Here is a 70840-nt window from a genome sequence, read left to right as displayed (position 1 = left end):
TTGTAATGAATGAGATTAATAACGGGGTATGAAGTAATGAAGATCGCAACGAGAAACAAGATTTAAAAGTAAAGAAATTAACAAAGACAGTTAATCGCAGAAGCATGACGTTTTATTAATCGACAATATGAAGAGAACTACAAGAACTCAGCAATTCTTGTTTGTAGTGAATGAGATTAATAACGAGGTATGAAGTAATGAAGATCGCAACGAGAAACAAGATTTAAAAGTAAAGAAATTAACAAAGAGAGTTAATCACAGAAGCACGACGTTTTATTAATCGACAATATGAAGAGAAATACAAGAGCTCAGCAATTCTTGTTTGTAGTGAATGAGATTAATAACGGGATATGAAGTAATGAAGATCGCAACGAGAAACAAGATTTAAAAGTAAAGAAATTAACAAAGAGAGTTAATCACAGAAGCACGATGTTTTATTAATCTACAATATGAAGAGAAATACAAGAATTCAGCAATTCTTGTTATAACAAAATTGAAAGAGAATACCACTATTTATAGGTACATGGCATAGCATAAAGATGGAAATAATATGGAATAAGGAAATAATATATTTCTATAAAAATCACGTGAAATATAAAGAAACAAATTTTTCCACAAGAAAATATGGAAACAATTTATTTACAAAGAGAATCCACCCTAAATTGGCTCACAAACCCAACAATCTTTATCTTGACTTAAATTCTGGTACAAAGAATGAAATCTCAAGATTTCAAATCCGTCTGCATCGAAATAGCTAATCTCCTCAACAGAGTAACCAAAATTCTCCAAATCAAATCGTCATCCTCTGTAAGGCATCTACAAGCGACACCTGAACCCAAATCCTGGGTTCCCAAAATTTCATCGAGGAAGTTCTATTGACCAAACAGGGTCCATGTTAGATGAGAAGGCCCATTGCTCAAAATGTCACCTTCAATGTCCCCAAAAGCATCCCAAACATTATTTAAAAATGGTACTCACATTCCATGAGTCCAACCCTTGCAAATTAATGTATAGGCTGAAATTGTTGGTAGAGCGGAATCACCAATGCTCCTCTGAGCAATGATCTGAACCGACCTATAGCCCGTCACAAGAGCATCTGTACCGAACTGAATATCCACCAAGGTACTGAACTTGTCCCGATGTCTCTTAACTAGTTCTGCGCTTTCGTGCAAGATGTACAACTGAGACTTCTTTCATCCTTCCAGTACAACCCAGACACCCATTCAAACTTTCAAAACTCCACCTTTACCGAAGAATTTATACTCTTTTGCATCCAGAGTACTAAGTGAGATGAGATTCTTTTTCAGGTCTGGAACATGTCGAACCTGATAAATTATTCTAACTATCCCATCCCGCAACCTTAATCTGACTCGACCGATTCCATCAACACGACAAGACTGGTTGTTTTCTATCACAACTTCACATTGCTTAACAGCCTCATATGTTTGAAAGAAATTTCGATTAGAACACATATGATACGAATATGTTGAATAGAGAACCCACCACTCGTCAGGCCTAGATTCCATATCAGATACCACAGTTGACATCACATCTCCACCTTCTGAAAAATTCTCAACTACATTTGTTTCATCTGAAGTCAAAGGTTACGCTCCACGATTTGTAGCTAAATCACCTTTAGCCTACAACTTATCAAAAAATCTTTCTGAATATGTCCCTTATGTCTGCAGTAAAAGCAAAATAAATTGCTATTATTCTTCGATTTGCCCCTCTGTCACTACCATGCGATACAAGAGCTTCTTCATCTCTCGATGTAGCTCCAACCAAATGATTCAACTTCTCTTTTGAGTGCAAAACAGCATAGACGTCGTCTATAGTTAAAGTATCTCGATTATACAAAATGGTGTCTTGAAACGACGCATAAGAGCCAGGCAGCAAATATAACAGGATCCAGGCAAGATCCTCTTTATTGTACTTAACCTCCAACATTTCCAAATTTGTGATAATTTCTTTGAACACTGCAATATGGTCTTCCAACGACCTTCCTTTTGTCATGCGATGGGTATACAGCTTCCGCTTTAGAGCCAGTTTATTGGTACGACTCTTGATCATACATAACTGCTACAGTTTCAACCACAAAGTAGCTGTTGTTTCTCCTTCAAGACATCCTGCAGAGTATTATTGGACAGATGAATCAACGACAAAGCCTTCCGATCCCTCTATTGTTTTTCTTTCATTGTCCAATTAGCTGGCATATTCTTAAAGCCCAATAACGCATCATCCAAATCCAACTATGCCAGAATAGTCATCATCTTTACTTGCCACAAAGAAAATCTTGTATTGCAATCTAGCAGTGGAATGTTAACTTCATGGTAGTCATCTTTAAAAAAACCTTGACCAATCCTCAGAAGAAGAGCTAGCTCTGATACCACTTATTGGACTCGGAAGGATTGTAGGAAATGAGATTAATGACGGGCTATAAAGTAATTAAGATCGCAATGAGAAATAAGATTTAAAAATAAAGAAATTAACAAAGAGAGTTAATCACAAAAGCACGACGTTTTATTAATTGACAATATGGAGAGAAATACAAGAATTCAGCAATTCTTGCTTGAACAAAACTGAAAGAGAATACCATTATTTATAGGTACATGGCATAGCATAAAAATGAAAATAATGTCGAACAAGGAAATAATATATTTTCATAAAAATCACGTGAAAATAAAAAACAAAATTTTCACATGAAAATAAGGAAATAATTTATTTCCAAAAAAAATTCAACCTGATTTGGCTCACAAACCTAACACACACACATAGACACTCGTTTAAACTCCTCAATGGACATAACAACAAAGATGGCATGATGGACTCTACTATTCCAGTCACACTCATATAAATCACTTTTAGACCCAGTGGAAACCTTGATAGGGATAACTACCTTCGCAACAGTTGTGGAAGGGACAATCCAACCTTTTTGTACCCTGATCTAAACTCTCATATTCATAGATTTCAGGAAAGTTCTCATCCTTTTCAATAAGCATAATTACTACCATCAAAATGTAAGAAAATGGATAATGATTGACTCATCTAGATAAATTCGGTCAAGGATTAAAATCTTGCTCCAATATCGATTGAAAACTTTGAATTTCTTAATGTATGTACTGTGCAAATACAATTTATTGGAAATTATACTTGTTTAGACCCAAATGCAAAACTAAAATGATTAAAAGTAACAGATCTTTATTAATTGTTTTTAGATGATTAAATTTAATTAAGCCAATTAAACCTATGTCAATCAATTTAAATCAAGATCAAAAGAAAAGACATAAAGAATAAAGAATGCCAAAGATGATCACAGAGGAAAATCCAAATCAAGAAATAACTTTCGGACAAACTTGTAGTAAATGATCGAATAAAAATGTTAACTTATAATTAGTCCAGACATTAGTAAACCTTAACTGACTCTGACCACCTAACTGGTAGATTACCAAGGAACTTCTTTGATTGTACATGCTTGTACTTTCTAGATTACCAAGAACAAACTCCTTTTGTTTCGAAGCATTGGAACTCCAAGCGCCTTTTCCCAAGTTTTAGAACTTTGAATTGGAGTGTAAATGGTTTTGTTTTTGGTGTTTGTTTAAGGACCTTTTTGTGATTTGATCTCTAGTTGAGGCGGGAGAAATTGGAATTCAAAATATGTCCTTTTGACTTAATTTGAAACTCAAGAAATGATGAAACGAGGTTTGGGATGAAAATATGAATATTGTGTTGAATCTAAGAATAAAAGGAATGCATTTATGATTTTTAATAATAAGATCTCTAAGACAAAATAATGATTCAACGCTCCTTAAGATGTACATGTGGTTGTATATTTATAATGGAACTATTTGGGATGAAAAATGAATAAAAATGCGTGCTTTATGCAAATAGGAAAAATCTGAAAATTTGGAAAACATACAGTCGCTAGACCGAAACTCTCGCTGCAAACGAGTTGTTGGTCCATCATTAGAGCGCCAAAGTCGCATTAATTGAGCAATGGGCTCGCTGTTTTGAGCGCTGGGGAAAGTTAGCGTCGATGAGTCTTTCTTTGAATCAACTTCTTGAATTCTGAATCTTGATCCTCTTCTTGGATTTCTTTGACCTCTTCTTGGACTCTTATCATCCCCAAACTATTTTGACTTAAAGATTGGACTCTATCAATCTTATTTTGACTTTGATTACAACTCAATAATCTCCATATACAATTCAATTAGGACATGATTTTGACTAAGGAAATTGTCAATTACAATTTTGAAAATTTCTAATTTTGTTAGTTGCAAAATTTGATCCTAACATAGATGATATTTGCTCTAACTGTGTCTATTTAATTGTTTGTTTTGACTTTAATTGAAAAGGATGTTATTATTAATATAAGAGTTTTAGTTAAACTTGTTTGGTACCCCTTTTTCCCATTTTTACAAGATTCCTTATCGTTGGAATAGTTAGGAGGCCATGCAGCCGTCTTTTGTTGACTCAACTTGTAATTGGAAATTTATGCAACTACCCTCAACATTTTAACCAATGCAGTTCACATGAAATTTAAAAGGGTAATTAGCACGAAACGTCCTTATCTTTCATGATTTTTGTGGAAAATGTCCATATCTTTCGTTTTTTGGCGCATTTCATCCATACCTTTACATTTTCTTGTCCAAAACATCATTTTCATCATTGTCTCGAAAAAACGCTATAAAATGACCAATATACCATTCTATTTAAATTTTAAAAAAAATAAAAATAAAGAACTAATTGCAATCATAGTCCCAATTTTTAAAGAAAGTTCAAAAGAGTCCCCAAAAAAATATTTACACTCCCACAAGATCATTCACAAAGTTTTGAAGCCGTCAAATATATTAGTAAACAATAAAATTGAAGTGAAAATTTCTGATTTTGGAGTCAGTAAAATCATGCACTGGACATTGGATCCTTGCAATTCCTACACTAGAACTTGTGCTTATATGAGCCCAGAAAGATTCGACCCGAATACATATGACGGCAATTACAACGGGTACGCCGATGATATATGGAGCTTAGGATTGACTCTACTGGAACTGTTCATGGGCCATTTTCCTTGTCGGAGGAGTAAAGACCTGACTGGGCTACAATTATGTGTGCCATATGCTTTGGCGAACCACCGAGCTTGTTGGAAGTGCATTAGAAGATTTCAAGAATTTCATTCAGTGTTGTTTGTAAAAGGTTTCCAGTAAACGATGGAGTGCAACTTTTGTAAGAGATATTGAACTGAAATCAACATGAGGAGATTAATTTTCGAGGATTATGGCCGGAAATCCGAGGGTAACAGTTTGTATATATAAAACCAGAATTTTCGAGATTTTATTTCTTTTGTTTTATCTGTATGTTCTTTACTTAATTTTCGAGGATTATGTACTTTTTATTTTTTTTGTTTGGGACTCTTTTGAACTTTTTTTAAAATTGGGACTATGATTGCAATTAGTTTTTTTTAATTTAAATAGAAGGGTATATTGGTCATTTTATAGCCTTTTATTGAGAAAAATGATGAAAATGATGTTTTGCACAAGAAAATGTAAAGGTAGGGATGAAATGCGCCAAAAAACGAAAAGTAGGGATGTTTTTCACAAAAATCATAAAAGGTAGGGACGCTTCGTGCTAATTACCCAATTTAAAACAATAATGTCAAGGGCATAAATGTAATTGACATCTTCAATATGTGCTCCACGCCTCCAGTCTTGAATATTCAAAATGTGGTACCTCTGGTTGTCAAACAAAAACCAATAATTTAAAATGTGGGGCCCACAAAAATGAAAATTAGAGTGGAAAATGTGGAAAGAATGGGCCAAACAAGGACGGAGTCAGACATTTGGCGCTGTGGGGTCAAAATAAAAATACAATTTTTTTTAGAACAACATATCATAATATGTTGTTTTGAACACTCGCTTCATCTAAATTTTGCTCCGCACTCGAAAATAAGGATTTTTATTTAAAATATTTCTCCATGAATGTTACAAAATCAAATTCAATATTAATAAAATATGAGCACAAAATCTAGATGAGAAAATTTGCTATTTCAGTTGAATAAATAGTAAGAAGAAACAAGATGATATCAACCATTTTTTTTTTAAATACTAGCAGAGACCAAAATCATACTTTCTAGATTCACACAAAATTTTATAGTTGTCTTCTTAATTTCTTATTTATAGTCGCAGCAATTAGATCCAAACCCCATAATTTAATCGGATAAGGATAAATGCATGATTCTCTAAAAGTCATCAAATAATCACAAAAAAAATTATCCAAATGCTATATTGATAATTTCCATAATATGGCAGTGTCGATTTGTTTAGATGTTTATGTTTTTCTTGTAGACTACATAATAACTAATAAGCGATGAGGAATTGTAGTTGAATTTTAGAACAAAAATATGTAAAATCGAACAAGTAGGGTGTCGATTGGTTACCTAAACGGAATAAAGATCACAAAGTTAGCACAAGAAAGAAAATCCCAAAACGTGAAGGAGTGGAGAGAATGGAGTTGCATAGGTGAAATACCAATTAATGGGCTTGTGCAATTGGAAATAATCAATTGAACAAGGTTATATTTAATCTTTACTGTACAAAAAAAAATGCTAGGACAAGCATAATTCACATATTAAACCCAAAAAAAAAAGGCAAAAAACCAAAAAATTTTGTGGTGTCAACTGACCCCATGTGGGTCCGTCAGTGGGGCCAAACACCCGCTAAAGGATTATAAAAGGTTCAAAAGCATTTAATGATGATAAATTTTAGTTGATGAATTAGATTGATATAATTTATTTGGTTTTATTTTTATCTATTTAAGTAAATTTACATCAAGTTAAAAATGTAAGATATAATTTTTTTAAAAGTGAATTAGCTATATGAGAATGATGGCTTCCTTTTATAACCAATGGTCAATTTTTTTACACTATATTTGTTGGTAAGGGTGAAAAGCTACGAGATAACCATTTTAGAGACACAAATTTATTTATTCAAAATTCATTTTCACCACACATTCTTCATTAAAATAATATTACACATAATTAAAAAGTTTTTCTTTGTTGTTAATCACATATTTTCCAAAAATCCCTATTCAAAATGATTTTTTTTTGTACTTTAAGAAATCAAGTCTCTGGTTTGATCCTTGGCACCACCAAAGCCTGGAAACAAGACAAGCAATGAACAATAAAGTCCCAAGGTATGGAATCCCGGAAAGAAATTGACCCAACTTAAATGAGATATAATAGCTTCTTTATGGTCTAACATTCTTGCCAATACATTATCTTCATTTTGCTTCGGATTGTAATCTCTAATGAAAAATATAGCTCCATGAGGAAAAGCTCCAATCATGATGAATCTTGCAATATATTGGTGATGAGTATACTGGCGGATCTGGTGGGGGCATGCAGGGTCAATTGACCCTCCAGTTTTTAGGATTTTTTTTTTAAATATAAATAAATAGTAGGTCAAAATTAAAATAGACAAATGTCACAAACCCAACATTTCTTCCCTGCTTGGCTGCTTCTACAGACTTGAGACAACGACTTCTCTCTCTCACTCGACTCTCGTCTCTCACTCTCCGGCAGGCGGCAGCCATGCTCTCGCACAATGCACTCCCACCACCGACCACCAGTTCCTTGCTTCTACAGATTACAATACATCACAGACTTACTCTTTCCCACGCAGTGCACGCACCGGCCAGTCGGCCACCCCCACCTGGACCGCTTCGTGCCTGACCTGCCTCCATGCGACTGCAACAACCGACGCCGGACCCGGGCGGACCATTTTTACTGACTTGAAAGTTGAAAGTTAGAAGCTTTACTCAAAATTTTTCTTTGAATTCTTCTCGACAGTAACTGCTTAGTGCTTAGCCTGCTTTGCTGCCTACCTCTGTGCTGTTAGTTACTTCTATTTCTTAAATTGGATTTATGTACAATACAATTAATCAATTATGATTCCTGTTCGGTTTCCTGCCCAATAAATGTAATTTAGGGATTTCTGAATTCTGATTTAGGGCTTTGATTTAGGAAATTGACCATTTTCTGATTTCGGGTTTGTTACTTATTTATATGTAAATTGATAATATTGATTTGGAATTGGGAAGATTGAAACTGTCTGACTTTTGGTAGGTAATTAGGTATGACATAGTATAAACTGATTTAGGCATTTCTAATCTTGTTGATTTTTCATTTTTGGTTTGTTTCAGTTATGGAAAAATACTTTAAACGTACATCTGCGATTTCTTGTGATGAACAAAATATTGACGAAAGGAATGTTCGAAAGAAAAGGGATGAAAACGATGTTCGAGATGTTGATGTTGGGGGTATTGGAGATGTTGATGTTGGAGATGTTGGGGATATTGGAGACGTTGGGGGTATTGGAGAGGTTGGAGATGTTGATGTTGGATTTGGGGGTATTGGTGACGTTGGAAATGTTGAGGATATTGGGGATGTTGGGGATAGTGGAGGAAATGTTGAGGATATTGGAGATGTTGGAAATATTGGGGATGTTGATGTTGCACAGCTTCCCTCTGATCCTGGATTGAGAGTTCCAATACAAAATTATGATATTAATATTCGAGATGTGATTCGAAGAGCATATATGCAAAGAGGTCCTTGTCAACCTCGCAATCATATATTTCAACCCACAAGAATAGGTAAAATAGACTGACGATTTTGTGTTTCGTGGTATAATGAGCATTCCACTTGGTTGGAATACAGTATAGCAAATGATGCAGTTTTTGCTTTTATTGTTATCTTTTCGGTTTGAATGGTGGTTCATTTGTTAAAGGTGGATTCTCAAATTGGAAAAAGAAAGAATATATAAGAAAACACGTTGGGGCTTCAAGTAGTGCACACAATCAAGCTCGGGTCAAATATGAATTGTTCAAGAATCAAGAACAAAGTATTAGATCTTGTCTCGTTAAACAATCGCATCAAGCTCGAACAAATTATCGAATTCGATTAAATGCTTCAATTGATTGTGTTCGATTTCTTCTACTACAAGGGATGGCATTTCGTGGACATGATGAATCTGAAGATTCATACAATCAAGAAAACTTTCTTGAACTATTGCATTGGTTGTGTGATCATAATCCCGAGATTAAGGCTGTTGCTTTGACAAATGCACCTGAGAATTTGAAATTAACATCACCAAGAGTGCAAAAAGATATTGTAAATGCTATCGTTTCTGAATGTCTACATGTGATTATCGAAAATATTCGTGATAGTTTCTTCTCAATTTTAGTTGATCAATCTCGAGACATTTCTGTGAAAGAGCAAATGTCAGTTGTCATTCGTTATGTGAAGAATGGGTGTATATTGGAACATTTTATTGGTGTCATTCATGTTTTGAATACCACAGCTGCCTCACTTAAGGCTGCAATTGATCAATTATTCTCAACGCATAATTTAAGCATATCTAATTTGAGAGGCCACGGATATGATGGAGCTAGTAACATGCGAGGTGAGTATAATGGCCTCAAAGCACTTATTTTGAAAGAAAATCCAAGTGCTTACTATATTCATTGCTTTGCTCATCAACTTCAATTAGCTCTTGTAGCCGTGGCACAGAAACATCCGAAGATTGAAACTTTCTTCACTACAGTACATAGATTGGTGAATATTGTTGGAGGATCAGCTAAACGGAGTGATCTTATTCGAGAGAATCAAAGATTGAAAATTCTTGAATCACTCAGTATTGGTGAAATATCAAGCGAACGAGGTCTCAATCAAGAAATTACTCTTCAGCGTCCTGGGGATACACGTTGGGGCTCTCACTATAGTTGTTTAATTAACTTGATTATCATGTTTTCAACTATAGTCGAAGTCATTGAGATGATTGCTACTGATTCTATAAGTACCGGAACAAGAGGTGATGCATGCATTTCATTGGAGTTGATGTTAAGATTTGAATTTGCATTTAATCTATATCTCATGAAAAAGATTTTAGGGATTTCAAAAGAATTGTCAAAAGCATTACAAAGAAAAGATCAAGATATTGTTAATGCTACGAAATTGGTGCAAATATGTAAAACACAATTCCAAACCGTGAGAGATGATGGATGGGATTCTTTTTTGGGAGTGGTTTGTTCGTTTTGTGAAACTCACAAGATCAATGTTCCTGATATGGATGATATGTTCGTAACTGTAGGTCGTTCACGGCGTGAGACAGTGACAAATTTGCATCATTTTCGTGTGGAAATGTTTTATGCCGTCATTGATATGCAACTTCAAGAGTTGAATGATCGTTTTTCTATAGCAAATAGTGACTTGCTTATTTGTGTTGCATGTTTATCTCCAAATAATTCATTTGCTGCTTTTGACAAGATCAAATTGATTCGACTATGTCAGTATTATCAGGTAGATTTTGATGCAGCAGATATCCTAGAACTTGATGATCAACTAGATACGTATATTATTGATATACGCACTTTTGAAGACTTTGAAGAATTACAAGGCATTAGCGATCTTGCACAGAAGTTGGTTGTGAAGAATAAATATGAAGTGTATCCATTAGTCTACAAACTTGTGACACTAACCTTAGTTCTTCTCGTGGCTACTGCTACAGCCGAGAAAGCATTTTCTGCGATGACTTACGTCAAAAATTGTCTGCGCAATCGAATTGAAGATCAATGGTTGAATGATAGTTTGATTGCATATATTGAGAAAGATGTTTTTGATAAGATTGAAAATGATGTAATTATTGAACGTTATCAAAGTATGAGAACACGTAGAGAGCAATTGTAATAAGATATATCTTATTTTAATTTTTTCATCACTTTTTTAAAAGTTCGTTACTGACCCCCTAGTCTAAAATGTCTGCGTCCGCCCCTGGATGAGTATACAATGCAGTTTGAGTAGTATAGTCTTGTGCTATGAAAATAAAAATAAAATAAAAAAACTAGGTTATATATTAGTAAATTTAAGGTTGGCTACATAAATACGTTTCACGACCCCATTGGATGTATCACGGTCTATAAATAAACAATGCAGTTTCCCTTTCATATTCCATTATTTTCCACTAATCTTCTTGGCTTCTAAGTCTTCTAGTAGGTGTCGGGACCTGTCCATTCTTTCTGCAGTACTACAAGACTTTTCTCTCCTGTGTATCTTCCTGGAAACAGTTGGATTCATCTTGCAACTACGTGGTTTTTACGACCCAGTTGGATTCATCTTGCGACAATCAGATTTTTCTTTCATTTATCATTAATTTCCACAATCTAGAAGACTTCTCCCCTGCATATCATCCTGGAAACCTAGTCATTCCTATGAATTTTTCCATTTTGTGGGCTCTTATAAATAAGCTGGCCGAACAGTTTTTGTAACTTGTGTTTTCAAATTTAGTCCCAAAAACCATCCTTTCATACCAGTAGGAATGAAAACATCCCAGAGGGTCTTCATTTTTGTTGGGGATCCTAGGAGTTCAAACAACCAAAACAACAATCAACAAACAAGATTCAAGGCAAAAAAACAAGAAAAACGGGAATGGAAAAATACAACCCTTTTTCAGCCGATTTCTGTCCAGCTTTCCTTCCTCCTTTGGGCAGCTTCTTCTTCGATTTATGGGTGTTTTTCTAGGCTCAGGAACAACCCCATGTTATGCCAATTGCCTTCCAAAGAGAGAGGGGAAAAACCAATGAAGAACCACCACCCTTTTTAATGAAAACTTAGAGCTCCACACTCTGCTGCTGCTGGGAATACCAAACGAGAGCTGCCCCCATGTTTTATATATAATGGTAGAGTGTACATAATGAAGGGGTAGGAAGAAAGACCATGCCTCTGCCAAAGGAAGGGAAGACCTTATTGTGTCAACCTCACTCCCATCAACTCACAACATTAGGTGGTGGGGTTAGGTGAACCATATCTTCACAATTTTCCTAGTTAATTTTCTTCTTTTCTCTTTACTTCCACTCAACGTTGCTTCAAGAACTGCAAGAACACAAGTAGAGGCTCTTGTAAGATGGAAGAACGCCTTATCATCTCATGAGTCTCTCGATTCATGGGCGTTCAAAAATCTCACGGATCATTGTAGATGGAAGGGCATTGTGTGTAACCCCGGGGGGTTGATTTCTGAGATAAACTTATCTGGTGCAAACCTCACTGGCACTCTTGACCAACTCGGCTTTGGTTCATTTCCAAATCTAACAAGTCTCAACCTCAACTGTAACAATTTTAGTGGGTCGATTCCATCTGCGATAGGAAGTCTTTTCAAGCTCACATTCTTGGACCTCAGCAACAATTTGTTTAGGGGCATCATTCCAGCTGAGATTGGGAATTTGAAAGACCTTAGGTCCATTAGTTTCTACAACAACAGTTTCACAAGTCAAGTTCCATATCAAATTAGTGATCTTCAAAAGCTAGAGTACTTGGATTTTGGGTTAAATTTTTTGAAATCTCCCAAATGGTCTAAAGTTCCGAGCTTCCCTTATTTGACGCACTTCAGTTTCTCCTTCAATCCAATTTTTGAATTCCCTGGTTTCATACTCTATTGTCGGAACCTTACTTATCTTGATTTGTCAGAAACCCTTTTGAGTGGCCAAATCCCGGAATCATTATTCATTAATCTAGGAAAGCTTGAATATCTTAACCTTACCCGTAATTCATTTCGAGGGCCATTGTCATTAAATCTAGCTAAGCTATCGAAGTTGAAAGATCTTCGCTTAGCAAAGAACTACTTGTCTGGTTCAGTCCCTGATATCTTCAGTTTGATGCCCAAGTTGCAAATCCTTGAACTCTTTAGCAATTCATTTCAAGGAAATATCCCATCCTCTTTAGGCAAACTGAGGAATCTTCAACGCCTAGACCTCCGTCTCAATCGCCTGAATTCCATTATTCCTTCTGAGCTTGGCCTATGCACGGATCTTACCTACTTGGATTTTTCCCTAAATTCACTCATGGGATCCTTGCCTTTGTCCTTGACCAATCTGACCAATTTATCATGGTTCGATGTGTCTTACAATAATATTTCAGGCCGTATATCACCTTATCTTTTCTCAAACTGGAGTCAATTAACGTCATTGCGGGTTCACTCTAATAGATTTACTGGGAAAATTCCATCTGAAATTGTTTATATGACAAATCTCAATCATCTTTTTCTGTCCAATAATTCATTTTCAGGGTCTATACCACCGGAAATAGGAAGGTTGCATAATCTGATTAGCCTAGACCTTTCAGACAATTTGATATCAGGTTCGATACCTCCAACAATCGGGAATCTAACAAAACTGGAATTGCTGAACCTTTTCTTCAACAATCTAACTGGAACAGTTCCAATAGAGATTGGAAATTTGAGGCCACTGAAGATTCTCGATCTCAATACAAACCTATTAAGTGGGCATCTACCAGAGTCCATCTCGAACCTTTGTAGCTTGAGCGTTTTTTCTCTGGCCTTCAATAATATTTCAGGCAACTTCCCATCGTTCAATTGCAGTTTAAGTTTCCTTGAACATCTTTATCTGGCTAATAATAGGTTGGAAGGGACAGTTTCGAAATTTTTAGGAAACTTTAGCAACAGTGGATGTAAACTGAAGGCCTTCAACTCAAATGGCAATCGATTTGAAGGAACATTACCCCATACCTTGGTTAATTGTAGGCTACTCGAAGTAATAGATGTTGGAAACAATGACATAAGTGGTTCATTCCCCTTTTGGACAGAAAGTCTTCCAAACCTTCGAGTTCTTGTATTGAGTTCCAACAGATTCCATGGTACGATATCTGCTTCAAAGGCAACAGTTCCCTTTCCTAAGCTGCAAATTTTCGACCTCTCCCAAAATGAGTTCATTGGACTTGTACCAACTAAATATTTATTGCAATTCAAAGCCATGATGAATCGGACTGAAAATGAAGAGAGAGGATACTACAAAGATCCTTTTTCAATAGTGCGGAAAGGGGTTGAGTTTCCGTCAGTGAGAATTTTGAGAGCCTATACAGCCATTGATCTATCCAACAACAAATTTGGAGGAGAGATTCCAAGTTCTATAGGAAAGCTTAAGCTGCTACGATCTTTAAACTTATCTTACAACAGCTTCACAGGTTATATCCCTTCATCACTACAAAATTTGACTTTACTCGACTCGCTAGACCTTCGCTCAAACCAATTGGTGGGAGAAATTCCAAGGCAATTAACAAGGTTGACATTTTTGGCAGTCTTTAACGTTTCACACAATCATCTTGCTGGGCCGATACCTCTGCAAGGGCAGCTACTTACGTTTGATAATAGTTCATATGTTGGCAACACAAAATTGTGTGGATTCCCATTGACAAAGATGTGTAGAGATGAGTCAAATGACAGAAAAGAGCAACCGAAGCTTTCAATGTTGCCACAAGAAGATAACTTTTTAGATGGATTTACCTGGCAAGTTGTCCTTCTGGGGTACGGATGTGGAACGTTAATTGGTTTGGTTGCAGGATGTTTAATCTTTAAATATGAAAAACCTAAATGGCTTATAGAATTTGTTTTTGGATTTTACACAAAATAAAGGAATCCACAAAAGGAAGGCAGATCAAAGGTAACTTAAGTAAAGTTTGCTGCATAAGTCCTTGTAAATTTTACATATATTTCCTCTGTCCCATAAAGATATATTTGCTTTCTTTTTTTGTCTATCCCAAATTATAGACAACATTTCTTGTTGAGGGTATAGTTGATTTTTTATTTTCTAATATATCTTTATTTAATGTACTTTGTTATCGATAAATATGAACGACGTCCATTTAAATCATTAATTGATGTTGGAGTATATTAAAGAAAGGTAAGAAAAATTTATGTTTCCTGATTAGTGTAGTTTCTACACTTATTTGAGATCCTAAAAGATGATGTTTTACTGTTCTTTGAATAAAATACTACCTAAATTGTGTGATATTATTACATTTTGTGAGTAAAACTCGATGTTTGATGAGGAATTGGAGAAAGAAATGCAAAAAATAGTGAAAAATGGGCAAAATCCGAAATTTGGGGACTAAATTACAAACAATTCATAGATGAGATGAACGATGAATTGAAGATCAAAGATTTCAAGAATTTAAAATGAATACAATTGGAAGATAAATGAAAAATATTACAAGAGAAAAAGGCTGAAATGGAGGAAATTCAAAGTTCTCAGAATAGAGTGAAAATACTCAAAAGTTGTGTCGAACCTCACAATGAAGATTCGAGAGTGTTAGGATTTGACATAGCAAACATTCGAATTGAAATAATGATATCAATTTAAGAATTGTAACTCTTTGAGTTAGCTTTCCAATGTACTTTGAATCACTTCAGTTGGATATCGGGAGAGAAAGATATAACCAAATTATTGAAAGCTGTCTAGTGCGAAAATATTATACCTATGCGGTCGCATAGGTTTGATTAGATGCAATCGCATCTATACCTCTAGAGCTCTTGGGACCAGCTATGTTTTATTTGTGTTGTTGCTTCCATTTGTACTTTGCGACCGCATAACACTTTTTCGAGGCGAGATTTTGTTTCTTTCTCGAATTGAAATTCTACTTTGGTAATAATTTTTTGGGCATCCTATTAATACCATAATCCATCCAGAACATAGAGAGACCTTCCTAGACCTAAAAATTCATAGATTCAACATATTTTGGAAACGAAGATCGTGGCTAGATCATCAACATCAAGGGAATTGTGCAAGATTCTTGAAGATTATCTATTCAAAATCAAGATTTCATTCAAGAAAATTTATTTTTCTACCTTCTTCCATATTTCTTCGATTCGGGTGATGTTATTTTATTATTTCTTGTATAAAATAATATTTAGGATGGTTGGATATATTTTTCCTTTATATTGGATAAATGATGAACCTTATTGTTTGTTTATTTTAATTCAAGACAAATAATTTCGTATTTCTTGATTGGTTGATCACCAATTAAATAATAACCGCTTATAGTAATGTAGGAGTACTCATAATAAGTCTAGAATGCGGCAAAATAACACATGGACAATAGGTATTAGGAATAATATCTATGGTATGTACAATCTTGTAATAAATCCTGTAAATCAATATATGTTTTTCATATGAATTTGGATTCGAAATAGAATCGGATTGTGTTCAACATAAGTTTAATATATCTAGAAAAAGAATATTGAATAGAAGTAAATTATCGATTAACTTGAATGCATGAATTTATTAGATTATGAATTAAGAATGGAAATAAGTGGTAATACGGGAATTCAAGATTCCAATGCAAACACTCACATTAGATTTAATCATTTTTTATTGCTTTTTAGGTAAAGTTAGAATAAATAACAAACATATCACAATTCTTTTGATGTCACCACAGTTCGAATTCAATAGTAATTATTGAATTACAAATTAGACCTTATTTCTCGAGGGAACGACACTCTTAACTCACAAATTTTATTACTTGTACAACGATCCCCTACTCTTGTTAAGTTTCAGGCGAACATTTCTGAATAGAAACAAGTTTATATTTGTGGGACATAACGAGTACTATTTATTGGTAATAAAATGAAAGCATATTCAAGGCTATGTGATTTAAAGAAACACTACAAAAAAGAGCAATTTCAGAAATAGAAATTTTCGTCGCCGATGCCTTAAATTCTGGAGCTAACAACCTTTATAGATAGAATTGATGCGTCAAAAAATTCAATAGTGAAACCCTCGCCGCTAATTTAGCGACGAATTCCCTAGCAGTCGTTAAATTAGCGACAAAAAAATCATCGATGTTTATTGACGACTTAATTCGCAGCTAATTAGCAATGATATTAGCAACAAAACTTTTCGTTTTAGATTACCTACGGATTAAATCCATCAATGATTAGCAACGGACTTCCGTTGTTATTTTAGTTGCTAATTTGAATTAAAAATTAAAAAAAAAATTAATTACTATTTTAATTATTCTTTTCTTGAGAACATAATATATTCAAGTTTAAACTCAAAAGTAAATAAAATAAATTTCAATAACACGTGCAAAATAACTAAAAATGAACATGAAATTGTAAACATCTCCTACTCCGAGCTTCTTCTCTTTTAGCTTTAAGCTCTAAACTTACAATTCTTTCGTTCAGTTTTTCCTTGTCATAATCTTGCTTTGCAACCTACGGAACAATTATAGGTAAGGGACAAGAAATGGAAACATGTCGATACAAATAATGCCGGTTAAGGGAGAAATAGACACACTTTAATAAGGTTTCTTATATGTATAACTCACTTATTTATAGCTTTCCAAGTGCTTCTATCATCAACAATTGTAGTAGCATCCTAGGTTACCACCACCTTTGCAATAATGCCCAATGCGTCATTGTCTACCTTGTCTAAGGTAAGCCCAAGTTACAGTATAGGAGCCAAATAATAAATCGTTAACTTGAGATCCAAATAATAAATACTTGATTAACACCAGCCGAATGGTCAATATTTTTTTCCCCTTTTAATAACTAATTACATAATAACTAAACTAAAGAGAAATTTTGATGCACTTGTAAAGTTGTTCAACACTACTCAAGACAATAACAACATTTACTTAACGTTGACGATTAATGTTCTTCTTTTGATCAATAACCTACAAGAGATTAAATTGCAAAAATACAAAAGAACGTCAAATTTAATCATACAAGACATAATAGTACATATCAATCCTCTATCAGAACTTACAACAATTATTATCACGTGCTATATTCCATATTCTTTCTCTTGAATAAAATAAAGATAACACATCAATTCAATTGTTAACTATGTAATTTAAAAATATTAAACACCATAACAACCATTCAAGATAAACAAATATTTAATTTCAAATTCTTTAAATTAATATTAAAACTTCATAACAAATCATTTATGAAACATCATCCAAATTCAAGATGTAGGAATAAAAAGAGGAGAATCCCTTAAATCTCTTCAATCCTTTTTAAAAATCTCACGTTGCATTGTCTACTTCACCTAAAATCCAAGAAATAATCTTCAAAATGTGATTGTGAATGTTGAAATCTTGTAACCTTTTTTTGTTCTCTCTCAAATGCTGGGTATCTCAAAATATGGCCTTCAAAGTAAGCTAAATACGTGGTAGAAATACATTCTATAAACAGTGCAAATTAAAGTAGGAAACACAATTTTATCTGTCGATCAACAATGTGTGATCACATAGTATATTTCATTGAAATCGCACTTAACCGTCCTGTTTAATTTTTTTTTATTTCTTTAATTTTATTTTTTACATTTTAATACAATTTAAATTGAAAAACACAAAATAAAATAGATTTGAGAAAGGTTCGGAAGATTCGAGACACACCATGTTTTCCATCCCATCCGTTTTCCTAAATATATAAAAGAGCGAAGGCATTGGCCGGATACGAGTCGCCAGTATATATCGTCCTGTACTTTTATTTATTTTTTATTGTGTTGGACGAACTAGATGTAGCCATACCATTTCTCCATTTTTTCACTCAATCGATCATCCCTCTCCATTCCTCTGCTCTTCTTCATCTTCTTTCATTTCTTTCCAAAAATTAAAAAAAAAATCTGAATTATAATTTGCTCAATTGCACGTACTATTATTACGGGTTCATCAGTTCCTCGGATATCGACTTGCATTCTAGGTATTTTTGTTCTATTCTTTTAAGTATAATTTAAAATAAAATAGACCGTATACATCTAATACATTCTTTTTAGTTGAAACTAGCATTGCAAGCTTTTGTATACATGACATTTCTTCCTCTTCTTCTTCTTCTTCTTCCTCCTCCTTGACGTCAAATCAAAATCGAGTTGATTGCGTGTTTTATGTAAGTTTATTTATTTATTTATTTTTGTTTGGTGAATTGATGGAATTTCGGAGAATTTAATAATTTGATTTGATCTGAATTGGAAGAGAAGTTTGGACAAAACTGGCTGATTTTAGATAGATATATACAAAACCATCTAAAGATATTGAAAGATATTAAAACGATGAAGTTGACTCGAATTTTTGAAGGTGCAGCTCACAGAGCAAAGGTCCACCTAGCCCGGAGCTCTTGCTCCACGCTCTGTTGCTCCGTGCAGCGCAGAGCTATTTCCCTTTTTTTTTGTAGGAGAGTTGATTTTAATTAGCTTTATTGTGTAAACTTGGAGTGTGTATATAATAAGTTTTACAGTATAAACTTGGAGTGTGTGTTCGTTAATTCTTTCCCGTTAAAAACCCCAGATGCCCGAATTGGGGGAAAAAAGTTGAGGGGGTTTGATTCTCTCTTTCTTCCAATTCAATGTAAAATATATTCTAACACGGTGCTGATATTTTTTCGGCTTTGTTTTCAAAGTCTCATCCGTAAGTTGAGTGTCAATGTTCTGGGTTCCTCCAAAAATTTACAGAATACATAAATTTTGTTTATCAATCACTTAGCATGTGCTGTGTTTGAAAAAAATCAAAGCTTTTACCTCTTTATTTTGCTAATTTTCTTCATCTGATTTTCCAGTATCTTCTATCTCTTGTTGTTATATTTTGGCAAGAGCAGCAATCATCACCCACCCCATCCAAGCAAGTCAAGGGGTCTTCTAATCCTGTTACCTAAAGGTGCAATTTTTTTATTTTTCTTTGTGTTTTTTAATCGAATTTGTTGATTTTTCGTGTTTACTTCTTGTTTGTTCTTTAGTTTTCGAGAAATTCAATCAGAATTTATGCCTATTTTGGTGTAATTTCAGGTTCAGAAAGAGTTGATGGATCTCATGGTATGTGTGTTAATCAACTTGGAGTTTCTCTTCATTTTGGAGATGACGTTGTGCAGATGAGATTCGTCTTTTGAATAATTAGTTCAATACCCACGTTTGTGCTCCTCCCACATTATTATAAATTTTAAAATCTCTTTTTTCTTGTATATTTCATTTGTTTATAGGAAAACGTGTGCTCTTAGATCTGGAAATATTGTACATATTTTGTAAGGTAGATTAAATGGATTAAGAAAGAAAAATAAGAGTTTTATAATCTTGTTTTATTTATGTGTGATGATTCAGAGAGTGCATGGGCGGAGAATGCTAAGCTTGCAGCACAGAGTCGTGCAAAAGGTTTATTCCATAAATCTCCATCCAGCCATAATGGAGGTTTTTTTTTCTTTTTTCTTTTTTAATCAAAACCTCCATCCAGGATGGAAATTTTTTCTTCATCTTGGATGGCCTAAACCTCCATCCAGGATGGAGAAAATGGAAAGTTTCCATCTTGGATTTCAGGGAGAAAGTTCTCCATGGATTGGAGAGAAATCGAAGATTTTTCGTTTTTTCTTCATGATAAAGCTTAATTTTTTCAATTTTAGTTAAATAATATTTATATATTCTTTATTTAATTTTCGTAACTTTCTTTTGTTTAATTTGTTTTGTTTTTATTATATATTTTTTGAAAATTATTTTAAAATTTCTTTTTTTTTTTATATATTATGAATAGTTTTTTTAGATTTAAAATTCTTTTTAATTCTTTTCATTTTCTGATAAAACGTAACTTTTTCAATTTTAATTAAAATTTTAAATTTAATTTTAATTATTTCAACTTAATTAAAAAACTTTATAATAATTTTTTTTTGTTTTTTCTATTTTTGCCTGCAATTCTTTCTTCTATTCTTTAATTTGTTAAATCATTTAGTTTTCTTCTTTATTAGCATTGGATTAAATGAAGTGAAGTAATATGTGAAAATGGAGAAATGTTGCAGTGGAGATGATGATTGCAGTGAAGTGGTGGAGAAATGATTGAAGGTCCCTTTTTGCTCTCACGATTAAAAAAAGTTTGAAATTATTTTAATTCTTTTCTTTTTATGATAAATCTTAATTTTTTGAATTTTAATTAAAAATTATTTATGTATTCCTTATTTAATTTTCGTAACTTTCTATTGTTTAATTTGTTTTGTTTTTATTATATTTTTTCTAAAATTGTTTTAAAATTTCTTTTTTCTTCATATTATAAATAATTTTTAGTCCGATTTAAAATTCTTTTTAGTTAAACTTTGAAAAGTTTGAAGAGGTTTTCTCCCTTTATGGTTATGCCCATGTCTACTTTATTTTCTAATGTTGTAATTGCGTTTTTGCAATCTTACACTCAAGCTCCAATGACAACAATATCATTTCCTTGGAAGAAAGTTGATACATAAAATTGCATTTAACATTTTAAGCTATAATTTAGGATTTTGCATGGTGTGTCTGTCAACATGAAAAATCATTTTTAATGCAATAGTGTAGATATTGTTACGTTATATATCATATATAATTAAGATAATCATAGTATGGATTACGAGCAAAATTTGAGTGAGTTAAATCATATTTTAGGCTCAATTAATATATATAGAGAAATATATTCCGCATAAAAAAATTTTTTTCACAAACTTTTGTATAGGAAAATACCTAGTACAAATATATGCAAATTCTCAAATGTTCATATAATGAATAAAAAATATACAAAGAAAATTGATGACAAATAAGTCAATTTCAACGAATTTATGAATACCTTTCAAATTTAAAAATGAATTTTTCTAAAATTTACATACGCTTATTTTAAATATTAACCAATTATAGTGCAACACACTTTCACCCACTAGTATTGAGACAAATTGGGGCAGGGAATTTTAGTAGCCTGACCTATCCGAAACAAAACTAATATGAGGAGCTGAAGAATAATTTTATAATTCCTTGAGCATCTTCAATACTCTTTATTTTAAAAGTGTATTATGCATTATAGAGTATCTACAAATTTAAAGAGCAAAATATTTTATGCACTTCAACAATACTCTCTTTTTTGACTTTTCATTTTGCTTTTCTCAAGAAATATTTATTGATTTTTTCTCATATTTTATTTAACATAATTTTTTTATATGTCAATGGCCAGTTATGTTTTGAATAGTGTAAGAAGTAAAGTATTAAAATCTGTGACTTATTAAATGCATTCATTGTATATTAAAAATAGAAGTGAGTTTCACTCTTCATTTTTGAAAAATTAAAACGAAGAGTCTCTTAAAGCTTCCCTTTAAGCATTAATTATATAAAATAAATAACATTTTGTATTTAGATTGCTTCTTAGAGATGCTCTTAGGAAAAAAGAAATGATAACAACTGAGAACATTGTGTTATTATTAAGCTGCTCTTAACAAAACATAAAGTCAAAATTCGACATCTACATTTTGCCTGTTAAAATTTTAGGCCATATATTTAAAGTTATAAATGCCTGGCTCGTGAGAACAAATGCTATGGCATATAGAACATCCGGCTACGTTTTGTACGTTAGATTAGACTGAATTCGACAACTACAAATTTTATGTCAGGTTGAGCATTCCAAAGATTCCGTTCATGTCATTCTTATTGCCCTTTATTTAGTTACGCCTTTATAAGTAGAGGCTGAATCAGAGTGCTCAGCAGAACCCAAATTGTTCCAATAGGTCCCAACTATTACCTATAATAGGCATCTCATCAGGGTTTCGACCAGGAGGCTTCCTCAGGGAAGAAGATGCTATCTGTTTCAGATCCTCGATTGTCAATGCACCTAGAATTGTTCGATCATCAAAGCTCCTCATTGAAGTCGAACCTTGTGATATTTTTTTTTGTAGGAGTGATATCGGGCGAAACCAACCAGCTCGAGAGGCTTGAATCAATGTCGCTCTCTTTATTTGCATTGTTCGAATGATCCAATTTTGGCTTCAAAATATGTGAAGATTGCTTAAAATTTGGTTCTAAACGACTAAATGAAATGTGGGGTGCTTCAAGGTCAGCAATCAAGTTTTCCTTTTGTGGCTTCAAAGGCTGCATCCCTTTTAATCTCACGGCTTTCCACTGAGTAGTATTCTCAACAGGGTTCAACACGGAATTGACAGTCACTTCCATCCCTGCATTTATTTTTTGTCCAAAAGCCTCCATTATTCTCTTGGGCAGTGCAATCCGTATCAAAGGACGCTCTACTTCCTCGTTGATAGTTCGAGCTGAAGTATCTTCTGTCCTTGACTTCATAGATGCAGTTAAAACTGACTCGGACCACACTTCTTTGCAAGCAATTCCATGATCATAATCAGAATCATCTTGATCGTCCATCACGTCTAGATCATCCAAGTCAATATCACCATACTCTTGGCTTTCATCATTACCGTCAATAATATTGTGGTACCTATGATTCGGTGGATACAATCTGACATTAGATGCCACAGAACAGTTATTTTCAGAGAGTGACAGTGATACTCTGTGCTGCATAAATTACACCCTGCTGCCGTTGAACATTCCCAACCCTGTTTCTCTGTAACAAGATTTTAGTAATTTGATTCAATTCAGAAAACCCAGAATCCAAACAAAAGTCGAAATACAGATATACTAATGTCGTGACTTCAAAGCACAAATCAAGAACTTGTCTGTGCTTTACATTGGGGGAAATAATAGAACATAGGACTCAAATTTTGGTGAAAAACAAAATTTAAAGCTCCATCAAGAAAGAAGAATCATAAGAGTCGAACCAAAAGATAATCCCACAACCTAAAACCCGCTTATTCGATTTTAACAGATTAAAACATCGAAGAAAATTAATAAACAATCAAGAAGTACAAACAAGGGAAAGAACTGAAATTGGGTTAAGCTAAGAAAAGTGTCTAACTTGGTCTCTAGGGCTGCCACGATTAACCATCTGTGTGCGGCGTTTGGAATTCTTTGAACCACCAAAGCACCCAAGAAAACAACCCATTAAGCGCAATTCAAGAACCATTGAAAAATCTCTCTCTTTTCTTGGGGTTCAAAAACTGGATTTTGCTCCAGTTAAAGACGATTTGGAGGGGGTTAACGTTGAAGGATCTTCATGATTGTTGTTTTACCCGTTGGAGAGTAGAGAGAGAGAGAGAGGAGAACGTTTAGGGAGAAAGGAGGGGGAATGGTCGAAAATTTGGCGGGTCGAATGTGGGTTTAAGCTTATACGTGCTCGAAGGATGAAGTGACCATTCAATAAAAGTCGTGTTACTCACTGCACGAAAATGCGGAAACGTAACTGTAGGCAATCAATCTCACTTCCGGGGTACTTTTAAGTTTGACCCAGTCAAAAGACCTAAATTTTAATTTGACTATCAAAATTATGAATATTATGACATCGACCTCTTGTATGGTAAAAGACAAAGATGCCCTTAAATGTTTTGTACAATTACAAAACAATATATTGTTGAAAGGACTTTACTACCCTTTTAGTTAATAATTGAAAATCAAACACTTCCCCACTTATAAAAACTTCAAAACGAGCCTCCAACACAGAAAAAATTCTCATCTTTTCATCTGCTTGAACCTCAAATTCTAGAAAGATTTTGAAACATTGAAGCCGGAAATTTTTTTCATATCAATTACTTCAAATCGGTAAGTACATCTACGCATGTTTAATTTCGTTTTCAGTAAATTAGTATACGTTTGAATAGAGAAATTTTATGTGGACATAGTAGTTAACATAAAAAATTTTTTAACAGATCTTACCTAAAAAAAAAAAATTGAACAAATGTATAATATTTTTCTTTAGAACTGTAGAAGAATTTCTGCACAAAAACAGCCAAACAGTCAACTGTTTTGGTTGTTAACAGCCAATTAACACCGACTCTACACTGATTTTTGTTGACACTAATTTTTTCTTATAATGAATAAATGAAGTTGATTAAATCTATTTCTTCGTGCAGATATGATAATCGCCGTCTGTTATTTCAGTGATTTCGAATTGAATGAAAATAATTGGTGGGAATGGAGATGGACGGGTGACAGATGCGGTTGTATTGCAATTCCCATAACAGATAGTACATCATACTTAGAAATGTACAACGATTTACAAAATAAGCTGAATGTCGATCAATTTCAATACGATATGCAATTGAGATATCTATTCGACGGTTATGTGGATTCATCCATTCCAATTCCACCGGTAGTCGTTACTAATGATGCTAAATTGAATTATCTATTAGAATTGAATAAAATGCATCGGACTCCGACTGCTCTTGGTGTGACTTTAGTTAAGAAGGATGTCATCGAAGGTGAACGCGAAGATTCAAATAGGGCGGATAATAATGACTGAGGTTTTTGGAAGACAGTAGAGATAGTTCTTGCGGATGATGTGGTTATTCCTGAGACAGTTGCTCCTGATCGTGATGTCACTGTTACGCATAGAATTCCGTCGAAGTTGAAGATAATGAGAATATAAATGAGTTTACAAATGAGAATTTGATTACTTTATCCCGACAGAGACATGAGGTGGGTGGGAGCTCACGGGTTGGAACAAGTGGACCGTCCTCCAATTCTTCCCGTGTGGCTCCCGATGATGAGGATTTGCAGGTCGAGCAACTGTTTGAAACCAAAAAAGATTTGCAGGAAGCTGTGCACCGGCTGACATTAAAATATACTTTGAGTTCAAGGTAAAGAAATCAAACAAGTCATTGTTGACAGTTGCCTACGTCGAAGACAGTTACAATTGGCGCTTGAGAGCAATTAAGATGGACACGAATGAGTGTTTCGTAATTCGCAAGTATTCACGGGAACATACTTGCGAAGTGGGAATTCTTCGAAACGATCACAAGCAAGCTCGAGCATGGTTTATTGGTCGACAGATAATGCACAAGTATCAGGACCCACGGATAATCTACAGACCTTCAGACATCATTAACGACGTCCGTCGAGAGTATGGAGTGATCATGAACTACCAAAAAGCTTGGAAGGCCAAAGAATGTGCGTTGGAGGATTTAATGGGATAGGCTGAAGAGAGCTATGCTAAATTGGTTAGGTATTGCCATAACATGGGGACAACTAATCCTGGCACGACATTTTTTATTGAGACGGGGGGCGATAATTGTTTTAAGTATTTCTTCATGGCTCTCGGACAATGTATTCGGGGTTTTCGAAATGCAACGCTACCCGTAATTCTAGTTGATGGTACAACTCTGAAAACTAAATATCAAGGCAAATTAATTATTGTTACATGTCAAGATACCAACATCCAAATTTACCCTATTGCATTCGGCATAGTCGACAGCGAGAATGATCTGTCCATGCGTTGGTTCTTTTCTAAACTGAGGGAAGTGATCGGGGAAGTCGAAGACCTTGCCTTTGTAACCGATCAGGGACAGTCTATAATAAACGGTATTGCTGAAATTTTTCTCGAGGCACATCATGTGTATTGCATGTACCATATACAAGGTAATTTGAAGACTAGGTATCAGGGCACAGGCATCGTTTCATTGTTTAGGAGAGCAGCCGAAACTTATAGTGCTGAAGAGTGTAATAAGTTCATGATCGAGATAGGAAATAAATCATTATCGGCGTTGGAGTATCTGACGAACATGGGGATCGAACATTGGGCACGGTCATACTTTTCAGGACGTCGATACAACATGATGACGTCGAATAACTCGGAGTCTCTCAATGCATTGTTTAAGAAGGATCGAGAGTTACCAATTCTCGCTATGATTGAGAATATTCGTAACAAGCTACAACAGTGATTTCATGATCGACGTGCGGCATCACAAAGTTGCACTAGCGTGTTAGCCCCATCTCAAGAGGAGAAATTATTTAAGGCGGCAGAGGTTGTGAGGAAGTTGAATGTGGAAGCACTAGATGAGTTTCGCTTCTCTGTGCAATGTGCACGTAATATGGCATATATGGTGGACTTGACTGATAACACATGCACTTGTACAAGATTTCAGTTGGAGAGTTTTCCATGTGAGCTTGCAATTGCGGTGGCCATATATCGAGGTTTTGCTGCGAGAACGTTATGCTCTTTGTATTATACGACCGAGTCTTGGAGAACAGCATATGCTGAGACTATATTTCCTCTACCGAATGAAGCCAAGTGGGAAGTTCCCGAGCACATTCTCCCATTTCATAATTTGTTGCCACAAGCAGTTGAACTGCGTGGTCCTGGACGTCCAAGTACATCTAAAATACCATCTACCGGAGAGTTTCCTCGACTGCGTAGGTGTGGTAGGTGCAGAGCCGTAGGGTATACTCTGCAATTTTGTACCAGTCAAATTCCCCTAAATGACGATTAGACATGTACGTTAAATGAATAATATTTCCTTTTACTTTACACTGTTCAATATTTGTTCTTTATAAATTTTCGATGTTCAATATTTATTCTTGATAAATGGTATTTATAATGATTCATAAAAAAAAATAGTTCCATGCTCAGTCTAAGTGTAAAATAACAAAACAAAAAATATAATTAAATTTCCAATATGAATGTTATATACATTGAACACAAATTTACAATTATTTCATAATCACAAAAAATAATTAAATTTACAATTGAAATGTTACATATATTTAATACAAATTTACGGATCAGCATTAAATTCGAACAAATCACATGCTAGCTTCTTTCTCCAGTTTTGTATCCACAACTGGTTGATTCCATCAACCTTATGCCCTATACTTAAAAATTCTACGTACTTAATGGCAAATATGCCGCAGTCGCTGCTGCAATTGAACAATAATGAATCAATTCAGTACTGTGTAACTAAAAACTAAATCTAAAAGATAAAAACAACAAAATTCAAACACTTACCTTACGGACTGTCGCGCTGTCGTCATGTTCCGAACAATCCGCAATCTGTCCTGTACATTTATCCTCGCTCGTCCGGCCATCATAGGAACAATTACAGCCACAGACTCCAGATTTTGTTCCAACTGGCTTTGTTTCAAACATGAATGATCTGGGTCGTACACATATATAGTCGAGTCAGCAAAAACGATCTCCAGTGTAACATAGTGTTTATTGATGCACACTGGAATGTACATATGTGTACAACCCTCCCATAATTTTTCCCCGACACTCGGTGACAGTTCTATCACACACTCGAGCATATATTCTGGCACCGTGTACTCGTTACCCATAAGTTCGAGCGACTGATACTCTATGATAACGGCGCGCAAGAATTCAGTGTTTAATATGACTCGACCATGGACATAAAATGATTTTGGATGTCTTTGAGCTCGATCTCGCAGCAAGTCTATGGCCAGGTTGATGTGCTGCAGCAGGAAGCACCAAAAAAGTATGAGTTATTCATTTAATAAATACAAAGTAACGTATACATAAAATACACAAAATGAATAGTTCACCTACATCATCGGCGAGCCAAACTCTTGCAGTGGTAATATCGTGGAACCACTTGTAAGGGTCTGAGATCGTCCGTTGACCTATCGTGCGGCTAACTCAGTAAAAAAAGGGAAATGTTAAAATAAGCGTAGACGAGTTAGCGTATAGTGCTTTATTAAAATCATACAATACTTACCCGGGGATACTTCTCCGTCACTCTGTCTCGAACGCTTTCCACTTGACATTCCCTGAATAAGTTTGGGTGCGTCCCATTGATGAACGTCATCCTCTTGGCTTTAGCCGTGAAGGGGGAAACAACATACTGTGACGGCACTCTCAACCTCTTGCCGACCACCTGCTCCGTCTCGTCAACAGCATGCCTCTTACCCTCAATCACGCCGAGCGTCCTCTGTCCCTCCCATCGGGGCCTCCCCCTCCGCCCCTCCCGTCGGGGCCACCCCCTCCATAGACAACCACAATGACTCCAATGTCTCATCACGCCAAAAATGTGGGTGACCCCCCTCTCCATCACCATCTCTGCCACCCTCTCGATCATGATCTTCGCCATCCCCTTTGTCCCCCATCGTCTGCCGGCTAAATCTCTAAGTGTCGTTACTGTATCCTGAAGGTCGACAACGGAAGACTGTAGTATTCCAACATCATGGGATAGAACGTCAACCCTCTCTGTCAACTCTCGTCCCATATCGTCGACCCTCCCTGTCAGATAGTCGACCTTCCCTGCTAGATCGTCGACCCTCCCTGTCAACTCTCGTCCCAAATCATCGACACTCTCCGTCAAATCTCGTCGTAGCGTGCCGACCTCCTCCGCTATAAATCTAGTCAAACGGGTATACAAATCGTCACTGTGTGCCGGAGACACACGGGGGAGGTGTTGTTCACGAAATTATTTTCTTTCGATTTAAAACCCACCGCAAGTGTACGGTTCGCTAACAAGTAGTAAAGTGGACTATGAGTCCAAGTATCGCTCCCACGAGGATTAAATTAGCTCTAATTAAACTAATGTGACCTTAACCGAATCTAATTGAATGAAAATTTGGTTTAAATATGAAAACCCTAATTTTGGGAGAAATCCCCAATTGGAAACCCTAATTTCAAAATTTCACTAATCTAATGAAATAAATACGCAACTGAAATGTAAATACGCAATTTTTGAATTATTGTATTGAAATGAATTGAAATGAAATCATTAAGAACTTGAATCCCCAATTGATTATTAAAAACCATAATTTCACAAATTCAACGGATCGATGAACAAAATGCCAATTCAATGTTCCTAAATTATCCAATATACTCTCTCGATATATATTGAATCTATTCTTACACATCACCAGCCTATATTTCTATGGATGATGCAATGTATAGGAATGCATGACTTTTTATGAACATTTTCATGAATTGCATAAAGCATAGAGGTAAGTTTCCATCCCCTATCGAACCCTATGTCGATTTATATTCTATCGAATTTATTCCCCTTCTTTCGAATGCAAAGAATAAATCATCTACAATCACATAATAATTGGCCAAATAATTATGGAAACATTCAACTCATATAAATCAAGCATTTGTCCAATCGAAATTAATATTGAATTTATGAAATAACGAGAATTTAAATCATCAAAAGGTTCATCAAATTCCTAATGAATAAAAACCCTAGCCTATAATCATCATTGCAAAAATCAAGAAATTGAAAAACGAAATTAAAAGATAATAAGAATACACCCGTATTGAAGTTCTTCAATCCGTGTGTATAATCTTCAATCCCGTCTCGAGCTCGTGTGAAATTGAATCCAAAATCAAGTTTCTTGCCTCCAATTTTGGTCTCTTCCTTCTCCCTGGTCGTTCTGCCCTTTCATATGATGATTTTTGGTATTTATATCGCGTCCAATTTAAGTAGGGAAGGAGTTTCAACCAAAACGAAAAACCGCGCCCGAGTGTTAAAAATCTTTCTATGCGACCGCATAGAAAGAATCTATGCGGTCGCATAGATCAATTTGTTTGGGCTCATTGAGTCCCTGGAGCCTTCTATGCGACCGCATAGAAGGTTACACTATGCGGTCGCATAGATGTAACATCTATGTGGTTTGTTCAATTTGGTCCCCGAACTTCTTTGTTGCTTCTCTTGACTTCTTTCTTCGATTTCTTCATCTTTTCAACAAATTTTATCTTCCAATTGATGATTGATACCATCAATTCTTATGCCCCTCATTCGGCATATCTTTTGAGTATTTGCGCTTTTGTCCTCCAACTTTCAATTGTCTTCATTTCAGTCCCTCTTCAATATTTTCTTCTTCCAGTTGTTTTGCTTTGTCATTGAGCTCATACTTGGCATGTCTTCCCTCTCTTTTTGCATTTAGCTCAACTTTTCAATATTTGCACCTTTGGTCCTCGAACTATCAAATTGTTGCGTTTTGGTCCTTCTTCGGCTCTTTTCTCCTGAATTCCACAATTTCCATTGAATTACCTACAATGCATAAATTTAACTGGATTAAGTCACAATTCAACCATTTTATCCATGTTTAAGTCATGTTTATGATCCAAATAAGTGTGTAAAAACACACTTATCAGGTGTGTGGACGGAGGTGATGCCACTGGCGGTGGTGATGCCCTCGACGGAGGTGATGCCAATGGCGGGGACGATACTCTCGGCAGAGGTGATGCCAATAGTGGCGACGATACCCTCGGCGGAGGTGATTGTGGATCAACTGGACCACCCTCCTACATAAATAACATTACAAATTATTCAATAAATTTATACGTCGATGATATTCAATAAATTATATTTCATTCACATACCCAATCTCGGTCCAAACTCGGATCAGACATCTCCTCGTCTGGGGTGTACGGAACGCCTAAATCCCGCACAAGACCCTGAGCCTCCTCTTCCATCGACGGCGTCAACTCAGGTATGACTTCAAGTTAACATATTGACATTTCAATACTTAACGATCATGTAAACAGAATTTTAAACTATGTGTTATATAAATCACAAATGCATAATACTTACCTGAGAATCGTCGAGGAGGGCCGATAACTATTTCTCAGTGGGACATCCCTCTGCTCGTTATGATCTGCAATGATACATCCGAGGGCAGCGTGTCTCCCCTCGTTGCGCAAAGCGGGCCCCTAGTACAGGGACTGTCTTACACACCCAAATCTGTAAAACATACACTTATTATGCACAAATGTAATATACTAAAATTTTAACTTTGATTATATTAAACGTTTACCTACATCGCTAAGGGCAATCCATATGTATTATATTTACTCATCGACCCCTGGGCCTCGAGTGTACTCTGGTGAAGACATATACAGTGTTTTCGTAGCATCTCCGGCCCCATGGATAGTTGTTAAACGCAACGATGTCGTCAACAATTTGCAAATGAAAAATGTCGATGGTAGTCTTCTTGTGATGACACCTCATCACACTCTCGAGGATGTAGACCAGCCCAAGCTTCAATCTATCTAGCATCTGGTCGCACCCCCTGATCGCGACCATCAAGTCGGGTAGAAGCACCGACCTATGTCCTTGGAAGTACGTCTCGAACAACCTATTGCTTCTCTCACTGGCTGTATCGTCGCCCGTAATCCTCAGTCCAGTGATCAATGTAAACTCAAATGTCGAGAAACTGACGACCTTGCCCCCGAGGTCGAACTGGAGGGAATCGCCGTCGACTGGCCTCAGAAGCCGACATAGAAGTGTATCGATGATCTGTTCTGAGTACTACACCCCTTGCAACTGGTACAGTAGCCACAAGAAGGACTGTCGTAGCATATCTCTGTGCTGATCATCGAACAGCTCCAACACAGCAGTAAAACTCTCAAAGCTACTGTTCCGAGTAGCCTTCCCCGTTATCCGTCTCAACTCCCCATCTAAATGATACTCCATCCTACAAAAATTCAAATGTTAGAGTATTGAACAATAGATAACGAAATAAAGCATAATCTCACAGAATCAAGGGAACCGAATTCTAACTACCATACAATACGCATTAAAATAAATTAGTTATAAAAAAAATTAATCACAAATATTACATTAGGAAAATATATTTAAAAAAATCAAATTAAATACATTTTCAAAAAAATTAAAGAATATAAATATTATTTAAATAAATTAGAAAAAAATCAAAGGTGAAAATAAAAGAACAATAAAAGGAACAAAATAAATTGTTAATTTCGGACAACATTATCTATTCAATTATTAAATTATATAAAAAAAAGGTAATTATAAAAATTACATAAATAAATAACATCATTATTATTTAATCAAATTAAAATAAATTAATTATAAATAAAATTAATCTTGTGATCATTTGGAAAATATATTTACAAACAAAAAATTTAAAATTAAATAAATTTTAAAAAAATGTAAAAAATATTTATATTATTTAAATAAATTTGAAAAAAAAATTAAAGATTATTTCATAAAAAAAAAAAGGAAACACACAAAATTGTTAATTGAGACGTGCTGGACGTCCAGGTCCCCAGGAGCCTATTTGGCGCTCCCCTATTGGGGGGCGCCAAATAGGCACCTGGACATCCAGGGGCCTGGACGTCCAGTTTTATTCTTGTTAATTTTAGATAATATTCAATTATTTATATTAAATAAAAGACAATTATAAAAATAAAATAAATAAATAACATAATTTAGTTTTAATGAAATAAAAAATTAAATTAATTACAAAAATTATAAAAAAATAAAAATTAATATATATTTTCCAAAAAAAATTGCAGACTGTTTAACAGTCAGGTCCGACTGTTAAGAGTCGGGTTGACTGACTGTTTTTTGACCGTCTTTCACGAAACTAGCCATATCGCCATTGTCGACGCCATAGAGGTCCAAAAATTACAAAAAAAATCACATTTTTCACCCCAACATGCCCACAATCTAACTACTCATGCTCATAAGATCTAATTAAACCCATTAAATATCATATTATTCAATAAATTAATCGAAACAAAAAATGTAATATTATTCCATTTTGACAAAAATCTGCGAGAAAACTAACCGGTATCGTTCTTTCCGGTGTAGATCGTGCTTCTGATCGGCGATTTAACTCACTACGACGTTGGTGTAGTTGGCCGGTGGTTGGTCGGTCAATTTTCAGGCGACTGTGCGACGGTTTGCTTTTTCGTCGATCGGTTAGAGAGTTTTTAGTTTGACAGTCACAATTTTAAAGGGTAAAATCGCCCTTTTAGTATAAAGTTTTTTTAAACTTAATTTTTTTTTTAATTCATCTACTGGGTCAAAGCCAATATCAAAAATTGCTACGGTCCCCATTTTTTCGTTTATTTCCTCCTCACTTCCTCTTTTCCAAAACCCTTAAAATCACCATATCTCTACGACTGAACCTTACCATTTCCACTTCTCTCGCACTCAAACGCACGCAGAAAAAATGGCCGCCGTTATAGCCCGATCAGTCCTGTCCGTCCGATCAACTGGTGCCACTGCTTCTCTTCTTCTCCAGAAACGCCTCTTCTCTTTACCTATTTCCAAACCCGGTTACATTCGTCCAGGAACCGGACCCGTTTCTTCCACACGCTCTGTCGCACCAGCTGCCTTATCCCACTCCCTGCAGGTTACTTCTCCTAACTTGACCCGGTACAACACGGTCAGATGCCGAGTCAATCGTTCCGGCTCTTCTTACTCGCCGCTGAACTCGGGGTCGAACTTTGGTGACCGCCCACCCACAGAAATGGCGCCGCTTTTCCCCGGATGTGATTATGAACACTGGCTTATTGTCATGGATAAGCCTGGTGGTGAAGGGGCGACTAAGCAGCAGATGATTGATTGTTATATTCAAACGCTTGCTAAAGTTGTTGGAAGGTTTAACTTTTATGCCTTCTTGATGTTGGATATTTCTTTATATTAATAGCCTGATATTCTTACTAAGTATATGATAATGTTCACATTTTGGGTAATGGAAATAATCTTCAGGCAAATTACATCTTTGTTTAAATTTTAATGCCTTCTTATCGTCGTTCTTTAACATTTTTGACTGTAAGGATTGTGATACTTTAAAAATATATATATATGTATCAACCATAACCATTTTGTTTTTAAAAAGTTGAAGCATTGTTACTCTTTTATTATTTTTATTCTTTATTATTTTTATTTTTTAGCCAAACACGCCATGAATAACTTTATCAAAGTTTGTTAGATTTTGGAAATTTGGTATCTTGCTGTGAAACACAGCGTCCTAGTTTCTAATAACCAGTTGGTTGGTTGAGAAAGGAAACTGTGAGACATGAAGTAATATGAATTTTCTTCTATGAAATGGATTTTATGATATTATATATTGTTGGATTCTGATTACCGGGTTATGGATTGTGTCTGGTGGTTTTAATAGTGAGGAGGAGGCTAAAAAGAAGATATATAATGTGTCATGTGAGAGGTACTTTGGATTTGGATGTGAGATTGATGAGGAGACCTCAAACAAGCTTGAAGGTTAGTTCTTGCCTATTGGCAAATGGCAATTGATTTTTTTCTTCTTCTTATGAATTTAGTTCAATTATTGATATGAATCAGACATATGATTAGGCTAAAACGGCTTTTTATATTGCTGTTTCAACTTTTTCCATTTTTGTGTAGGATTGCCTGGTGTTCTGTTTGTTCTTCCAGATTCTTATGTTGATGCTGAGAATAAGGACTATGGAGGTAATTCATCTTCTATGCGTTTCTTCCCGTCATAGAGGATTCTTATAATTTCTTTGTCGCTATGTCAGTGCTATTTGATTAACATACAACATGTGGGTTTGTTATGTTCATCCAATATGCGGTCCTGGCTTTTGATATTATGATATGTTTGCATTGTAATATTCATTCTAATTGTACCAAGTTGGCATCTGGTATATATACTGTGGCTGTGTCAATTATCATATAAACCTTATTTATTGTTAACTTTTATGAACTTCAATTTTCTAAAGTTTGAGTAAAATTCAAAACGGTAACTTCAGTTTAATAGAACAGGGCTTGGATATTCTGTTGTGAATTTCCATTTTCTCATTGAAGAGCTTTATATATTAATCTTTAGCATTTGAATTTAGCCCCTGTTTGATGGGGATTAAAATAAGATTTTGATAAAATTTCATGAAATGTGTGGTTGAAATGTGGATGTTTAGTAGATTTTGATGAATATGTGGTTAAAATTACTTTGTTGACTTTGACTTGGACTCTAGTGATGAGATTCATAATTTCCTAATTGTTTTTTACATGTATTTAATTTAAAATGTTTGCCACCTGTAGCTTGGTTCATTTAGTTAAGACTGAAAAGTTCTGACTGGACTTTCTGCAATCACTCAATGCCAGTGGGTTTTATTCAAGATATAATCGATGATGGAATGGAATATGCAATTTGTCAGTGTCCTTCCTAATATGGAATACTACTGGGTGGAAAATTATATTTGTTGGAGTATGCCTGTGTGTATTACTTAAACCTCTAAAACGACAAATAGTAACTCAAAATTTCTAATGGGAAGTTATTAAGATATATGGTGGAAGAACCACCCCTTCTGAATCGGATATGCTACATACCACTCTTTACCGATAGCTGCTCTTGGTACTATGGACAAGTAATGGGTTGCACTTTGTGTAGCAGAAAGTATTTCCATTTTCACTTATTTAACATAAGTCCTTTTATGATATCAGATTGATGGATCTGAATGTGATTTAATCAATCATTTTGCATTTTGTTAGTTGCAATACAAGAATGTTCGATCAAAATAAAAAGAATTCCAGCCAGGGTCCAGAACCTGTCAACCTTTTGATGATGCGGTCCATAACATTTTTTTTTTTTACCCTGGGTCCCTAACCTTTGAAACGGTTCAACCATTATCCTTAGCTGATGGAAATGCCAGTTTGACAATAACAAAATCAGTTATTTCTTAAAAAGACATTTGTGCACTTATTTTAAATTATAACAGAAGAATAACAATAAAGTAAAAAAATTAATAAATTCCAGTTCGGTTTAGATAAAAATCAAATTTTTAGTAAATTTTGATATTGATGGTATGTGTGGTTGAAAAATTTTGGGGTCCCGTGAAATGTGCGGAAAAATCAATGGTTGACATTGACTTAGATTTTAATTAGCTTTTTTAGTTGAACTAAATAGGGGCTAAGAGTAAGATTAGAAGAAAATAACTAAAGGAACCTCCGTCCCCCCCAACCCCCCCCACACAAAAAAATAAAAAAAACCCCCCCCCCCCCCCCCCCCCACCCCCAAAAAAAAAAAAAAAAAAAAAAAAAAAAATCCATACGCATCGACACTGTCCAAAAATGCTGTCACAACTCCACCATCCACTGCCACACCACTCACAAGCAGCTTGCCATTGACAGTTTGGGGATGGAAGCCTTAGATATCGAAGATCCCATGTTCCAACCCAATAAAAAAAAATCCCATAGTCACCGGATTTGTTTCGAAGTGTTTCGTCTATATCACTGTCCTGAAATTTGCGACTTCTTTGCTTTCATCATTTTAATTGTCCTCGTCCATGGTTGTTCGAAAAGGTTGCTGAGGCTTGCAGAGCTTTTAAGTTGAGTTCATATCGGGGGCTATTTTCTTCTGCGGATTTCTGATTCTTTCTTGTCATTCTATGTATATCTAGTCCAAATGCTTGATAAATTGGGTCGTCTTTTTTCTTAATTTTGTAAGCATATATTTGTTTGGCTAATGTCCTTGTTTAAAATTATATATGAAGAAGATGTAGATTTTAAGAAAATTGAAAATTGTGGCTTAAATTCATTTTCAGGTCATTGATGTACTGTATTTTGTATATAAAAGTTCTCAAGTGGTATTGTTTCAATGTTTACTTGTAAAAGAAAATTTGGACTACAAGTCATATTTGTAGCATATTTATATTGTCCTGAAAGTATTTTGAGCACCATTGCTGTTGAATTGAGTCTTGAAGTCAGGTTAGATATTAAAACATTACTATGTAACATAGCATTTGAAAGGATTTGTTTATATTTTCCTCTTGATACGAAGATTAAGAATGAGATATATTCTTAATATATTTTGAGTTTTTCATTGGTTCACCAGCTGAGCTGTTCGTGAATGGAGAGATAGTTCAAAGGTCACCCGAGAGACAAAGGAGAGTGGAGCCTGTACCTCAGAGAGCTCAAGACAGACCAAGATACAACGATCGAACTCGTTATGTGAGGCGCCGTGAAAATAGCAGATGAACAGTGAAAACGAGTCTATGCAGAGCCTAATTATATGATATTTGGAATGGGTTAACATCAAGGGGTTGTATGTTGATATTATTCTGTTGCTGGATTGTTGTGGACCTGTATGTCAATATTCTAAGTGAACTCTAACTATATGTCAAGAATGCTTGAGCCTGTTTTCTACTCTTGGAATCTTTAGTTTATAGAACTGTTTTCCATGGTGCAATCTACTCTTTGTCTGTAAGTTTTGATTCAGGGATGAATTTTTTGAAGTGATCTGGGAAAATGAATCAATAAATTTCTGATCAGTATATACCTTTGTAAAATTATCATCAGTAGTATCTAATCTGATATTTGCTTGCCTTAAAATTTGTTTCTGCTGATTGTATTTAGGTCATGTTTTGCAAGTTGAATTATGAACTCATCCCTGTATTTGATTAAAGAGGATGGAGTGCCTGGTCAGAGCATATCCTTAGCGGTATCTCCTTAGGTTTTGAACTGAAGTTGATGGAATTGAAAGCACATTGGTGAACACACGTGATTTTTGTAACATATTATCTTTTAATCTTGTCTAGTTTTGTCTATTCTTTTGGATAGCATAAGATTCAGGTGTCCAGAGAAAATCTAGAAGTGAAAAAATATAGAACTACTTGTATGGTTTTATCTAGATACTTTGGCAATCTATTTTCTGGGAAATTAGTCCTACCCTGTATGGTCCCTTTCTAGTTTATTAGTCTGGTTTAGCACTCTTTCTCTTTGAGCATTGAAATTCAGAGTTCGATGGCAGAACTAGAATAAGTTTAAGAGTGCTTAGTACTGTATCTTCAGTGTGGTTTAAATTGCAGTCAACAGGTCCATAGTAGTTTGTTCTTTACTGAAGAAATATTGGGAGTCTAACTAAAAGCACGAATATGGGAAAGGAGTGGCTACATTTTTACTCAGCATAATTTTTTTCGCATCTCATAACATTGAAGTTATTGGCCAACATTTCTCAAGTGAAGAAAAAAAGTTGTAGTCTTGTTCATTATGCTGTCTAATCCAACTTACTATTGCATATGGAATTGCCGAGGATGTTTCATTTATGTTTTTAGTGTTGCATCCCACATGGAGGCTGGAGCCCAACGTTTCTTGTTCTTAAATTTTGGAAACATAGGGTACGGAGAAATGATGAGACAGATTCATATGCAATATTATTTTACTATAAAAGAATTGCTTCTTCAATCCAGAATTATTGTTTGCCATAATGCATGATAAAAACGCTAGATGCCAAAATCCATAGAATGGGGCTGTTTGGTTTTTAGCACCTAAGGGACCCAGTAAAGACAGTAAATTTATTCAACACAAAGCTAGCAGGCAAAAGGGATAATCCGTTTTCTCGATCAGGCTATTTAGTTGGTTCTTCGCTTCTTGCCAAGTGCTACCATACAGAACGGATTATGTGTTTTGGACATCGGATTAGAAAGGATGGGTAAAGAGGCATCTATTATCCTTGCTAATGCTAATTCTGTGTAGTACAATTTTCATTTTTTATTAGGGAATCATCATAGTTAGTTTGCTTGGTTCTTCACTTCATACCACACAATTACCATGCAGAAAGTTTAAAAGATTTGGGATTGCAGCTGCAAATATCCTGAAACATATGTTCATTCAAATTTCAAAGTTAAAACCCTAAACTTTTGATGCGTCCAGTCCAATCCATTTTAATGCTATGCACCAAACATGTCCTAGACATTTCAATTTTCATTGTCCTTTAGTATTTTTGCACTGTTGACAGGGAAAACTCATGGTGTAGAATCATGTCCAAATCCTCTGAACCAATATTCAACATACCATGTGCTTGATGACCTACTATCAGGTAACAAATTTACCACATTTATCTATTCCATCACAAATTCATATGCAATATTACAATAAGAATTACTACTTCGTCTTCTTCTTCCATCCAGAAGAATTTGTTTGTTAATGAGGGCTATCTGTGCAATAAAACGCTAGAAGCCAAAATTTGTAGAATAAGACAAAGGGCAGTTTGGTTTTTAGAACCTAAGGGACCCTGAAAAAAAGTCATGGGGAAAAGTGTTGCATACCCTAACAGGCAAAAGGGATACTCACTTTGCTTGATTAGTGAATCAATAGTGTTTGTCTGGCTCTTTGCTTCATCCCAAACACTACCATACAAAATAGAAGGGGGTGATATTTTTTGTATGCTGGATTATAGTGAAACCGCGACATACGGAAAAAAAAAAAAATAATAAGGTGCAATGAGATCATTCAAATCTAAGCAGAGATACATTAGAGTTGCTCGTCTTAAATTTGGTGCAATGAGATCACTCACTATGATTTGCTTTCACATTATCAAGATCACTGGTTCTAGTTAAATGCTGGTAACAACGATCAAGCGTTTATTTATTCAACCAAATATTAAGAAATTGTTGAAATCGTCTTTTGGTTCAAAATAAATAACCATATTTTATTTGATCAACAAGCTTGTTGATTCAAATATAAAATCTAGTTTAGATAGAATGAATTTTTAAAACTCCAAGGTTCAAATTTTTATTCATGATAAACTAGCCAACATTGATGTTCTAGTTCTTGCTTCTAAAGAAAATGAGGAACCATCTTCGAATCAAGCTACATTAATAAGAATTAGACAAAATTAATATAAAGTGACGGTTCCATTTTATTATTTATTTATTTATTTATTATTATTATTATTTTTTTTGCATAATTCTGTTCAATATTATGTACTGAACAAAGTATGTTTAAAAATAGTATACCGATACATAGACATAACAATATCATCCCTGCTTCCTCGTAAAAGAATTACATGTTTTTACCCATCATTTTTAGGTCAGTTTTAACATATGGGTATATGATTCTATGCTATAAGACTGGACCAAATTATAGTTTAGGACTTTCTTGAAAGAGAACTAGGAGAATATTTCTCTAATATCTATGCTTAGAAAGTTTAATTAGTCAAAAAGTAGCTCTAGGTTAAATTTTATTATTATTTGTAAGTTTTTAAAGTGGAAAATAAGAAAGTTACTTATTTTGATAAAAGAAAGAAAGAAAAAGAAAGTTGGCTCATGAGTTGGCTTGACATCGAAAAAAGAAAATATTATTTTCAATTAAAAACACACACACACACACACACACACGTGTGAATTGTAAATGGCTTCACGAACCAACTTGGATCTTCCACCAATGGATGAGTGAGTCGAGCCGGAATTTTTGAAAATGAGTTGGTTTGCACTTGACTTATCCCATATACTGGCATTAGCTAGTTCGTGTGATAGGTTGATCCAAACTCGACGGTGAATAAGTCAAGTAGCTCAATTCGACCCTTTTAATGTCCCTAAAGATAGGCAACTATCATCAAATTCAGTTCCCTATTTTTAGAACATTTTGTCTGGTAATCAATGATATATGGCACACCTTTTAAGCTTCTAAACAATTTAAAGTAGCAATAGTATTTAATTAAACCAACTTGCTTATTCATCTAGCCTAAAAAGCAAATAGACTGAATATTTGGACCAGAGTAGGTATCCCAAGGATGGTAAATAAGCCTTTTCTCCAACTAATTTATCTTACCTAGGTATTTATTTAAAAAAAAAAAAAAAAGATTGAATCCCAACCTTTGAACTCCAATCTTGAGGGCCCCACCGTCCCGTCCCGTCCCGTCCCTAGAGCTTTGTGAAGAAGGTAAATAGCAGAATGTGTCCCAACAGGACAAAAAATAAGAGCTGAAACGTACACTGCGCCTACAAAAAGTCAAATATCATGTTTTAGGAATCGAAATTCCACACCTAGGTATTTATTTATTTGGTGTGCACATGTTACTACTTACCTATAATTTACACTACCCGTATGATATTCTTCTCGTCAAAGTTATCCTTCTCTCCCAAAAATTAAAAAAAATAAAATTGATTGATTTATAAATTGGAAATCAATGGATTTGAAAGCCGTATTTCGACCTAAGAAGAAACACAAGTCAACCGATTTAAAAAGTGCTTTTTCATTATTATTGACAAATAATTTGATATACCATTTTTTTGCAAATAAATTTATCTTATGCATAATTGTTTCCTTCGATTAAGAGCATGTTGAATATACTTACCTAAAAGTAAATTAAACTCAAATTTTAAGTTGCTTATTTTACGAATTTGATTTTTTGCATCTATACGGAGAAGGAAAAATAAAAAGAAGAATCAATGATTAATCCCAAAATTTTCAGCCTATGTTTCAAGCATCTTTATTCGCATGCCAATGCCAATTGTATAACACGCGCCACCACAAAGGCGTATTACAATGAATATAACTAAATACAAAACATTTTATTATAATTTGCATCATTAACAGCTAACACTAATCTTAATCACCGCCGTTTTTCTCGTCCTGCCCTTATTATTATTATTATGTACAATCATCTCCTTAAGGGGAAAAACTTCATTAGACTTACATTAGAATTCCATTAAAGAAACATTATGTTGACACTCGTCAAGTGACGGAGACCATGTGGGAGAAGATGCGAGCTTTAACTTGTGAAAGTACTCTTTGAAATTAATTTCAGTTCCATGTTTAACTTGCTCTTGCGTTAAACTTGTCTCGTCTCTTAATGGCAAAAATGGTGGTCGTACAACTTCCGTCAACAAATTCCAATTCAACCCGCGAAAGAACTCGTGCTCCTTAATCTCGCACGCCCCTCTCCGATACCCAAGGCGGCGCGTGGGTTCTTTTTCTAACAACTTTCTAATCAAGTCTGTTAATGGATTGGGCTTGCCAAAGAATTCCGGTTGGCCCAATAAGATTTTCTGAAATGTGGTTTTTCTGTTCTTCCCTTTAAACGGTGTCGTTCCATATAACATTTCGTAGCCTAGCACACCAAGAGCCCACCAATCAACGGCGAACTCATGGCCGGCGCCGCGTATAATCTCCGGAGCGACGTATTCCTCCGTGCCCACAAATGAATTAGACCGCTCATTCGCCGGAAAATCATCTGGCTTCTTTCGGCTAACCGGCGACACACGGGAACTTTTCACCTTCTTCAACCCTGTCTTGTTATTGTTGAATGCATGCTTTCCACTTTTCGAAATAATGAAGCGCGTGAATTTTCCAGCGAGATGAGTGTACTTTAAATTCGCTGGCGAATTTTCCTCCGGAGAAGTGTAATATTCCAGATTATCTGGTTTTCTCGGAGCTAGGTCAGTCGACAGGTCGAAATCCGTTAACATCACGTGGCCAGATTGTTGTACGAGGATGTTTTCCGGCTTCAAGTCCCGGTAAACAATGCCTTGTCTATGGAGTTGTTCCAAAGCACAAATGATTTCCGCTAAATAAAAGCGGATGACTGCCGGCGAGAAGACGCGGTCGTTTTGGCTGTACCGTAGCACGTTGAGGTCACCGCCGGGGCAAAACGGGATGGCCCAGCAAATGATTTCATGATTTTCAAACGATCCAAAGAGGTACGGAAGAAAAGGGTGGTTGTGGAGGCGGCTGAGGACGGAGATTTCGTGGCCGGCGCGGCCGTAAGTGTGGCGGAGAGAAGATTTCTCCACCACCTTGAGGGCGAAGGGGCAGCGGGCCAAGGGGTCATTTGACTTGTGATGGACGAGGAATACCGTGCCCATAGCACCTTTGCCCAGTAATTTTATGGCTTGCAGGTTGTCCAAATCTAACAACTCCGGCGGCGGCGGAGCTGTATAGGTGGCCATTGCAATTTTTGGGAGATAAGAGAGAATGTAAGTGGGTAGATGTGTTTGACAGAGAGGAGGTATATATACACGCACATGCAATGGCACACGAGGTGATCATAGAGAACAGAGAGGAATGGCAAGTTTTGGTTATGCTTGAAATCAAGTAAAAGTTGCTTATAAGTTATTTCTAGTCCATGGCAATTAAAATTAGAAAAAAAAATGCATTTTTGATCTTTAAAAACTAGCAAGTTAGTTCATAAAAAAAGTTGAACCCCAACCTTGAGGGCCTTCACCGTTCCATCTCTAGAACTTTGTGAGGGAGGTAAATCGTGGGATGTGCCCCAACAAGTTAGAGAACAAGAGCTGCTTGTACATTGCGCCTACAAAGAGTCCAATTTCATGTCTCAGAAATGAAACCCCTACACTACGACTGCCAGTAAGGCATAAAATAACTTCATTACTGTCCTTTGCACCACTGGACTATGCCCCGAGGCACTAGCTAGTTAGTTCATAAGTTGGCGATATAGTTGTGTAAGTATAATTGTTCTTCTATTAAGAGCATGTTTGACAATCATTACGGTAGAAAAAATGAGTTTTAAATAGTGATTTTTATAAGAATGTATATCTAAAAGTAAGAAAAAAATTTGGTGTACAATATTTTGTTTTGTGAATGTATAGTTGTAAATGAATTTTTAGCAAACCATAAAATAAAATAAGGGGTGTCAAACATGCACAAAATACTCACCGACTCACATAATCAACTTATGTTCGATTTTGTATTCAAACTTGATTTGACATCTAAATTTGTAATAAATCATATTTTTATGAAGGTCTAGTTGTGATTGAACGAAATTTGGATAGTTTACCCCTCCATTTTTAAAATTCAATTTTCAATGAACCCATTTTTAATCACATATTTAATGGTATCCACAAATTTTATCAATTTTTTAATTACACATTTCATTAACTTTTATCAAAATATGCTAAAATACTAATTTTTAGATAAATCAAAGTGTAATTATGTTTGTGCAATTATAAGAAAATATTGGAAACTAACTTTCTTCTTTTTAAAGAATAAGGACTATCTTGCCACTTGAGCAATAAGTTGGGGAGAATTGGTGAAATTTTTATGCTCGAATTCTACTCATTGACAAATAAGTCTTTTATTTTATTTTATTGGAATGATTTCTTGTATTATTGTCGATGTATTTAAATCTTGCACGTGGGTTGCACACGTGTTGATTTTTTTATTATAAATTTATTAGGTTTCTTACTTGCAAGACATGAAGTTTGACATTTGCAAAAGTTCAATTAATTACAACTCATCATCTTAAATGTGTCAAGGTTTTTTTAAACTGATGAATCGTGCGTAGTATTATTTAACGGAGTGAATTAAATCTCCAATCTCAATCACTAATGTTTAAAATTGATTTCGTTTGTTAAGATACAGAGATTGATTGAATATGTTATGCTTCCCCTTATGAGATTGATCATGTGAAAGCCAACAGCGAATTCGCCAATAGTGGTAGCCAGCTAAACAAAAGGTTACGGAAGGCCACACTCAACTTCGCATCACCTCTTACAAATCATTCTTTTGAGACGATTACGTTATGCTTTTAGATGCATCAAAATATTATAATTAAAATAATTAACAAAAAAGTCCCTATCATTTACATTCATTGCTAAAATAGTTTCTATTGTTTTAAATTTTACATTTGCACCCTTATTTCAAACCTTTATTGTAGAATTGATCATTTCCGTTATGTTCCATTAATTCAACAGTGAAATAAATGCATGGAATTCACTCTATTATTTGAAAAGAGTATATTAATCAAGTCCCCAAATTGAACAAACCAAACCCAAACTTCACTTTCCAAAATCTTCCAAAAGGAAGAAGCAACTCTTTGAACACATTCCACTGCCACCTTCCTAATGCCATTCCGACACCAGCAACTACAATGTTGAAGCTCATAAGTTTTATTTTCAATTTCTAAAATGGGTAGTGGTTTTTGTAAATTGATTTTACTCAAGCAACCCATTCCAAGATGAGGATTGCTACCCAATCAACGATCATAGCATAGATTATATCATTTGAAGTGCCCTTTTGGTCATGTCAATTTATTTTGTATTTTTCCATCTGGATATGTATGATGGTTGATGACATTGTTGGTTATCATGGTATCTACGCTGGAAAATCTATGTTTTGTTTCAGATATAATTTTGACCTCTTATCCTGTTTCAAATTTGGATTTTAAAAAAAAAAAAATGACAATGGTGTAGATTGAGAATGGAGAAAATTGGAGTTGGTTTTCGACATTGCTGAGAGATGACTTGAGGATTCTTAACCCCATGGATGGACATTCATTTCAAACAAATAGAAAAGGCAGTGGAGATACCAAAATATTTTTTTGATTGCTGCAGCCATTTTTGTAGATCTTACAATTTTTGTCTAATAGCTCAATGCAAGATACATAATAGGCAGTTTAGCGTATCAGAAATATTGAGATCATGTTTGGTTGGTTAACAATGTAATTATCTATTGTGTAGTAGGTTCTTTTTACTATGGTATTTTGTAGGTTAATATTGAGAACTTGTACTACATAGCTTCTCCATGATTATTTGGGTTCTCATAGCTTCTCCATGATTATTTGGGCTAAATGGTTAAAGGTTTAGGGATGAATGGATGATATTTGATGACAACGTTTTGAGCTTACATTAAACCATGAGAATGATATTCACCAAAAACTTTTAGACAGGTAAAAATGTAGTGATTTGATCAATATACCCCTTTGAAATAATGTAAGTGAATTTCATGCATTTATTTAATGTGATGAAAAGGACCATTTTCATAAGATATGTTTGAAATGAGGGTGCAAGTGTCAAATTTGAAATGATAGGACTATTTTAGCGATGAATGCAAATGGTAGGGACGTTTTTTACTAATTACTCTTGTAATTATTAGAAGCGACGCAAAAGCGTTGCCCAATTAGATCACCACTTTTCAGACAATGTTCAAGAATAAGCTATCGACTGACACAATTAAACTTGACAAGTGAACTATCAGGACGATGTCACCTATTAAATATTTAGAGGGAATCTCTTTGACCTATCTCTTTACATATAAATACTCGATCCTCTCCCAAAAAAGGTAACTAAACACACAATACGTGTAAACTAAAACCCCACATTCATATTTTCGTCCATTATCTCTATCCCACACTTTATATACTTCATCATCTAACTTGAGTGTCAGAGCGCACACGACCGTCAAATCCGTTGGAGTTATGGTCCGTGCAGTCTAACCACACTATCTAAGGGAGCAAGTAACATACGCATGGACTAAAGAGGAGCTAGATTCGTTGACAGTTGAGTTTCATAAAATTTGGAGGTTCAACAAAATAAATACATAAGAGAATTTGTCTAATTAGTCTCAAATGTATAGGGTTCACGATGAGGGTTGGGGAGAGGAAATTGACATTTTTAAAATTGTAGGTTCAATTTTTCATCTGTAAATCCTAAAGATCCATTGAAATATTTTAGTGTTAGGTAATACCAAGAAAGTAGATTACATTTATAATTAGATCATTACAATCGTGAGTTGCCATCATGTTAGGTATTTATGTAGTGCTGGTGGATCAAACACTTTTACTCATAATTTCTCTTCATTATTTAATCATTAACTTGAGAGGGTTTACTATGACCTGCCATCTATTTTTGACATATACTCTTCTTTCTTTTCAAGAAAAATTTTAAAATAAAATAAAATTGTATTTGACACTGGGTGAGATAGATGCATAAAGGATCATTAGTATTTAGATTAATTATGTTCGAACTATCTACCAAATACGATATATAATGTTATGTTAGAGTCAGACTATACAATCTATTTCAAAGATATGAGTGCTACAGCCCGTTGCACCAAAAAGATGGGCTAATGACACATTCTATCTCAAACTAGTCGTTATAATCTGAATTTACTTAGATTTAAATGTGAAATGTAGTTCTATCTCAGTTTCATACTTAGAGAGGTAGAGAAGAAACTCGTCATTTAAAATATTCCTCATCCCCATCATTTACCAAAGCATGTAAAATACTTCTACATCTACACTTTTCATGTACCATTTCACTACGTGTGAATATCTTTAACTTAAGACTTATTCTATAAAGTAGGGTATATAGTAATAAGTATTGTTAAAAAAGAAAAAAATAAGTAATAAAATATGTCAGCCATGTACCTAAATGTCACAATCCAACATCTTAGTAAAATTTAGAGAAAAAATGTAATTAAAACAAAAAGGAAAAGAATATTCAAGGAGCTATTCTAAGCATTCTTTCTTAATCGAAAAGGTCTACTACAATCTTCAAGAAGTCTTCATCGACTTCTTCAATGGGACACAAGAAAATAGGAATTGAACTGCGATCTGCATGTGCAAGGTGCGGTCCAAACAATCAAAATAATGTAAGCGTTGGTAGAACCAAAATATACTAGTTTTTGCCTATTACCAATTTCACACAATATTTGGAGTATACTAGAATATCAAATGTGACACTTTACAGATGTTGGCATCTCCTTATTGAATAATTAATACTTTGTAAAAGTATAATAGACTAAAAAATCACATAATTTCTAACTTTAAGTAGCAAGAAATCTTGAAAAATAATTTTAATTAGGTCGATTTTTAAGCCTCTCTTCAACATAATTGCCCCACTTTGATTTCTTAAACCCAAAATATACTTTTCAAGTTTCACATAATGCGTTCTTGTCTGCCATCATTTGGGACGAAAAATTGCAACTTTTCACCAAAGAATGTTCAAAGTGAAAGGCAAGAAAGAAGAAATATATATAGGTTAAATTCATTTACGGTTCCCAATCTTTTATAAGTGCGTAAGCTATGTCTTCGACTTTTTATTTGTGACACACATGTCCTCAATCTTTTAAGACTACGTGGGAGATATTCTCATCTAACCGAAAAAATTTATTTAGACGTTGAATGACCACACGACAAGCTTGTGATATCTGACTTAAGGTAAAATTGTTCAAAGAATGACATTAAATATAACTTGAATAGTCAATGCTTAAAATTTTGAATGGTAATTATATTAATGCCATATTTTAATTATCATAAAAGTTCTCAATATTTGCTCATTAGTACTTATGTCCTCAATTATTGCATTCTTATCCTTAATCTTCAATTAATCAGCATATCCTATCTTAATAATGGTTTTATCCAAATATCCTGTTACTATGCTTTGAAATGATGGCCAATTTTTTGTCAAACTTTTATATTTGTTTATTTTTACTTATTTAAAAATGAGGGATGATTTTTTTTTAATGCATTTTTAAAGGATTTTTTTGGACGAAGTCACGAAACTGTATTTAGAACTTGTTTGGAAGTAATTTTGAGAATTGATTTTTTGACCGTTAGGAGAAAAGTGGAGTCCACTTGTGAGAAGAAGTCAAATATGAAGACTGAAATAGTGAAATAACGGTCAAAAAATTAATTTTTTTGGCTAAAAAATCACTCCCAAACAGGCTGTTAGTAACAATATGTACTAATAAATGAAAAGTTGAGGATAAGAATGCAACGGAAAAAAGTAAGAGATATAAATGTAGCAATAAGTAAAAATTAGGAACCTTCATTGCAATTAAGATGTGGTGTAATAAACAAAATATGTGAATACAACTATCCTTTCGAAATAAAGAAAATCTATTTTTTTGTACAATTTTACTCTTTCAATGCGTGGCCCCCGTAAATTTAATGTCACGTTAAGTAAGGATATTTTGAGCACAATGTTAAAATGTTAAGGACATGAGTACTACAAATGAAAGTTGAAGATATATCTGCTATACTTATGAAAGGTTGAGGACTTCATGAGGAATTTATCCATACACACACACACACTCCACTCATTGTGAAGGTTGGGAACCTGTGACTTTTGAACAAAAAGTTTTGCATATTTTGATGATGCCTCGTCGCTGTCGGCCATATATTTACCAGTGAAAAGCAGCCATTAGAATGATTGATATGAAATTATAGTTAAATTTGAAGGTAACTTATATTAATTCTCCACTTAAGTTATACTAATTTTAATTTTTGGAATACAATCCTCCTAGAATAATTATGGATACTAAGAAGAAAATTTGTGTTGTGGTCATTTTCTTGTGCATCTAAAGCATTTTCTGTAAGAGAATAAGATATCACCATACAATATTAAGAAATAAATGAATTTTTTTTATACTTGTTGAGCACCAATTATAATAAATTCAGCAATTAATGCAGAAATATGGGAGAAAAACGAGGGGCTAATTATAATAAATTCAAATCTCACACTTTTACATCAACAACCGGATGATTGTCACATCGCATTACATTGATATTTGAGGATGCACTAGATCCCAACAAACGGAGATGATTGGTTGAAAATTCTAGAAAATAGACATCAAGTAGAGTTTTAGTAGAAGATAAAGTGGTTTGCAATCTTTCTTATTTCGAGACAGTGCTGAACATTGTAGGATACAAGGCGCAGCATAAAATATATCAATTCTATGACTTGAAATGAATTTAAAGAGTTGTTCCATGACAAATATTTTATAGCTTTAGTCCATGCCAAAAAAATTTATTAGTTATATTGTGTAGTTTAATCTAATGTTGTATATCAAATATGTTCGATAGCATATCTATGAAATGAATGAAATATAGTTGAATGAAGTGAAGTATTTGCCTATGACAGTTAGGTTAAGATGCATTTCGTTTTGCATTGCTTCGAGCATGAACTGCAACATGTATTAAACACAAATGTCATTTGTTTGACCGAACAATCTATAGTAGAACAAGTTTGTTAGGTCTAAAAGTGTAATTGGCGATTCTATGGACAAAACTAACTAAATTGTATAATTGTAAATGCCAGGGACTTAATTGAACATTGGTGTAAAAGTTAGGGACTTAGGGTGCAATTTGTGTAGATGAGGTAAATTAGTGTTCGAGTCATTGAAGGAGTCCAAGATGTTCAAGAAGATCACACAAGATCATCGGAATGCAATTGGAAGTCTAAAGGATATCAAAGAGTCGCATAAATTATGTTCTGGATTTTCAATCATAACTTGAAACGTATTTTTCACATGGAAAACGTTGGAATTTGGACAAGCCTATTTCTAGAAGAATTGTATCCGTTTGAGTTATCTTTCCAATTGAACTTGAATCACCTCAATCAAATATCAGAAGAGAAAGTTATGATGAAAATACTGACAACTACTCATTGTCGCTTGCTTCTCGCTAGCATTTCGCTCGAGTGAAAAAATAGAATACCTCTCGCTCGATTCTCGTTGGCTCTCGCTTGAGCGACACTCCTATGTGGCAAAAACCCTATTTCGCATTTTTGAAGTGTTTTACTTGACTCATACCACCTAGACAACTTCAAATATAAATACTTAAGCCCTATGATGAAATTGAACATTATTCTTTCATTGCAAAAGATATTCATAACATCTTTGAAGAGATCCAAGGTGAAATTAATTGGAGATTTCATCTACATCAATCTTGTGATTCGGCAACCATTGTTTCGGGTAAAAACATTGAATCTACATAACCCAAAACATCTTACTTCTTTAATTTATTGAGGAAGGGACTCACTCATTGGAGGATTGAGAGAGGTAGATTAAGGCGCAGTTACAAGCACAAGAACAGATGGTTCTTGGTAATAAAATTAGCTAAGGACCAAGAGATTGTAGTGGACAGCAGATTGGGCTGCAGGAGATAGATCAGGAAGTCTAGCAAGAGGCTAGAAATATCTACAACATTAGATCATGAGACTGGAACAACGGATTTGATTGGGTACGGAGTTTGGTATAACTTGTACTTGTTGAATTGGTATAGTGAAGGTAATTGGCTTGGTCCTAGAGTTTTACCCACGTTGGGGTTTCTCCATCATCATATCGTGAGTTGTGTTTTGTATTATTTTATTTACTTTACGCAAACTAGCAGTTCAACATAGGAATTAACTGGACTGTATATTTAATCACCTAGACAATTAATTAAAGTGACGTGTTGCTTTGATTAATCAATTCCGCAATGAGGTCGAATAATAAATTGATTGGAACGTAAGTTTGGTGATATCTAAAACTTGAATTTGACGTAACATAACGTTCTTCGTGAATTTCTAAGTGGTTGTAGAACTTTCCCTGAACTTTCAAGTGGAATCAGAGCCTAAGTGCAAATCTTGACCTTACATTAGTCTAGATGAGTATATCGTTGAATGTGCCACCCCACTTTGATGGTAATAATTATGCGTATTGGAAGGTGAGAATGAGGGCGTTTTTGAAATCCTTAGATGAGCGTGGTTGGCAGATTGTGGTAAATGGTTGGTCAGTCCCTAGTACCACAATAGATGGTGTAGTCACTCCCACCCCTGTCGAGAACTGGTCTAGAGCTCAATTGGATAGCTGTAATTTAAATAGCAAAGCCCTCCATGCCATATTTATGGCAGTTTCCCTCGAGGAATTTAGGAAAGTGTCCATGTGTGAGGTAACAAAGGAAGTTTGGGATATTTTAGAAACCACACATGAGGGAAATCAGGCAGTTAAGAGTTATAAGCTGCAGATGTTGGCCACTAGGTTTGAAGAGATAAGAATGAGAGACGATGAGATGTTTGATGTCTTTTATGCGAGCTTAAATGACATAGTAAATTCGTCTTTCAATCTAGGTAAGAAAATCCCTGAACCTAAGATAGTGAGAAAGATTCTTAGATCCTTACCTGAGCGTTTTAGGCCTAAAGTCACGGCAATTGAGGAGAGTAAGGACATAGACACTATCAAGGTAGAGGAGTTAGTTGGATTCCTCCAGACCTATGAATTGACTTTAGACAATCCCGCTAAAGAAAAATTCATAGCCTTGAAAATCGATAGGAATATCCGGATGGAATCTTCTGATTCTGATTCACCCAATGATGAGGAGATGGCCTACCTAACTAAAAAATTTTGAAAAATATTTAAGAATAAGAAGAAGCCTCAAGAGAGACAAAGAGGTGGCCCGAGTAAATCTAGGAAGAAATCCAAATCCGTGAGATGCCATAACTGTCGCGGTTTTGGTCATGTGAGAAATGAGTGCCCTAGTGCTAAGAGATTTGAAGAGAAGGCTATGAATACTACTCTCACTGATGACGAGTCTAGCTCGGACAATCAGATTAAGAAATCCACCCATGAGGAGAGTGGAAAATATGTGGCCTTCGTTGCAAGGGATAAAAGTGGATCCGAAGAGCGGAGTGATAGGGAAGAGGACTTAGATAATAGTGAAGAATTTGGTGATGAGAGTGGAAGTGAGCAAGATCTAGAAACAACCTATGATAGGATGTATGAGGAAAGCCTTAAGATCTTAGCTGCTAACCAGGCAATGAACAAGAATGTGAAGGGGCTTAGACTAGAGAAGGAACAGTTAGAAGCTCAGGTTAGTGATCTCACCAGTAAGAATGAGATGTCCTCTAGGAGAGTAAGTGAGCTAACTATTGTGAATGAAACCTCAGCTATTCAGGTTAAACACCTTGAGAGTGAGCTAGAATTGTCTAGGTATCAGTTACTTGCCTTTTCTAGCAGTTCTGAAAAGCTAGATAATATTCTAGGTATAGGCAAGCCGGCTGGTGATAGGGGAGGTCTAGGTTTTGATCTGAATGTTGCTAGTACATCACAAACCACCTTTGTTCATGCTACTGACTAGCCAAACATTGTGACTAACCCCATACCAAATGTTGTGGGAATTTCAGGACCTAGGTCTACCAGACGTCGTAGGACCCGTCGGCCTAGGAATAGAAATCAGCGTAAGCATATCATGGGTCCTAGGTTTGTCCCTACATGTTTTTACTGTGGGGAGTTAGGTCACATCCGCCCTAGATGTCATCAGTATCTGAACAATAGGAAAGATTTGAGCCTGAAAAGGAACAAAAATCATGTGTCTGTTTGTCAGATTGGATTCCTTGCTGATCAAGTGAATCGTTTAACTCAATTGATGACACAGCTGTTTGGAAACAATCCCTGTTCTAGACAGATTTGGGTGAAGAAAAACGATCTCCCAAATTTGGTTAGAGATCACGGTGCTCTTAAAGGAAAGAGCATTTATATACATAATTGATCAGGTATTTTTGATGCATGCTTGGTTCTTGATTGATATATAATTATTGCATGCATCACGTGTATATTATTTGTTTGTTTTATTGTTTTTCATGTATGTGCATTTTCACCTACGAGTTTTGGCGCATGCATAATTATTTTTGTCTTTGTGTACTTGACGTTATTTTATTTTGTATGTGTAGTATTCATTTTAGGAAAAATGAAAAACACAAAAACATTGAAAATTTGAAAAAGACAAAAATAGTTGGTTATGAAAATTTCTACAGCATGACACATGACTTTGAGCTGACGCGTTGTATCATGTAGGAGCTATAATTGATAAGTTGTAGAATAATTTCCATTGTTTGGTTAGGTCTAGTTGGATTAATTTGTATAAGTGTCTTCATGTATCATCCGCATTGCACACACTATGAACTTATTCGTGGGACTCTACTGCGTGTGTGAGATTTGGAATGGCTGTCACATGTTGATGGGGGTGACTTTGAACATGAATTGACCATATTTTTGTAGACCTTAACCCAAAAGTTTCCCTCAATTTTAAATGCTTATATCTTAATGTTCTTTTTCGGGGCTTACTTGACTCGAACAATTAAGTCTGTGGAGTCTCTTAAAATCTGGTGCCTATGGTCAACTGACTTGGTTTAACCAGCCTAAAACTCGTTACATGGGTCATCTTAGTCGCCTAATGGAGAAGAACTTGCACTTAAGACGAAAAATTAACGAGCTGGAGAAATGAGAAAAATATGAAAAATATAACGAGTTGAAATACTTTGAAATTTTGAAAAACAAATAAGCTCATGGTGAGGGAGAGATAAGTAAAAATAATAAGTATATGTCCTACTACACGTTACATGGTTTGACTCTCATTAGTAGAAGAACATACTTATTAGCAGTGATTGGCGTGTCCCTTCTCACAAAATTAAGGTTCGGAGTCTGCTTGCATTGGATCAGTGACACTTTACACACATGGGTCACTTATATTATTACTCCATTCTGGACTGAACTAAGTATGTAGGGAATTATGCTACTTGTTAATTTTACTTTTGCATGCTATCAACTGTATTTTTAAGTTATTATGTGTTATTTGCTCAATTTGTTCTTAATATGATTCTCTTCAGCATTTGTGACAAAAACAGGAGAGCAAAGTATAACTGAGGGAGAGAAGGGAGAGAAAAAAAAAACATGTAAAAGAGCATACATATAGGGGGAAAGCTACTACATTCACATGATTTTATTTATTGACATTACTTGCATTGCATTGCTATATTTAGGGGTCGTTAGGGAGAGATATAGATACATTTACCTACTACATAAAAACATGCATGCTTGCAGTAAGGGGAGCGTTGCATTGCATTCCATATCACATCCATCTATTTGAGTTTTGCTGTTTAGTGGTGTTGGTGTCTTGGTTGGTGTTTTGATTGACATCAATATCACGTCTCAAACTGTTATGTTGATTTGTGATTAAGAGTTTTAATTAATTTTTATACTTTCTGTATCATGTACTTTTACACTGGGTATATGAGTTTGTGAATTTCAGGAAACAGGTACACGAAGGAATGCAAGACTCAGTGATTGAGTTTATTGGGTAGTTTAGTTTTTGGTTGTCAAGTCCTGACTTATTTTTTTTATTGTCTTAACTTCATTTGTAGAGTTTTGTCACAGAATGCCAAAGAAGGAATTTGTTAGATCTAAAAGTGTAATTGGTGATTCTGTGGACAAAACGGACTAAATTGTATAATTGTAAAAGTCGGGGACTTAATTGAACGTTGGCATAAACGTCAAGGACTTATGGTGCAATTTGTATAGATGAGATAAATTAGTGTTCAAGTCATTGAAGGAGTCCAAGATGTCCAAGAAGATCGAAATGCAATTGGAAGTCTAAATGATATCAAAGAGCCGAACAAATTATGTTCCGAATTTTCAGTCATAATTTGAAACACATTTTTCACATAGAAAACGTTGGAATTTGGATAAGGCTATTTCTAGAAGAATTGTATCTCTTTGAGTTATCTTTCCAACACAACTTGAATCACCTCAATCGGATATTGAAAGAGAAAGTTATGATAAAAATACTGACGAATGCTCACTGTCGCTTGCTTCTTGCTGGCATTTCGCTCGAGCGAAAAAAAAAACAAAATACCTCTCGCTCTATTCTCACTGGCTCTCGCTCGAGCGACACTCCTATGTGGTAAAAACCCTATTTCTCATTTTTGAAGTGTTTTACTCGGTCCATACTACATAGACACCTTCAAATATAAATACTCAAGCCCTAGAACGAAATTGAAGAGGTTGCGACATTATTCTTTCATTGCAAAAGATATTCATAACATCTTTGAAGAGATCCAAGGTGCAATTAATTGGAGATTTCATCTACATCAATCTTGTGATCCGGCAACCATTGTTTTGGATAAAAACATTGAATTTACATAACCCAAAACACCTTACTTCCTTATTCTATTTGAGGAAGGGACTCTCTCATTGGAGGATTGAGAAATGTGGATTAAGGCGCAGTTACAAGCACAAGAACATATGGTTCTTGGTGTTCCACTTGGTGATACAATCAGCTAAGGACCAGGAGGTTGAAGTGGATAGCAGATTAGGCTGCAGGAGGTAGATCAGGAAGTCTAGCAAGAGGCTAGAAGTATCTACAGCAGTAGATCGTGAGACTGGAACAACGGGTCTAATTGGGTACGGAGTTTGGTATAATTAGTACTTGCTGAATTGGTATAGTGGAGGTCACTGGCTTGGTCCCGAAATTTTACCCACGTTGGGGTTTCTCCGTCATCATATCGTGAGTTGTGTTTTGTATTATTTTATTTACTTTACGCAAACCGATAGTTCAACATAGGAATTAACTGGACTATATGTTTAATCACCTAGACAATTAATTAAAGTGACGTGTTGCTTTGATTAATCAATTCCGCAGTGAGATCGAATAATAAATTGATTGGAACGTAAGCTTGGTAATATCTAAAACTTGAATTTGACGTAACATAACGTTTTTCGTGAATTTCCAAGTGGTTGTAGAACGTTCCCTGAACTTTCAAAGTTAAAGGAGACCAGGATGAGACAATTATAGAGTATATACAACCCAAGCGGTGTGATTAAGAATTTGGACGAGCATGAATTGCCTATGATGAAGCGACCTTGGCAACATCAAGTTCAATTTGTGCAAGCCATAGAGAAATGTCGTACCAAAGGACGTCACTCCAATAACGTCCTATAGTAGGGACAATATCTATTATTGTTGAATGTAGATTATATGATGAAAATTGAGGGAACACGAGAGACAATCAATGACATAGGATATGTATTTGATTAATCGTGAGTTTTATCAATTTCGTTATGTATTATGTATTAGGATATTAATCATTGTTCAAGATGCTTTTTACAAAATAAAGTGAAGATGCGAGATTCATAATGACCCATTATAAGTAGGAAACTAAAAAAAAAAAAATTCGATTTAGAATAGACAACCGCAATCATAGAAGAATTTCAAATCAAAATCCATACACAAAGGTTGCAGGTTTTTTAAAATGAAAAGTGTAGTTCGAAGAACTGTCCGTTGCCGGTCGTCTATAAGTGGAGACTAGCGTTGCGGCTTACCTGTTTGCAAAAACTAGAGCATTAAGCTATTAGAAATTTAAAAAAAAAAATACTATTTAAATATACTTGTTTTGATACCAAAATTAAAATTTAATAATAATAATTTAGTGAGTTGGATATTCTTAATTTTAGGATGAACATGCATGCCACGACCCTCAGCATTGCCAAACATGAGTAACCCGGTAGAAGTCTTTCTAATTGTTGAAAGGAAACAAAAGTGAAAATCGAAAAAAATGAAATGTGACACGACAAGATACAAAAATAGTTATTTTGGGAAAATGTAGAACATGAAACACAATGAAAAATTATTGCTAATTTATTTTATAAATTTAATATTTCATTTTGAAAAACTATTATTTGTACTAAGTAATAAAAATTACCACGAACATAAATTATACACAATATTATCTTAAAAACTATCAATGCTCAAATCGTTTATGTAGTTTACTGATAAAAGATTGAAAATATAAACTAAATAATATCCTTAATATGCACTTAAATAAAGTTTGAAACAAATAATTGTTCTTTATTTCACATTCTCTTTGATGGAAGTTCAATCGAAAAATATAAAAATTTCAAGTAGAAATGAATTGGAGCACAAATAATTAATAAATTAGGTTTATCTTAAAACCTAACATGTTAATTCTTTTATTACATATAAATAATTAAGGTATTCGTAGAGTTTTTAAAAATTTTGATGCCTAGTCATGTCAAGCTACAACGATAGACTTGTTTGATTTGCAATAGCTGCTGAACAGAGTAACTGTTAAATTTAAGGCCACCATAATTTCCGGTGGAAACTGACTTCTCCATAAACAAGGAAACTACTTAAAAAGATGTAATGTTGAAATAATTGTCCGAAGATCTAACTTTGTTACCTACCCCTGTGGTCGAGTTAATTCATGCAGGTGATGAAGTACATTCTCTATTTTTCGCTATCTTAGCTTGCAACCTCTGCATGAACTTTGGATTAGCTTTAAGTCTCTCTTTGATGATTGAAGTTCCAGCGTCCTCCACCAGTTTCCGAGCTTTACCGGCCTCCTCAATCAACGCAAATAGAGTCCGGAGGCAATCCTTTCTGTTCTCCTCCCGGTGTTCAAACCTGAGTAGAGAACATAATGTTAAAAATAGACAAAAATGTACAGCTTGATAATGCAGAATTGAGGAATAGCCCAAATTCCACAAAGCTGTCAGCAATTAAAAGATACAATTGAAGACTATGGCTGATATTACTTAGTTCAATTAAACTTTATAATTATCCAAAATAAGAGGAAGTTCCATAGACGAGAATCGGATGCTACATAATTTTACAAGATGTTTAAGCATTATTATAGTCAGTCATTGATGAGAAGAAGCATCACAATATCTACAACTGAGTTACCTCTCACTGGTTATGGTAAGTTCATCTTTTCCTGGATTGTATCGGTTTCCTGCTAATTCTCTTAATCGGCAGAATTGATGCTTTGACAGACCTAGCTCTTTGACAGTAACAGCCAATTTTACTTTTCTATTTTTCGGGTGCCATGCATCACCACCAGGAGCAAAGACCACACGTGTTTGCCACCTAAGAATTGGGCCCTCACCTGGTGGGTCATCAAGATCTTTTTTCTTATCGGGCATAGCAGTCTCATCAAACTGCTTAGGAGCCTCAGCCTCCATCAGCTTAGCACATTCCAATACCATTTGGTCTTCAAACTCCTTAAACAATGCATAGCCTTCTTCAACTTCAAGTTCACCTTTCTCAATCCTATTTGCTATCTCCTCAAACTTCTTTTCCACCTTCTTTTTTATCTTGTCTGAGAAATGTTAAATGATAAAAGTCAACTCAAATTATAAACAGAATCTGAGAACTATTGGAAAAAATTACCAAAATGTTTGTTAGAGGAAAGATGTGCATGTAATGATCCCTGAAATTGTATCACTATGCTACAACCCACAATGTCAAATGCATATATCATTATCATTTCAAACATACTAATCTAGCAAGTTAAAAGATGAAATTAGGGACTTTGAAAATTTAGGACAAGTAAATAAGTTTAGATTAAAGATTGCATGGGAAAGTTTCGTTTGGTCTCAGATTTCAATTATATCACAGGTAACACCATAGGCACATATACAAAAGCCAATTATATAGCAATATAGAGAAACTTCAGTAGCAAGCAAAATCTTATTAGTTAGAGGACAATTACTAAAAACCCATCTGCAGTGTTCCTCATTTTCTTGAGGCTGTTTTGTAATTTATTATGTGTTTTAAGTTCATAAAATGTAGTAATGGAGGTATTTTCATGTATCCTGGAATTAAAACAGAAAAATAGGTAGAACATAACTTTTCACACGAGAAGATGGTCAAATAGACCAAAAGATATATAAAAAATATATTCAGTTTACATCAACATTATAACTCAAGAAAAAAGAGCTATAATGCAAAGGTGCAAGAGAAGAAGAATGGAAGTAAGATTGACATGTCCGAAAAATCAAAGCCTTTTGAAAGTGCAAAATGGTTTTTGATCAATCCAAAAACCGCCATGAAAGATGAAATCAAAGAAAGTTTCTGAATGCGCAAAAAGTAGGAGAAATATTACCAGGTAGAAGTTTGTCCCAGTTAAGCATGTCCTCTAGTATTGCCTCGCATTCCCTAGTATCCTTCAGATGCCCATGTTCGACAGCTTCTGCAATCATGTCATCCCACTTCTTGTCATCCATATTAAAGTAAGGATCACCTGCCATTTTCTTCACCACAATCTCCCTTGCATTGTACAAATCATCAATCTCTTCATCCGTTTCATGACCATCCTCAAAATCTGATTCAAAGTCTTGGTCTTTAACGTTATCTATAGGCTGCATTTGAAGGTCATCCATCAGTTCATCATCTGTGTCATCATGCTTATTAGAAAGACTCCTCTGTAGGATACTCTGAAGGATTAATGGGAGTGCTTCCTCGTTGGCATTCTTGAAGTAGTCCTCTATCTGCACTTTTAACTCTGCAAACATAATATTACAAATAAAGCTGCAAAAAGTTAGTTCCCGCGAAACATATGACATGTTTCATTATCTTATAAGGAAGGAGCCAGTATTAAAAATTCAAAAAAATTCAGATTTATACCCAAGAAATAAAATCTTAATCCTTAAAACATTTTGATTCAAGAAAAATTAGACTAGCAATAGTAAGTCCTTGATGACTCATGGACTGAACCAAGCAGTTCATCAAAAGACAAAATCTCTATATCTTAATTCGGCAAAGGCAGAGCAACACATTGTACAATCTACTTAATCAGTTTTCGAAAAATATAACCACTGGGAGCCTAGTCAGTAAAGCTTGAAACTATTAATTGACTGAGCAATCATAAAAGGAATCCAATCACACTTTCACAATTCCGATTTTCTCCAACGTTATCAATATAGGCATTCCTCAATAATTGATAATAAACAATCTTATTAATCATTTAAAAAAAAAAAAATCCCTTTTCTTTTTGAAAAAATTGAACTTCAAAAGTTACATAGTACATCAAGATACAATGCAGTTTCTCTCGATCTCAAATGTGAATTAGATGAACTAGGAAATAAATCCCACTGTTTCAATATAGAAAAAACTTATTTAAAAAAAATTACGTTTTTCAATCCGTGGGTTCTCACCTTTGTTGGATACATCTTGGACCTCGGCGGCCTCTTGCTTCTTCTCTTCGGTTTGGCCGACGCTAGATTCAGATGAATCCCTGTTCGTCTCGGCTTCTTTCGTGACATCTATTTCAGATGAAAAATATCGGATTCTCGAAGAGAAGCAACTGATTCGCGGTACATTACGAGTGCTGAAATTGGTAATTCCATTGTACAGGATCACACTTTTCGGTTCGTGTTTATGAGAGAAATGGAGAATACGGGCGTAGAGAGAGACATTCCTCAGCAGAGCCCTTCTCATAGTGATACTTCTTTAGGGTTTAGGGTTTCAAGTTTCAATTAAGTTGTTGCGTGTTGTATGACAACTGAGAAACAGGGCCGATCCTCTGATTGTCAGGGCCTAAGGTGAAGTCTGTAAATTAGGCTCCCCAGCGAAAGCAATGTAAATGCAAAAATTCAACAGTATATTACGCGACCCATTGCTAACTTAAAAAACTAGTATTAAAACAACAACCAAATATATTATAGAAAAAGATTTATATTATAAACAATCAAAACAAACAATGTTTCAAACAATTAGTTAAATACTATTCGTCTTGCTGTTTTAGAGGCAAAAAATTAGTTAAATACTATTTCAGGTCCAGAATCTGAAAAAAATATGTAGAAAAATTCAAAGATTTTATCTTGGTCTTCATGATCAAACAGAAATTAATATGAGTTTTTTAGTACTTCTCTAAGTAGAGCTTCATTGTCACATTGAAGAGTTTCACAGTTGAGTTTAAGGGCATAAGCTGCAGATGTTGGCCACTAGGTTTGAAGAGTTAAGAATGAGAGATGATGAGATGTTTGATGTCTTTTATGCGAGCTTAAATGACATAGTAAATTCGTCTTTCAATCTAGGTAAGAAAATCCCTGAACCTAAGATAGTGAGAAAGATTCTTAGATCCTTACCTGAGCGTTTTAGGCCTAAAGTCACGGCAATTGAGGAGAGTAAGGACATAGACACTATCAAGGTAGAGGAGTTAGTTGGATTCCTCCAGACCTATGAATTGACTTTAGACAATCCCGCTAAAGAAAAATTCATAGCCTTGAAAATCGATAGGAATATCCGGATGGAATCTTCTGATTCTGATTCACCCAATGATGAGGAGATGGCCTACCTAACTAAAAAATTTTGAAAAATATTTAAGAATAAGAAGAAGCCTCAAGAGAGACAAAGAGGTGGCCCGAGTAAATCTAGGAAGAAATCCAAATCCGTGAGATGTCATAACTGTCGCGGTTTTGGTCATGTGAGAAATGAGTGCCCTAGTGCTAAGAGATTTGAAGAGAAGGCTATGAATACTACTCTTACTGATGACGAGTCTAGCTCGGACAATCAGATTAAGAAATCCACCCGTGAGGAGAGTGGAAAATATGTGGCCTTCGTTGCAAGGGATAAAAGTGGATCCGAACAGCGGAGTGATAGGGAAGAGGACTTAGATAATAGTGAAGAATTTGGTGATGAGAGTGGAAGTGAGCAAGATCTAGAAACAACCTATGATAGGATGTATAAGGAAAGCCTTAAGATCTTAGCTGCTAACCAGGCAATGAACAAGAATGTGAAGGGGCTTAGACTAGAGAAGGAACAGTTAGAAGCTCAGGTTAGTGATCTCACCAGTAAGAATGAGATGTCCTCTAGGAGAGTAAGTGAGCTAACTATTGTGAATGAAACCTCAGCTATTCAGGTTAAACACCTTGAGAGTGAGCTAGAATTGTCTAGGTATCAGTTACTTGCCTTTTCTAGCAGTTCTGAAAAGCTAGATAATATTCTAGGTATAGGCAAGCCGGCTGGTGATAGGGGAGGTCTAGGTTTTGATCTGAATGTTGCTAGTACATCACAAACCACCTTTGTTCATGCTACTGACTAGCCAAACATTGTGACTAACCCCATACCAAATGTTGTGGGAATTTCAGGACCTAGGTCTACCAGACGTCGTAGGACCCGTCGGCCTAGGAATAGAAATCAGCGTAAGCATATCATGGGTCCTAGGTTTGTCCCTACATGTTTTTACTGTGGGGAGTTAGGTCACATCCGCCCTAGATGTCATCAGTATCTGAACAATAGGAAAGACTTGAGCCTGAAAAGGAACAAAAATCATGTGTCTGTTTGTCAGATTGGATTCCTTGCTGATCAAGTGAATCGTTTAACTCAATTGATGACACAGCTGTTTGGAAACAATCCCCGTTCTAGACAGATTTGGGTGAAGAAAAACGATCTCCCAAATTTGGTTAGAGATCGCGGTGCTCTTAAAGGAAAGAGCATTTATATACATAATTGATCAGGTATTTTTGATGCATGCTTGGTTCTTGATTGATATATAATTATTGCATGCATCACGTGTATATTGTTTGTTTGTTTTATTGTTTTTCATGTATGCATTTTCACCTACGAGTTTTGGCGTATGCATAATTATTTTTGTCTTTGTGTGCTTGACGTTATTTTATTTTGTATGTGTAGTATTCATTTTAGGAAAAATGAAAAACACAAAAACATTGAAAATTTGAAAAAGACAAAAATAGTTGGTTATGAAAATTTCTACAGCATGACACATGACTTTGAGCTGACGTGTTGTATCATGTAGGAGCTATAATTGATAAGTTGTAGAATAATTTCCATTGTTTGGTTAGGTCTAGTTGGATTAATTTGTATAAGTGTCTTCATGTATCATTTGCATTGCACACACTATGAACTTATTCGTGGGACTCTACTGCGTGTGTGAGATTTGGGATGGCTGTCACATGTTGATGGGGGTGACTTTGAACATGAATTGACCATATTTTTGTAGACCTTAACCCAAAAGTTTCCCTCAATTTTAAATGCTTATATCTTAATGTTCTTTTTCGGGGCTTACTTGACTCGAACAATTAAGTCTGTGGAGTCTCTTAAAATCTGGTGCCTATGGTCAACTGACTTGGTTTAACCAGCCTAAAACTCGCTACATGGGTCATCTTAGTCACCTAATGGAGAAGAACTTGCACTTAAGACGAAAAATTAACGAGCTGGAGAAATGAGAAAAATATGAAAAATATAACGAGTTGAAATACTTTGAAATTTTGAAAAACAAATAAGCTCATAGTGAGGGAGAGATAAGTAAAAATAATAAGTATATGTCCTACTACACGTTACATGGTTTGACTCTCATTAGTAGAAGAACATACTTATTAGCAGTGATTGGCGTGTCCCTTCTCACAAAATTAAGGTTCGGAGTCTGCTTGCATTGGATCAGTGACACTTTACACACATGGGTCACTTATATTATTACTCCATTCTGGACTGAACTAAGTATGTAGGGAATTATGCTACTTGTTAATTTTACTTTTGCATGCTATCAACTGTATTTTTAAGTTATTATGTGTTATTTGCTCAATTTGTTCTTAATATGATTCTCTTCAACATTTGTGACAAAAACAGGAGAGCAAAGTATAACTGAGGGAGAGAAAAAAAAAACATGTAAAAGAGCATACACATAGGGGGAAAGCTACTACATTCACATGATTTCATTTATTGACATTACTTACATTGCATTGCTATGTTTAGGGGTCGTTAGGGAGAGATATAGATACATTTACCTACTGCATAAAAACATGCATGCTTGCAGTAAGGGGAGTGTTGCATTGCATTCCATATCACATCCATCTATTTGAGTTTTGTTGTTTAGTGGTGTTGGTGTCTTGGTTGGTGTTTTGATTGACATCAATATCACGTCTCAAACTGTTATGTTGATTTGTGATTAAGAGTTTTAATTAATTTTTATACTTTCTGTATCATGTACTTTTACACTGGGTATATGAGTTTGTGAATTTCAGGAAACAGGTACACGAAGGAATGCAAGACTCAGTGATTGAGTTTATTGGGTAGTTTAGTTTTTGGTTGTCAAGTCCTGACTTATTTTTTTTATTGTCTTAACTTCATTTGTAGAGTTTTGTCACAGAATGCCAAAGAAGGAATTTGTTAGATCTAAAAGTGTAATTGGTGATTCTGTGGACAAAACGGACTAAATTGTATAATTGTAAAAGTCGGGGACTTAATTGAACATTGGCATAAACGTCAAGGACTTATGGTGCAATTTGTATAGATGAGATAAATTAGTGTTCGAGTCATTGAAAGAGTCCAAGATGTCCAAGAAGATCGAAATGCAATTGGAAGTCTAAATGATATCAAAGAGCCGAACAAATTATGTTCCGAATTTTCAGTCATAACTTGAAACGCATTTTTCACATAGAAAACGTTGGAATTTGGATAAGACTATTTCTAGAAGAATTGTATCTCTTTGAGTTATCTTCCAACACAACTTGAATCACCTCAATCGGATATTGAAAGAGAAAGTTATGATAAAAATACTGACGAATGCTCACTGTCGCTTGCTTCTTGCTGGCATTTCGCTCGAGCGAAAAAAAACAAAATACCTCTCGCTCTATTCTCACTGGCTCTCGCTCGAGCGACACTCCTATGTGGTAAAAACCCTATTTGTTTACTCGGTCCATACTACCTAGACACCTTCAAATATAAATACTCAAGCACTAGAACGAAATTGAAGAGGTTGCGACATTATTCTTTCATCGCAAAAGATATTCATAACATCTTTGAAGAGATCCAAGGTGCAATTAATTGGAGATTTCATCTACATCAATCTTGTGATCCGGCAACCATTGTTTTGGATAAAAACATTGAATTTACATAACCCAAAACACCTTACTTCCTTATTCTATTTGAGGAAGGGACTCTCTCATTGGAGGATTGAGAGATGTGGATTAAGGCGCAGTTACAAGCACAAGAACATATGATTCTTGGTGTTCCACTTGGTGATACAATCAGCTAAGGACCAGGAGGTTGAAGTGGATAGCAGATGGGCTACAGGAGGTAGATCAGGAAGTCTAGCAAGAGGCTAGAAGTATCTACAGCAGTAGATCGTGAGACTGGAACAACGGGTCTAATTGGGTACGGAGTTTGGTATAATTAGTACTTGCTGAATTGGTATAGTGGAGGTCACTGGCTTGGTCCCGAAGTTTTACCCACGTTGGGGTTTCTCCGTCATCATATCGTGAGTTGTGTTTTGTATTATTTTATTTACTTTACGCAAACCGATAGTTCAACATAGGAATTAACTGGACTATATGTTTAATCACCTAGACAATTAATTAAAGTGACGTGTTGCTTTGATTAATCAATTCCGCAGTGAGATCGAATAATAAATTGATTGGAACGTAAGCTTGGTAATATCTAAAACTTGAATTTGACGTAACATAACGTTTTTCGTGAATTTCCAAGTGGTTGTAGAACGTTCCCTGAACTTTCAAAGTTAAAGGAGACCAGGATGAGACAATTATAGAGTATATACAACCCAAGCGGTGTGATTAAGAATTTGGACGAGCATGAATTGCCTATGATGAAGCGACCTTGGCAACATCAAGTTCAATTTGTGCAAGCCATAGAGAAATGTCGTACCAAAGGACGTCACTCCAATAACGTCCTATAGTAGGGACAATATCTATTATTGTTGAATGTAGATTATATGATGAAAATTGAGGGAACACGAGAGACAATCAATGACATAGGATATGTATTTGATTAATCGTGAGTTTTATCAATTTCGTTATGTATTATGTATTAGGATATTAATCATTGTTCAAGATGCTTTTTACAAAATAAAGTGAAGATATTCGATTTAGAATAGACAAACGCAATCATAGAAGAATTTCAAATCAAAATCCATACACAAAGGTTGCAGGTTTTTTAAAATGAAAAGTGTAGTTCGAAGAACTGTCCGTTGCCGGTCGTCTATAAGTGGAGACTAGCGTTGCGGCTTACCTGTTTGCAAAAACTAGAGCATTAAGCTATTAGAAATTTAAAAAAAAAAATACTATTTAAATATACTTGTTTTGATACCAAAATTAAAATTTAATAATAATAATTTAGTGAGTTGGATATTCTTAATTTTAGGATGAACATGCATGCCACGACCATCAGCATTGCCAAACATGAATAACCCGGTAGAAGTCTTTCTAATTGATGAAAGGAAACAAAAGTGAAAATCGAAAAAAATGAAATGTGACACGACAAGATAAAAAAATAGTTATTTTGGGAAAAAGTAGAACATGAAACACAATGAAAAATTATTGCTTATTTATTTTATAAATTTAATATTTCATTTTGAAAAACTATTATTTGTACTAAGTAATAAAAATTACCACGAACATAAATTATACACAATATTATCTTAAAAACTATCAATGCTCAAATCGTTTATGTAGTTTACTGATAAAAGATTGAAAATATAAACTAAATAATATCCTTAATATGCACTTAAATAAAGTTTGAAACAAATAATTGTTCTTTATTTCACATTCTCTTTGATGGAAGTTCAATCGAAAAATATAAAAATTTCAAGTAGAAATGAATTGGAGCACAAATAATTAATAAATTAGGTTTATCTTAAAACCTAACATGTTAATTCTTTTATTACATATAAATAATTAAGGTATTCGTAGAGTTTTTAAAAATTTTGATGCCTAGTCATGTCAAGCTACAACGATAGACTTGTTTGATTTGCAATAGCTGCTGAACAGAGTAACTGTTAAATTTAAGGCCACCATAATTTCCGGTGGAAACTGACTTCTCCATAAACAAGGAAACTACTTAAAAAGATGTAATGTTGAAATAATTGTCCGAAGATCTAACTTTGTTACCTACCCCTGTGGTCGAGTTAATTCATGCAGGTGATGAAGTACATTCTCTATTTTTCGCTATCTTAGCTTGCAACCTCTGCATGAACTTTGGATTAGCTTTAAGTCTCTCTTTGATGATTGAAGTTCCAGCGTCCTCCACCAGTTTCCGAGCTTTACCGGCCTCCTCAATCAACGCAAATAGAGTCCGGAGGCAATCCTTTCTGTTCTCCTCCCGGTGTTCAAACCTGAGTAGAGAACATAATGTTAAAAATAGACAAAAATGTACAGCTTGATAATGCAGAATTGAGGAATAGCCCAAATTCCACAAAGCTGTCAGCAATTAAAAGATACAATTGAAGACTATGGCTGATATTACTTAGTTCAATTAAACTTTATAATTTTCCAAAATAAGAGGAAGTTCCATAGACGAGAATCGGATGCTACATAATTTTACAAGATGTTTAAGCATTATTATAGTCAGTCATTGATGAGAAAAAGCATCACAATATCTACAACTGAGTTACCTCTCACTGGTTATGGTAAGTTCATCTTTTCCTGGATTGTATCGGTTTCCTGCTAATTCTCTTAATCGGCAGAATTGATGCTTTGACAGACCTAGCTCTTTGACAGTAACAGCCAATTTTACTTTTCTATTTTTCGGGTGCCATGCATCACCACCAGGAGCAAAGACCACACGTGTTTGCCACCTAAGAATTGGGCCCTCACCTGGTGGGTCATCAAGATCTTTTTTCTTATCGGGCATAGCAGTCTCATCAAACTGCTTAGGAGCCTCAGCCTCCATCAGCTTAGCACATTCCAATACCATTTGGTCTTCAAACTCCTTAAACAATGCATAGCCTTCTTCAACTTCAAGTTCACCTTTCTCAATCCTATTTGCTATCTCCTCAAACTTCTTTTCCACCTTCTTTTTTATCTTGTCTGAGAAATGTTAAATGATAAAAGTCAACTCAAATTATAAACAGAATCTGAGAACTATTGGAAAAAATTACCAAAATGTTTGTTAGAGGAAAGATGTGCATGTAATGATCCCTGAAATTGTATCACTATGCTACAACCCACAATGTCAAATGCATATATCATTATCATTTCAAACATACTAATCTAGCAAGTTAAAAGATGAAATTAGGGACTTTGAAAATTTAGGACAAGTAAATAAGTTTAGATTAAAGATTGCATGGGAAAGTTTCGTTTGGTCTCAGATTTCAATTATATCACAGGTAACACCATAGGCACATATACAAAAGCCAATTATATAGCAATATAGAGAAACTTCAGTAGCAAGCAAAATCTTATTAGTTAGAGGACAATTACTAAAAACCCATCTGCAGTGTTCCTCATTTTCTTGAGGCTGTTTTGTAATTTATTATGTGTTTTAAGTTCATAAAATGTAGTAATGGAGGTATTTTCATGTATCCTGGAATTAAAACAGAAAAATAGGTAGAACATAACTTTTCACACGAGAAGATGGTCAAATAGACCAAAAGATATATAAAAAATATATTCAGTTTACATCAACATTATAACTCAAGAAAAAAGAGCTATAATGCAAAGGTGCAAGAGAAGAAGAATGGAAGTAAGATTGACATGTCCGAAAAATCAAAGCCTTTTGAAAGTGCAAAATGGTTTTTGATCAATCCAAAAACCGCCATGAAAGATGAAATCAAAGAAAGTTTCTGAATGCGCAAAAAGTAGGAGAAATATTACCAGGTAGAAGTTTGTCCCAGTTAAGCATGTCCTCTAGTATTGCCTCGCATTCCCTAGTATCCTTCAGATGCCCATGTTCGACAGCTTCTGCAATCATGTCATCCCACTTCTTGTCATCCATATTAAAGTAAGGATCACCTGCCATTTTCTTCACCACAATCTCCCTTGCATTGTACAAATCATCAATCTCTTCATCCGTTTCATGACCATCCTCAAAATCTGATTCAAAGTCTTGGTCTTTAACGTTATCTATAGGCTGCATTTGAAGGTCATCCATCAGTTCATCATCTGTGTCATCATGCTTATTAGAAAGACTCCTCTGTAGGATACTCTGAAGGATTAATGGGAGTGCTTCCTCGTTGGCATTCTTGAAGTAGTCCTCTATCTGCACTTTTAACTCTGCAAACATAATATTACAAATAAAGCTGCAAAAAGTTAGTTCCCGCGAAACATATGACATGTTTCATTATCTTATAAGGAAGGAGCCAGTATTAAAAATTCAAAAAAATTCAGATTTATACCCAAGAAATAAAATCTTAATCCTTAAAACATTTTGATTCAAGAAAAATTAGACTAGCAATAGTAAGTCCTTGATGACTCATGGACTGAACCAAGCAGTTCATCAAAAGACAAAATCTCTATATCTTAATTCGGCAAAGGCAGAGCAACACATTGTACAATCTACTTAATCAGTTTTCGAAAAATATAACCACTGGGAGCCTAGTCAGTAAAGCTTGAAACTATTAATTGACTGAGCAATCATAAAAGGAATCCAATCACACTTTCACAATTCCGATTTTCTCCAACGTTATCAATATAGGCATTCCTCAATAATTGATAATAAACAATCTTATTAATCATTTAAAAAAAAAAAAATCCCTTTTCTTTTTGAAAAAATTGAACTTCAAAAGTTACATAGTACATCAAGATACAATGCAGTTTCTCTCGATCTCAAATGTGAATTAGATGAACTAGGAAATAAATCCCACTGTTTCAATATAGAAAAAACTTATTTAAAAAAAATTACGTTTTTCAATCCGTGGGTTCTCACCTTTGTTGGATACATCTTGGACCTCGGCGGCCTCTTGCTTCTTCTCTTCGGTTTGGCCGACGCTAGATTCAGATGAATCCCTGTTCGTCTCGGCTTCTTTCGTGACATCTATTTCAGATGAAAAATATCGGATTCTCGAAGAGAAGCAACTGATTCGCGGTACATTACGAGTGCTGAAATTGGTAATTCCATTGTACAGGATCACACTTTTCGGTTCGTGTTTATGAGAGAAATGGAGAATACGGGCGTAGAGAGAGACATTCCTCAGCAGAGCCCTTCTCATAGTGATACTTCTTTAGGGTTTAGGGTTTCAAGTTTCAATTAAGTTGTTGCGTGTTGTATGACAACTGAGAAACAGGGCCGATCCTCTGATTGTCAGGGCCTAAGGTGAAGTCTGTAAATTAGGCTCCCCAGCGAAAGCAATGTAAATGCAAAAATTCAACAGTATATTACGCGACCCATTGCTAACTTAAAAAACTAGTATTAAAACAACAACCAAATATATTATAGAAAAAGATTTATATTATAAACAATCAAAACAAACAATGTTTCAAACAATTAGTTAAATACTATTCGTCTTGCTGTTTTAGAGGCAAAAAATTAGTTAAATACTATTTCAGGTCCAGAATCTGAAAAAAATATGTAGAAAAATTCAAAGATTTTATCTTGGTCTTCATGATCAAACAGAAATTAATATGAGTTTTTTAGTACTTCTCTAAGTAGAGCTTCATTGTCACATTGAAGAGTTTCACAGTTGAGTTTAAGGGCATCGTAATTGGATTTGAGAAGGCTATCTATCTCTAATTGCTTAGGGGGTGTTCTCTTTGTGTTTCAGTTTTGTGTTTTGAGTTTTGAATTCATTTTGAGTTTTGTGTTTTGAGTGTTTGTTTTGAAATTGTTGAAAATGCGTTCTTTTTGTTAATTTCTCAAAACAAAAAAATAATAATTTTTTTTTTAATTTTGAGAATCACCACAACACCACCTCAAAACACCAAAAAAAAAAAATTAATTTTTATTTATTTTATTTTTTTTGAAATTTTGAGAATCACCACACTATCTCCTCAAAAAAAAAAATTTTAATTTTTAATTTTTTTTGAAATTTTGAGAATCACCACACCACCTACTAAAAAAAAAAAGTGTTTCCCGCGTTTTCAATTTTTTCAAGTTTTAC

General features: G+C 34.8%; 9 protein-coding genes across 11 annotated transcripts in view; 5 read left to right on the top strand and 4 right to left on the bottom strand.

Annotated features, from left to right (window-relative positions):
• Positions 1 to 8195: 8195 nt before the first annotated feature.
• LOC111392443 (zinc finger MYM-type protein 1-like) lies at positions 8196 to 11313 on the top strand. Its single transcript, XM_023017796.1, has 3 exons — positions 8196 to 8643; positions 8778 to 10595; positions 11042 to 11313. Exons 1-3 carry the CDS (start codon positions 8196 to 8198, stop codon positions 11311 to 11313), a joined length of 2538 nt encoding a protein of 845 aa, XP_022873564.1.
• LOC111393312 (probable leucine-rich repeat receptor-like protein kinase At1g35710) lies at positions 11094 to 14620 on the top strand. Its single transcript, XM_023018776.1, has 2 exons — positions 11094 to 11389; positions 11862 to 14620. Exons 1-2 carry the CDS (start codon positions 11364 to 11366, stop codon positions 14464 to 14466), a joined length of 2631 nt encoding a protein of 876 aa, XP_022874544.1. The 5' UTR covers positions 11094 to 11363; the 3' UTR covers positions 14467 to 14620.
• Positions 14621 to 22155: 7535 nt separating this feature from the next.
• Positions 22156 to 23911, bottom strand: LOC111392434. Its single transcript, XM_023017787.1, has 3 exons — positions 23505 to 23911; positions 23294 to 23350; positions 22156 to 23131 (listed from the first exon to the last, which is right to left on the bottom strand). Exons 1-3 carry the CDS (start codon positions 23627 to 23629, stop codon positions 22447 to 22449), a joined length of 867 nt encoding a protein of 288 aa, XP_022873555.1. The 5' UTR covers positions 23630 to 23911; the 3' UTR covers positions 22156 to 22446.
• Positions 23912 to 33283: 9372 nt separating this feature from the next.
• Positions 33284 to 37470, top strand: LOC111393311 (multiple organellar RNA editing factor 2, chloroplastic-like). The gene is made up of 4 exons (XM_023018775.1): positions 33284 to 33818; positions 34342 to 34439; positions 34584 to 34649; positions 37030 to 37470. Exons 1-4 carry the CDS (start codon positions 33388 to 33390, stop codon positions 37170 to 37172), a joined length of 738 nt encoding a protein of 245 aa, XP_022874543.1. The 5' UTR covers positions 33284 to 33387; the 3' UTR covers positions 37173 to 37470.
• Positions 37471 to 41369: 3899 nt separating this feature from the next.
• On the bottom strand, positions 41370 to 42956 carry LOC111393310 (serine/threonine-protein kinase UCNL-like). Its single transcript, XM_023018774.1, has one exon. It carries the CDS (start codon positions 42863 to 42865, stop codon positions 41615 to 41617), a length of 1251 nt encoding a protein of 416 aa, XP_022874542.1. The 5' UTR covers positions 42866 to 42956; the 3' UTR covers positions 41370 to 41614.
• Positions 42957 to 51084: 8128 nt separating this feature from the next.
• On the top strand, positions 51085 to 52965 carry LOC111392427. The gene is made up of 3 exons (XM_023017776.1): positions 51085 to 51660; positions 51838 to 52516; positions 52601 to 52965. Exons 1-3 carry the CDS (start codon positions 51085 to 51087, stop codon positions 52963 to 52965), a joined length of 1620 nt encoding a protein of 539 aa, XP_022873544.1.
• Positions 52966 to 57282: 4317 nt separating this feature from the next.
• On the bottom strand, positions 57283 to 60653 carry LOC111393306. Its single transcript, XM_023018769.1, has 4 exons — positions 60207 to 60653; positions 59156 to 59554; positions 57955 to 58369; positions 57283 to 57675 (listed from the first exon to the last, which is right to left on the bottom strand). The coding sequence occupies exons 1-4, from the start codon at positions 60487 to 60489 to the stop codon at positions 57474 to 57476; spliced, it is 1299 nt and encodes a 432-aa protein (XP_022874537.1). The 5' UTR covers positions 60490 to 60653; the 3' UTR covers positions 57283 to 57473.
• A 332-nt stretch (positions 60654 to 60985) lies between these two features.
• LOC111392418 lies at positions 60986 to 62506 on the top strand. Its single transcript, XM_023017769.1, has 3 exons — positions 60986 to 61201; positions 61379 to 62057; positions 62142 to 62506. The coding sequence occupies exons 1-3, from the start codon at positions 60986 to 60988 to the stop codon at positions 62504 to 62506; spliced, it is 1260 nt and encodes a 419-aa protein (XP_022873537.1).
• Positions 62507 to 66745: 4239 nt separating this feature from the next.
• Positions 66746 to 70840, bottom strand: part of LOC111393304 — a 5136-nt gene continuing 1041 nt past the window's right edge. For 2 of the 3 annotated variants that reach the window (XM_023018768.1, XM_023018766.1), the window contains exons 2-5: positions 69670 to 70051; positions 68619 to 69017; positions 67418 to 67832; positions 66746 to 67138 (exon numbers count right to left, since the gene is read on the bottom strand). In XM_023018768.1, the coding sequence (XP_022874536.1) occupies positions 66937 to 67138; positions 67418 to 67832; positions 68619 to 69017; positions 69670 to 69952 (1299 nt within the window). In that variant the 5' untranslated portion in view covers positions 69953 to 70051 and the 3' untranslated portion in view covers positions 66746 to 66936. Of the gene's footprint in view, positions 67139 to 67417; positions 67833 to 68618; positions 69018 to 69669; positions 70064 to 70840 lie in introns of all 3 variants that reach the window. The other variant, XM_023018767.1, reaches the window with a different exon arrangement.

Source organism: Olea europaea, chromosome 4 (assembly GCF_002742605.1).
Source record: "Olea europaea var. sylvestris chromosome 4, O_europaea_v1, whole genome shotgun sequence".
Lineage (NCBI taxonomy): Eukaryota > Viridiplantae > Streptophyta > Magnoliopsida > Lamiales > Oleaceae > Olea > Olea europaea.
This window is presented reverse-complemented; position numbering and strand designations above follow the sequence as displayed.

Coding starts and splice junctions, on each gene's coding strand:
- LOC111393306 (XM_023018769.1), bottom strand. CDS start 60,489: ATGAGAAGGGCTCTGCTGAGGAATGTCTCTCTCTACGCCCGTATTCTC. Junction 58,370..59,155: donor CTGGGACAAACTTCTACCTG/GTAATATTTCTC, acceptor AACATTTCTCAG/ACAAGATAAAAAAGAAGGTG. Junction 57,676..57,954: donor CTTACCATAACCAGTGAGAG/GTAACTCAGTTG, acceptor TTCTCTACTCAG/GTTTGAACACCGGGAGGAGA.
- LOC111392418 (XM_023017769.1), top strand. CDS start 60,986: ATGTTGGCCACTAGGTTTGAAGAGTTAAGAATGAGAGATGATGAGATG. Junction 61,202..61,378: donor AGGACATAGACACTATCAAG/GTAGAGGAGTTA, acceptor AAAATATTTAAG/AATAAGAAGAAGCCTCAAGA. Junction 62,058..62,141: donor TTTTGATCTGAATGTTGCTA/GTACATCACAAA, acceptor TGGGAATTTCAG/GACCTAGGTCTACCAGACGT.
- LOC111393312 (XM_023018776.1), top strand. CDS start 11,364: ATGAAAACATCCCAGAGGGTCTTCAT. Junction 11,390..11,861: donor ACATCCCAGAGGGTCTTCAT/TTTTGTTGGGGA, acceptor TATCTTCACAAT/TTTCCTAGTTAATTTTCTTC.
- LOC111392443 (XM_023017796.1), top strand. CDS start 8,196: ATGGAAAAATACTTTAAACGTACATCTGCGATTTCTTGTGATGAACAA. Junction 8,644..8,777: donor ATTTCAACCCACAAGAATAG/GTAAAATAGACT, acceptor CATTTGTTAAAG/GTGGATTCTCAAATTGGAAA. Junction 10,596..11,041: donor GATGACTTACGTCAAAAATT/GTCTGCGCAATC, acceptor GTCTTCTAGTAG/GTGTCGGGACCTGTCCATTC.
- LOC111392434 (XM_023017787.1), bottom strand. CDS start 23,629: ATGGTTCTTGAATTGCGCTTAATGGGTTGTTTTCTTGGGTGCTTTGGT. Junction 23,351..23,504: donor CAAGTTAGACACTTTTCTTA/GCTTAACCCAAT, acceptor TTCTTGATGGAG/CTTTAAATTTTGTTTTTCAC. Junction 23,132..23,293: donor GTTCTATTATTTCCCCCAAT/GTAAAGCACAGA, acceptor CAGCAGGGTGTA/ATTTATGCAGCACAGAGTAT.
- LOC111392427 (XM_023017776.1), top strand. CDS start 51,085: ATGAGTATATCGTTGAATGTGCCACCCCACTTTGATGGTAATAATTAT. Junction 51,661..51,837: donor AGGACATAGACACTATCAAG/GTAGAGGAGTTA, acceptor AAAATATTTAAG/AATAAGAAGAAGCCTCAAGA. Junction 52,517..52,600: donor TTTTGATCTGAATGTTGCTA/GTACATCACAAA, acceptor TGGGAATTTCAG/GACCTAGGTCTACCAGACGT.
- LOC111393310 (XM_023018774.1), bottom strand. CDS start 42,865: ATGGCCACCTATACAGCTCCGCCGCCGCCGGAGTTGTTAGATTTGGAC.
- LOC111393311 (XM_023018775.1), top strand. CDS start 33,388: ATGGCCGCCGTTATAGCCCGATCAGTCCTGTCCGTCCGATCAACTGGT. Junction 33,819..34,341: donor CTTGCTAAAGTTGTTGGAAG/GTTTAACTTTTA, acceptor TGGTTTTAATAG/TGAGGAGGAGGCTAAAAAGA. Junction 34,440..34,583: donor GACCTCAAACAAGCTTGAAG/GTTAGTTCTTGC, acceptor ATTTTTGTGTAG/GATTGCCTGGTGTTCTGTTT.